Here is a 72,089-nt window from a genome sequence, read left to right as displayed (position 1 = left end):
GGAATGCAGGAATGCCTGGTGAGATGAATATGGCTCCTAGCATGGCTGCCTGTTGACACACGTGAGGAGTCAGAGAATGCACACAGTCCTTGGGATTGATAACAGTGTTCATTAAAGTCAGCTGTGGCCTCTCTTTCGTCCTTGCTTCCCTGCCTACTTGTCTTAATGAAATCTAGTTTTGACCTTTACACCAGGGTGTTAAATGAAGGTAGCCAGACACGGAAATCTGTTTGTAGGCCTCCACTTATTTAAAATGTCCAGGCTAAGCTAGTGTATCGAGAAGGAAAACAGACAGTAATTGCCAAGGATTGGAAAGGGAAGGGCAGAAGGTGACTTTTAACAGGAAAAGGGGATATTTTTGAAGTGATAAAAGGTTCTGAATTCATGCACAGATGATCACAGCGCTGACTGTTTCCATGACTCTGTGTGTGCACCAAGAAAACTGAACTGAACTTCAGACTTAAAAATAAGTTTTTAGGCAGTTTATATTATGCTTGCTTTTTTTGCTATCAAATGAGGAACACAATTTTAATTTTACATTAGACATGATTAGTACCATAGTATTTTAAATGTGAGTGATTATGTTGTGTAAAAGAGAACAATTATATTGCAGGAATAAATTAACGGAGAACAGAGCAGCATAGAAACCTGTGATATTCTTGCTATAGCATGGTTTCAGGTAAGATTTATCCTTTCAAATCGAGCTTTTAGAAATTTTAGGAGGCTTTTGTTTTAAAAAACCTGAACATCTTTATTTACATTTCTAAGTGAAAAGGCACTCTCACTTGATTATTCTCTGTGTTAAGGGTGTACCTCATGTGAATTTTAAACTAAGTTTTCTGTTGTTCTGGAGACCAGTGGGAGCTGCACTTTGTGATGTTCAAAGAGAGTTAGTTAATTTTTATTTTACATGTACAGATCAAAATTACTCAAAAGATCGCTCAGGTAATATACATTTCACAAATATGCAGGTCAGTTTTTATTTTTCCTGTGAAGGCATGTACTCAAGTCTTGTGAAGCAGTATCTTCCGTAATAGCAACATCGTTTTAGCTACTTCCTCCATTTAAACAAAAATACAGACAAAGGTTTGATATAAACAAATAGACATGATTGTCAGTAGTACGTGTTTGCAGATTAGGCTGGAGTTTAATGTTATGGTTTCCTAGACTAGATCAGGTAATGAGCGGCCTGAAAGATTGCACAGTGAACCCTGGTGAGGTCACGATGCTGGAGGAACAGAGTACAACGTCTATGTGAGCTGTGAGCGTGTGAATCGAGTCCCATGGCTGCATGCACCCAGCCAGCTACGCATGTGGCCCAAACTTGAGTCACCGCGGCGGGGGTTTGAATGAGAAATGACCCACCTACGCTCAGCTAGGTGAACATTTCTTCTTGGTATCCTTGTCAGAAGTCACTCGGTCTTGGGTTTGCCTGAGTGAAGAGACAGTATGATGAGCAATCTCCCCATTGATGTCACTTGCAGATCCTCTTGCACTGCTACCCAGAAAAAAAATATAACCTTCACGGCTTAAACAATCATCTGGTCACACATGCAAGAACTGATCTCCTGTCTCCACCTTGTTCCACTTATCTATCTATTTCTGTACTGAACACTGGTACTGATTCTTGATTACCATAGCTTTGGGGGATAATGAAATGAGTATGTCCTCCATGTTCATTTTTCCAGTATTGCTGTGTGTATGATATATTACCCTTGATATATGGTTTTCGGATGGACTTTTCAAAAATAACCCATTGCTATTTGGAGAGGGGTCATATTCAATTTCTAAAAAGTATTGGGTAGGATTGGAATTTGAACAATATTAAATATAGTAAACTATGATTATGATATGTTTCTATTTATATATAAATTCTTTCAACAGTATTTTACAGGTTATTGAAATTCTTGGTTAGTTCTTAAGCTGTTTATTTATTTATTTATTTATTGATGGATTGATTGACTTGTGTTCATGTATATACCTGCATATATGCGCCATTGTGTGTATGAGCAGTTAGAGGACGGCTAGCAGGAGATGGCTCTCTCCTTTTACACCATTGGTTCTAGGGATTGAACTTCAATCCTCAGGTGTATGAACAAGTGCCTTATCGGCTCAGCTATCTCACTGGCTAAATCCAAAGTATTTTATTATTGTCAGGGCTATTATCAATGGCATTGTTTTTATTCTCTTTACCTATCATGCATTGCTTGTGTGTAGAAATGCATCTGATTATAGTATATTGACTTAGTATCTTAGACTTTATTAAACTTCCTTTTTCTTGGTTATGTAACTATTATTTACGTGTATGTGTTCATACTAATATACTACATATACTTATGTATATCATATATATATATATATATATATATATATATATATAGTCATGAAGACTGGATGGGAATGTCAGATTCCTGGAACTGGAGTAATAGGCAGTTTTGAGCTTTCATGTAGGTGTTGAAAACTGAAACCAGGTCCTCTGAAGAAGCAGTCAGTGATCTTAACTCTTGAGCTATCTCTCTGGCCCATGGCTCTGGTAGTTTATACTGGATATTAAGGATTTTCTACTTCTAAGATTAGATTATATGTAGGCACAATTTTACTTTTTATTTCCAGTCTGCATATATGTTATTTATTTTTCTTGCCTCATTGGTTTGGCTGAATTCAAGCTCTGAGATGAATGGAAATGATAAAAATGTCATCTTTATCTTGTTTCTGATTTTAGTGAAAATACTCTCAATTTTTCAGCTTTGGATATGGTATTAACTGAAGATATTTCATGGATGAATTGTATTGTTTTAGGGGTAAATTGGCCTTGTCTCAGCAAACAGTCTTTTTGTTACACTGATGAATGGGCTTGGCCCCGTTCTGTTGAAGATTTTTGCATCAGTATTTCTTCATAATGGCTAACATTGTTTTTTAGTCTTCTTGTGGCAATGTTGGACACATATACCAAATGGGATAACAGGATTGATGTTAACTCTTTACACATTTGGCAGAATTCATTGGGCCTTGTAATTTTTTTAAATGTTGCCTTTCTGATTCAATATCTCATAAATTTCAGGCCTATTTAAATTTTCTAATTGTTTTTTTTACAGCTTATTTGTTCTTTGTGTGTTTTAGTTCCTAAATCTATTATATCTGTGCCACTCAAATTCTCACTGTAGAGCTGTTCACAGTATTTTCTCACAATCCTAATTACTTTAGAATCAGTATTGATGGTTTAATTTTTATTTCCAGTTTTATTAACTTGAATTGGCTCTCCTTTTCCCAGTCTGTCTAACCACAGACTCTTTTCTCCCCATTTGGGAGCTGGATATCCAGTGATAATTAATTTCGTCTGAGCGCCCTCTTTCTCTAGCTTGAACTAGTTCATATTTTGGCCATACCTTTGTATCCTTGTCATTTTCATGTGTTTCTTGGATGTTGGTGTGTTCTGATTTTATTATCAAGAGACCAATCCAAATAGACCAGAACCTTAGTAATCCTATTTTATCTAAGCCACTTCTTTAAAGGCCCTTCCGTCAACTCAGTCATATTCTGGAGTCCTAGAGCCTAAGGCTTCAACATGGATTTTGAACATGTACCTGTATCCCATCACACATCTGCATGTAGACTGATTTCATATTACTATTCTACAATAACTGTGGTAGGAACTTAGAACACAAAGCTCAATTTTACTGCTTCTCACTGTATTAAATTATTTTAGATGCTTTAGGATCCTGTGTAGACTCTGTATGAAGTGTCATCCTTGTTCTTTACACCTAGAGATTAATTCTTACAGGCTACTTTCCTCCAATATCAATGACGATCTGGGAATTCAGGTATGCATACTGTTTAACAATTACTTGTAAGTTGAATGTTCACGAGAATCCTTCTAGTTGGCCTCTGAAATTTCTCTGTAAACAATTCTCTTTATATTTGTGTTTTTAGACCTGTATAGGATAGACAAAAGTCATCTCTTTTGTAATGATTGCCCCAATCTTGCATTCTCTCAACTGTGTTTGATTTTGGTTATGAGAACTAGCAGAACTCAGCAACTTCAACTGGAATTTTTTTTTTTTTAAATGGAGGTTTGTTAGTGACCGACAATTTTTTCAACAGTAAATGCTTGGGTTTTAATTCCTTGATATATGAAGATCTCTACCTTTAGCTTTTAGCAAATTTGAAAATAACCAGTGAACTCTTTCAACCTAGTTATATATGTAAATATCAGAACTAAAACAGTGAAAAGCATTCTATTCATTAGTTATCAGCTTAATAAATACTTTTGAACAACAATGGAGACAGGTAGTTCTTACAACATAAAAATATTATCATTCTATACTCACTCTGTATCCACATTAAATATGAGCAAAGAAGTTTTGTATGACATATTTTAATCCTATATTAATAAAAGCTAAAAAGCTCCATGCAGAATATTCATTCCATGAACTTAAATACAAATTAGTGTGCATGACACACAACTAATTTGCATATTACAAAGTCCCCTCATTCACACTTTTTCATTTATTTACAAGTCAGAGAATACTGACTACAAATCAAGTGGATTCATTCCAATGTGACCCTTCTGTATGCCCATATGCCAACCTGCGCACAGTTTATAAAGACAGTAAATGCAGGTTGCAATCCATATCAGAGCTAAGAAGCAGCAATGCCACGTGTCCTCTTCAGGGGCCAGCCGGAAGGCCGGTGGTATGATGCCTGGATTTGGAATGCCCTGGTGTCATGTAATGGGTCATGGAAGAAGAGTAAACATGCATGCAACTGTGATGAGTATGGTATAAAACTTACTTCAAAGTAATCCCACTATGCTATTTTAAAAATAACTTTGCTTTTAAAAAATTATGACTGCTTGAGTGTGTGTGTGTGAGCTTATGTATGGTGCATACCCGATCTATTTGGTAATGTAATCAACATTCTAAAAATAGACAAGATGCTTAAAAGTAAAGGTTATTATAAGGTTTGAGTGTGGAAGTTAAATAGCACGAAATGTCAATTGGATTTTGAGATTTGTCTGAAAAGTCATCAAGCAATGGGAGTCCTGCCTGCTCTGCCATTTGTGCTTATATTGATTAACTGAAAGATTAATAAATTGTAAGCTTTTACAATCCTGAAAGGAAAACACTGTTAACCTCACACAGGCTGAATTTTATAAAGTTGTTTCTAAGTATGTAATCTTGATGAAATTAAAAGGAGGCAATCACCGTCTGGCCTGCATCTTCTACAGCGTGACCAGTGGTGTGCAGGTGAGTCTGATGGAGAGCAGAGAGGAGCTGTGCAGTACCTTTCCCAAGTGATGGAATAATAACACATAAAAGAATGATTCCACAAAACCATGTGAAAGAACAAAGGCATTGTTTTCTAGGGGGTTCACGCAGAGCCGTGCCCTGTGAATAATGATAAATGTCCATGAAATCTTGTTTGTAATGAAGCAATATTCTCCCTCCTCCTCACTGTGGGCACTGGGCATACCTCTGGTTTCCTGTCTTTGTGAAGACTGTATCTGTCATTGTGGCTAAGGGCAAAGAAAATGAGTATGTTTAGGGTAAAAGGCACAAACAGAGAGTCAAACAGAGCCCTAAGGATGTTGGGAGTGTTGTAAGAATAGAAACTTTGTTACAACACCTTCTAAGACAAAACTACATAGGTGGGATTGCTAGAAACATTTGGGCTCATAGTGTTGGAGGCTGGGATGTTGAGGATGAGGGAGCTTACTGCATCAGCTAACCTGTGACAGAGATAGCGTGGAGAAAGGAAGAGAGCATACATTAGAGGGAGCAAATAGAGCCAAACTCACTTTCATAGCAAACCTACTCTTCACACTTTATCTGCCTGAGGTAAGTCAATCATGACGTTAGAACCCTTCTGATACCATCTCATCTTATAGGTCAAGTTAACATCAATTCACTAGGCTCTCACTTCCAACAATGAACTCTGGGAAACACGCAGTGGAGGAAGCAGCTGAAAGATGTTGAAGGAAAGGATACTTACTGTTTTACTTTCTTATTTATATTTTGGGTCATTGGATAAAGAAAACCTTCTTATAACACTATCATGGGTCCCGAGAGATGGGCATGTCTTTGATGACAAGCTGGTGTTCAAAGGACATATGAAATAAAAGAAAAGATATATATTTCCTCTAACTAGTTTATGACTAAAGAAGAAAGAATTTGACAGGGTCTCCACAAGGAGAGCAACAGAACAAGAAAATTTGAACATAGGGAACTTCCCAGAGACTCATACTCCAACCAAGGACTATTCATGGAGATAACCTAGAACCCCTGTAGATGTAGCCCAGGGCAGTTCAGAGTCCAATTGGGTTACATAGTAATGTGAAGAGGGACTGCCTCTGACATAATCTGATTGGCCTGCTCTTTGATCACCTCCCTCTGGGGGGGAGCAGCCTTACCAGGCCATAGTAGAGGACAATGCAGCCACTTTTGATGTGAACTGACAGACTAAGATCAGAAAGGAGAGGAGAACCTCCCCTATTAGTGGACTTGGGGAGTGGCATGCAAGCAGAGGGAGGAGGGAGGGTGGGATTGGGATGGGAGGAGGGAGGGGCTTATGGGGGGATTTCCCTGTAATTTAAGAAAAAAGGGAAAAAAGTAATTTAAGAACCTTAAATTACTTTCAAAATTGGAGGAAAACATGGAGTTAGTCAATTGGCATGGAGCACATCTCGCCCCTGGGGGCAATGGTCTCCTGAACCTACTCAGACCTCGGACACCACCACTGCTAGTTCTAGAACTGACGCAGGATGTTCCAACGAGGGGTTAAGGCTTCTCATAATATTTCCTATAAGCCCACACCTGTTTGTCTATATCCCCCATTTTTATTCATTATTAGCCAGATAGAGCCAAGTAATTGTGGTAATGATACTTGCTTTTTTGCCCAATGCTGGAATGCTAGTAAAGTTAGGTATGCCCTGGTTACTCGCATGCCTCACTGGGTGCCTATGCCCATTGATGCCCCTCACGCTATGACTCTCTTCAGACAGAAAAGGGATCTTGGAACTACAGCCACCATTGTTACTACCATCTCATTGACGGCTGTTGGAGCTTCCACCAGGGCATTAGCCATGAGTCATACTGGGCAGACTGCTCAAACCCTGAATAATCATTTAGCCAATGTAGCTCATGCCTTAGTTGTACATAAAGGAATTAATGCTCAACTAAAAGGAAGCTTGATGGTGTTCAATCAGAGGATTGACCTCTTGCAGGAGCAAATTGATACCCTATGGCAAATCGCTCAACTTGGCTGTCAATGAAAGTATGCTGGACTTTGTGTCACTAGCATACAACATGAGAATTTTTCCTGCGCTGCAAATCTGTCTAAACAATTGTCGAGCTATATTTTAGGTAATTGGACTGGAGAATTCGATACTACGATGGAGCAGCTGAGAGTGGCCATTGTCACAGTAAATTCTACCGGAGTGGACGCAGGACTAGCCAGAGGATTATCAACATGGATTGCTGCAGCCATGAATCATCTGAAGGAATGGGCGGGCATGGGAGAGTTAGCAGGCCTTCTGGTGTTGGTCTCCTTGGTTTGCCTGTGGTATATATGCAAGATTAGAGTCTCACAACAGTGTGATGCAGCCATGATCATTCAGGCCTTTACAGCCATTGAAGCAGGACAGTCTCCCCAAGCATGGTTGGATACCATAAAAAGCTAAAATGATACGCTCAGGATGCGAGGCTAAGCACTGCACTCAGGGTCAGCCGCTTTGGACCCAGAGAAGAGCATGTCTGATTGCATGCGGGTTGATGCCCCAGGTCCCGCCTCTGAGAAAAAGGTATCGGACGGATCTGATGCTCTTTGGGTGGATGACACCTAAATGAACATCTGTACAAAGTCCCAATTTATTTCTAATATCAGAGATCAGACCTCTACTCTTGCCTGATGCGTCTAAAACAAAAAGGGGGAACTGTAGAGAGCTGCGGAATGCTATGCCTTAAAGATGGAGCTAGTTTCCGCCTTCCACCTTCCCGATGGTGAGTGCTCTCTGTCACGAACAACTCCACATTTGGCTAAGGCTGAGGATCTAGCTTGCTTCCATGTATGTGGACCTATCTGCATTGCCCCCGTGGCACGCCTGGGTTGGCTACCCAGAGGCTATTTAAGCTGTGGGCTGGCTTTCCCCGGGGTCCGAGGATTGTTCAATGTTCCTGAATAAACTGCATTGAAAAAAAAAAAAAAAAAAAAAAAAAAAAAAAGAATGTTTGAGCAGCAAAAAAAAAAAAAAAAAAAAAGTATGTTAATTATGTTAATTCATATGTCAAATTAAGCAACCATTTATTTCATGCTGAACTATTTCACAAATTCCATGTATCCTTATATCTTTTTCTTCTTTTAGAATAAGCATATGATTACAATGGAAAATTCCACCTTTGCTTGGGCAATTTGTTCCCATTCTACTCTGTATAAGATCTTTCCAAATAGCATTGTACAGCATATTGATCTTCTGGGTTTCTACATGGCCATGATCTTATTTCCAGTTACATGGTGTGTATGTATATATGTGTGTGTGTGTGTGTGTGTATGTCTGTGCATATATGTATGTCTATGTGTTTCTGTGTTTGTGTGTGTCTGTATATTTCTGTGCAACTGTGTGTATCTCTGTGTGTATATGTGTGTGGGTGTCTCTCTATGTGTCTCTCTGTGTATATATGTGTGTGTGTGTTTCTGTGTCTCAGTGTTTCTGTGTGTGTATATGTTTGTAGGTGTGTTGTGTCTATGTATTTCTGTGTATCTGTGTATGTCTCTGTTTGTATATGTCTCTCTCTGTGTGCATATGTCTCTGTGTGTTTGTGTGTGTGTATGGGGGAGAGACTTATGCTATCCAGAAAGAAAGAGATTTTTATCCATTTTCATTCTCACTTATTTTTCCTAAAATAACAATGACTTCTCAAAGAAAACAAACCCAGCAAAACTTATGACTGTCGCTGGCTGTAGCCTCCACCCAGCCAGGCAATGTTGCATGAAACCTAGGTCACTTCTCACTTACTCCATCAGTTCAGCTCATAATAGTGTGATTCCTTGATGAACACTGACTACAGTGCCTGTCAGGGTCAGCACTTACTAATATCAAAACTATGTGCCTGAACTCCTGCTTTAGCTGAAGGCAGTTCTACATTCCACTCCTACAAACGTGCTGTCTCTCTATGGTGCCACCACCCAAGGCTTTCTTGCACAGGTGGCACTCTGACCTAAAGCACAGATAGGTGACATTAAGGTGCAAGTAAGACCAGGACCTCGGGAAGGTTCAGAGTCAGTGAACTGCCAGTTGTAACACTTTGTGAGCTTTCTTTAATGTATTTGTCTGTATGGCCGTGCTCACTTCATCACTAGTCACGATTTCTAAGGTATGGGCCTTCGAGATGTCCACCAGTCTGTCAACGGATGGCTATAAAGAAAACGTGGAACCTGTGTGGACATGAGTCCATGTAGGCAGAAATAATGAAATTTGGTCACTTGTCTGAAAATAAATCCACCTCTATCATTGTATTTAATCGAATAAGCCTGATATAGAAAGAAAACCATTGTATTTTCTCTTATTTGTGGTTCACAGAATTCCATATGCTGTGAAGCCCAACGGTGTGATATGCACTGAGTGACACCACAGGACTTGCACAGCCGTAGACAACAGTCATTCTCCGTGTGAAAGTGACATCACATTACCCAGTCTACCGCCGTATACCACACTGTCCGGCTTCATAGACTGACGACTTTTTCATATGTACACATTCAGCTGGATACCTTACTTAATAAGATATTTTCAACACATTTCCTATTTTTTAAGATTTATTATTTTTAGTTATGTGTACGTGTGTACCCATGTTGATATGCGTGCATGTGTGTGGCGACCAGAAGCAGTTAGAAGCTTTGGATACTCTGGCTTGGAATCACAGACAGTTCTGTGGAATTGCTCTAACAAAGTGGAGGCTCAGGAGGCTCAGTGAAGCCTCATACGCAGAGTCCAAGACTTCTCGCTCTTTCATCTCCACACTCCACATTTAAAGGCAGATGACGCGGTCTGAAAAAAAAATCCTAAAATCATCTGATGCTTCAGTTTGAACACTATTTAAAGAACGGCACTGAAGGCAGAGAACTCTCCAGGCCTTTCCTTCTTTCTGCTGTGATCTCTGCTATGCTCTGAGTCTTTTAATAGTAAGAAAAGACAGTAACTTCCCACTGTGTAAAACCCAGACTTCTTTGTGATTATAAATGTCTTCACACTCTTAAGAAAGCAAAGGGCCAGCACACAATACGAAATGAATTAGTACAGTGTAGAGAAAAGCCATAACTCAAAGTCCCTTGTTGAGAGGTAGAATAATCTACCAGCCCTGAGTAGCTGCTTTCTCTCTACACTGTGGCCTGAGCATTGCTATTGATTTTCTAAAGCGAGTTCTAGAAGCCATGATTACCTACAGCGTAGCTTTCCAGTTTCCTTAAATTTATACTAAATTTTCTTTTCTTCCCCTTTCTACATAATTCTACTTCACTGACTTCCCATTTCACATCAGTTTCTTTTTCTTACAACAAGGCCTGACCTGCTCTGGTAAAATGCATGAAGTAACTAGTGTCTCATCTGGGATCAAGCTGAGCTGGGACCTCTTGTCTCCTTGATGTTGTCCCCTCATGCTCCTTCCTTCACATCACGCCACAGAGTGTCCTCACCTTACCACTGCCCCACTCCATCCTTGCTCATCTTCCACATAGACAGTCACCACATAGTCCCTGTATGGCATTCCTTAACACAGGGCTCACACTTCTGTCTCAACATTGTCTGCCTTGTTCTCTATCCCCTTCTACAACCCGCCTAGAGGCAGCTGTATTTTCCCCTATTAGGTTTGTTTTCTTGTTTGCTTTGGAATAGGTGTGCAATGTGGGTGCTTTGTATATATAAAACATCTTGATAATTAAGAATCAACAGGTCTGTTTGGTACTGAAGAAAAAAAAATCAGCACTCTTCTACTTTGAATGAAATCCTGGGTCTGTCCCTTCTGAATTCTTCCTTGGCCCACCCCAGATTTCTACTTCAAATTGTTAGAGGCTCTATCTCCTGTAAATATCTTACTAGGAGCTGATACTTTAATATTAGAAGTTACAGTTATGGTCCTTCACACACATGGTTCCTTGAAATGATGGCCAAGATGATATCCATTCTCATATCAAAACAGAAAATGAAATTTAACAAATTTAGCTTATTATAAATGACATCTTATTTATTAGGCTTGTGTATATAGGCCTGCCTGCAGGTAGGTTTGCACACATGTGCATACATACTTAATTCTGAGGTCGTAGAGGCTCTGAGAGTTGTCATATCCCATGGAAAGCTAGAACTCTGCCAGAGAGAGAAGGCAAAACCTGTGGCCTTCCTCACATGGTGATAACTATCATACTGACAGGGATAACAGTAGTCAGATGGAGGTTTCCAACGGCGGCAGGACCTCACAGTAGAAGTGATGGCAGATTAGCCGTTTAATGTTGTACCTATTCAGTCAGAATCAAAGAGTAGTGCGGATCAGGTTCCGTAAGATCTGAGAATGTTACAGGCATCGTTGAACTGGGAAAGATCAAGATCCAACTGACACTATGCAAGAGGGTTTTTTTTTTGGAGTGTTATCCTTAGGAGCTAGGAAGATGGTGACTTGGAAGGATGTGTCAGTGAACTTATTGAAAAAATATTATTTCCTCAGTGGTAATGTCAGATTTTATTACTTCATCATATTTCTAAACTATAAGCATTATATGTGCTATCTCTGCAAGAGAAGCTAAACCACATCTGGTTTATTTTACTCATGAAACTCGTGTTCAAGTCTTTTTAAACATTTACTTTATTAGTTATTTCAAGCTTTGTACAGTGTGTTTTGTTCATATTCACCTGCTTCCAAGTCTTTTCAGATTCGCTTCCCCTTCCCTACCCACTCAACATTGTATCTTTTGAAAGAAAAACTTCAAGACTGATTTGTGCTGCTAAAATATCCCATTTGAACATATTAGATTTATCAGAGACTGTACTCTTAGAGGAAACTTACTCTTCCTATGTAACAGCTAACAATTGCCAATAGCCTCCCGGGTATGGGTGGAATTGTGTACCCAATTGTCCTCTCCATGCTGGGAATTGGTGTGGTTTAGGCTTGCACAACTCTAAAGAGTCTGTGGAGCATGAGTGCAATGACATATCTTTTGGACACAGGAAGACAGCTGCATATATGAATTCACGTATGTGAATATGTATGACAGCATGTGTAAAATCTATTATGTTTTTTTTTAATTTTTTTCTCATATTACATCCTGACTGAAGTTTCCTCTACCTCTTCTCTTTCCAGTCCTACCTACATATCTGCATCCCCAAGATCCACTCCTTCTCTCTTCCCTTTGGAAAAGAGCCAGCCTCTTAGGGACCTCAACCAAACATGGCATATCAAACTGCAACAAGACTAAGCTGGAAGAGGCAACCAGGTATGAGGAAAAGGTTTCCTAAAGCAGGCAAAAGTGTCAGAGAGGCAGAGACAGCACACACTCTAATTGTAGTAGTGCCTTTACTTCACATCTATTATCTACTTCTAAGTGATTCCATACCAAGTTTGTCTTTCTGGGTCTGGATTACCTCATTCAGAATGATCTCTTTTTCTCTAGTTCCACCCACTTGCCTGCACATTTCAGGATCTTATTTTTTAACAGCTCAGTAATACTTCATAGCAGCTTCATTAGTCAGAAAACTGGAAACAATGTACATGTTACTCAACCTAAGAATGGATAAAGAAAATGTGACACATTTATGCAACTATTATTTATATATACTATTATTATACACATTTATACACCTATTATTTAAGTCTTTAAGAAGAAATCAAATATAGCCATGTTAAAGTACATGTTCCCTAGAGAATAATACTTTTTCCTTTACAAAGAGCCATGCGATAAAAGCTTTGTTCACTGAGGGGGGGAAAGCTGGCCCTTTTTCCAACTCTCTTGTGTAGGAAATTCTTTAGTTGTTGATAAATTTGTGAAATGGAAAAAATCATCTTTGCAATGAACACTGAAATACGATATATGTCTGAAATAAGGTCCAGTTGAATATGTGCCTAATATATTCTAAAATGCAAGCAAGCCATAGAGGAGGACAATGCAGCCAGTCCCAATTAGACCTGATAAGCTAGGGTCAGAATAAACTGTAATTAATATAAAAAATAAAAATATAATTTAAAAACTTAAACTTTTACAGAGAAAATAAAAAACATGTTAGGAGAATGTAGAAAATCTCATACCTTAGGAGTAGGAAATGTTTCTCTGACATCTAATTAAGAAGACATTATTTAGTACAAAAATAGGCAAACCACAGATTGAAAGAGTTTCAGAAAAATTGGTTGGATTCAAGATATAATTCTGATATTTTAATGATATAATAATAAAATAACATAATTTTAAAAGGTAGTAAAATTATAAGGATACAGAATACATAAATGGCTAGTGTACATGTAGAACAATGAATTATTACTAGTGAGGCCAAAACCATTCAATGGAAAAAAGACAACATCTTCAACAAATGGTGCTGGTCCAACTGGATGTCTATATGCAGAAGAATGAAAAATAGATCCATCCTTATCACCCTGCACAAAACTAAAGTCCAAGTGGATCAAAGACCTCAACATAAAACCAGATACAATAAATCAGTTAGAAGAAAAAGTGGGGAAGAGCCTAGAACTCATTGGCACAGGAGACAACTTCCTGTTGGTGTTCTCACCAACAGCACAAGCTCTAAGAGCAACAATCAATAAATGGGACCTCATGAAACTGGAAAGCCTCTCTAAAGCAAAAGACATTGTTGTCATAACAAAACGACAGCCTACAGAGTGGGAAAGGATCTTCACCAACCCTATAGCTGACAGAGGCCTGATATCCAGAATATATATAGAACTAAAGAATTTAAAAAGCAATAAATCAAGCAATCCAATTAAAAAATGGGTTAAGGAGGTAAATAGAGAATTCTTTGTAGAGGAATAAAGAATGGCAGAGAAACACTTAAAGAGATGCTCAATGTCCTTAGCCATCAGAAAAATGCAAATCAAAACAAACCCTGAGATTTCACCTTATGGCTAAGATGAATAACTCAAGTGACAACACATGCTGGAGAGGTTGTGAAGAAAGGGGAACCCTCCTCCATTGCTGGTGGGAATGTAAACTTGTATAACCACTTTGGAAATCAATCTGGCACTTTCTCAGACAATTAGGTATGGCTCTTCCTCAAGATTCAACAATACCACTCCTAGACATATATCCAAAAGATGCTCAAGTACACAACAAGGACATTTGCTCAACCATGTTTGTAGCAGCTTTATTCATATTCATAATAGCCAGAACCTGGAAACAACCCAGATGTCCATCAGCGGAGAAATGGATACAGAAATCTTGATACTTTTACATAAAGGAATACTACTCAGCAATTAGAACAAGGAAATCATGAAATTTGTAGGCAAATGGTGGGATCTAGAAAAGATCATCCTGACTGATGTATCGCGGGAGCAGAAAGACACACACACAGTATATACTCACTTATAAGTGAATACTAGACCAATAAGATAGGATAAACATACTGAAATCTGTACACCTAAAGAAGATAAACAGGGAAGAAGACCAGGGGTAAGCTGATCAGTCCTCACTTAGAAAGACAAATGGGATGGACATTGAATGTGGGAGAAAACAAGTAACAGGACAGGAGCCTACCACAGAGGGCCTCTGAAAGACTCTACCTAGCAGTGTATCAAAGCAGATACTGAGACTCATAACTAAACCTTCAGCAGAGTGCACGGAATCATATGAAAGAAGGGGGAGTTTGTATGATGTGGAAAGGATAGGAGCTCCACAAGGACCAAATATATCAGGGCACGGAGGCCCTCTATGAGACTGTTTCTCCAACCAAGGACGATGTATGGATATAATCTAGAACCCCTGCTCAGATGTATCCCATGGTAGCTCAGTATCCAAGTGGAAACCCCAGTAAGGGAAACAGGGACTATTTCTGACATGAACACCACGGCTGGCCCTTTGACACTCTTCCCACCCCCCTCAGGGAGGAGCAGCCCTGCTAGGCCACATAGGAGGACTTTGCAGCCAGGCTTGAATATACCTGATAAGCTAGGGTCAGTTGAAAGGGAAGGAGGTCCTCCCCTATCAGTGGACTTGGAAAGGGGCAGGAAGAAGATGAGGGAAGAAGGGTGTGATTGGGAGGGAATGAGGGAGCAGGATACAGCTGGGATACAAAGCTAATAAACTGTAACTAATATTAAATAAATAAATACATAAATAAATAAGATTTAAATGGAAAATAATGAAAAAAAGAAAAAAAAATGAAAATTAAACACAAAATGAGAAACCCATGCAAAAGTATAGCTATGTTGAAAAAAAGAATTTGATGACATCAAGTGTTAACAAGGATATGAACAGATAATGGATTTGATGTACACAGGATTACATCTCTGCCAAAAAGTATTGTGAGCTTTCAGATAACTAAAATTCCTAAATGAGAATTTTAAAGAAGTAATCATACAACTTTCTCATGATAACCCCAGACACTAAATACTCAGGTATGCATCAAAACAATAAACTGTGATGTAATTACACTATGAGAAAATATTTTACCATTTAAGTGATCAAGTTTACGATATTCAGGGTAATATAAAGGAACTTAACCTAATGGCACAAATCTGACTATAATGAACACAAGCTCTATAGGTGTGTTTCAGCATTTCACATTTAAAGCTGTATAAAATAACACTTGTTTGTTGGTGGGTAGAAGGAAGGGTGCAGAGAGGGTTCCTGTCTTGACAAACATGATTCCATTCGTGATCTGGATCTCAGTTATGGGAGTCTGTTTATTTGTCAGCAGTTATTATTCTGTGATTAGAATTCAAGGGAAATAAATCATCCAATGATGTTCATTCAACTCATGCTTATGATTTTTATGATAAACTTCTAATGGAGGTAACTTACAGGTATTTTAGTTTTCATAAAATGTATTCAAATGGGCTGATGATTTCCCAATGAGGTGTCACGTATCAGCACCCATTAAAGCATTGCCTTTAGAGTCTGGGTGATGACATTATGTGCCTGCTATAAACATCCTTTTATGTCCTTATGCTCTCCTGCCATTGATAATTACAATCATTAATATTTACGTGGAGCCTGTTATAGGCTGTGAAATCGCTACCTTGAATCTATAATATTACAGTGAAGCAAGATAACAACTTTATATAGCTTTGCATATTTATAATAGACAACTAAATTGTGTATATTTAAGTTGTATAATGTGATATTTTGACATAGGTATACTACTGTGGCATTATTAGTATAATAGAGCAAACTTAATATACTTATCATCTCCCAGGGCAAGCTTTATTATTTTTCCTTTTTGTGTGTACAGTCTTCAAGAAATCCCTTTCATGTTTTCTGTTAATGAAGAAGAGACCAGAAACTCTGTCTGGGGACATGATGTGGCTCAACTTAATTTCTAAGTATGGTGTCCTAATTTGACTTCCATCTTAGCTTTTTATTGCTCTGATGATAAACCACCGTGACCAATGCAACTTACAGAGGAAAGCGTTTAGTTTGGGGTTAATAATTGCAGAAGGTTAGAGTCCATGACCACCATGGCCAGGAGAATGGCTGCAGGAAGGCTGGCCTGGCATTGGAGCAGTAGCCAAGAGCTCACATCTTTATTCACAAGCACAAGGCAGAGAGAACTAAGAGTAATAGTGCAGACTTTTGAAATCTCAGCCCGTAAGTTGTATACCCCTCCTGCAACAAGGCCACACCTTCTAATCCTTTCAAGATAATTCCATCAACTGGAGACCAAGTATTCAAACACATGTGCTGAGGGGGCATTCTCAAATTACCACACAGCCTTTGTCCTCCAGCTTTATTTATTTTTCTTCACCTGCCTTAAATCATATAAACATCATAATACCCTAAATAAGTTCTCATTGTCATCTACTAAAAAACATCATCTTTACAAGGAAAAAAATTCCATTTATATAAAAAATGACTGTAATTAGATCATTTAAATGCAGCATAGCAGTGTTTCCAGACCAACTGCTCCTCAGATCCACTCTGCTTCTTACTAAGAGACTAATTCCATGGCTCTCTCATAAACAATCCCATAGGGCATTTTTTTTTTTTTTTAGACAAACCCTTCTTGTTTCTTGACAAAATCCAAATCTACTTATAACCTAGTTAGTTAACAGATTCTCTAAGTCTCCATGATAAGAAACAATAAGAGATGATGAAATTCAGTAGTGACACTCACTTTGCTGTAGTGTGGGTAGATACAAAAATCATAGAATACTGGGGAGGCCTGCAGACATCCTATTCTCCCTCTCTTGAAGCCCTGCCTAAAGATACCCGTGAAAGAGGACATAGCTGATGGCATATGGTTGTGATTAATCGTAATTGTACTATTGAACAGGAGTATCTCATCTGCTAGCCAAACATGCACTGGTAATGAAGTTACTAAGGATAAGTCAATTATTTCCAATTATTTAGAATTTGTTGATTTTGAAACAAGGTCTTGCTATACAGCCCAAGATGACCTGGAAATCTTTATGTAATTACAAATCCCCTGACCAGCCCTACAAAGTACTGGGATTACAGGAGTAGAACACCACACCAGACAATTAATTATGTTTCATTACATTTGTTCTTCACGAATGTTGTGACTATTAGTCTTAGAGAGACTAAGACTTTGAGTTACTTTAGGAATAAATTGCTTATAAACAGACCAGAGTTTGAATGTACATGTGTGTAAATATATATGTATATATGTTTACTTCATTTATAAAAACAAACTTTTCTATTTAAATTTCAGTAATTTGTTGTTCTTTTGTACAGAGTTAAGCAGACATGCACTATGACACCTCACTGTCCTTTTCTCTTGTCTTCCTCTTTATTTTCACTCTCTTTTCAGGTATAAATTTTCATTTTATTTTATTTTTATTTAATCACTTTACAGACTTATGCCAGCCCCTCCCCTGCCAGTCCTGCCCTCACACCTCCTCCTCCTTTCTTTTCTTCTCCTTCTCAGAGATGGGGACCAAGGAGTGCCAACCCACCCTGGCACCTCAGCTCAGAGCAGGAGTAAGCACATCCTCTCTCACTGAGGCCAGACAGGGCATCCCAGCTATGAGAAAAGGATCCAAAGGCAAACATCAGTCACAGACAGCCCCTACTCCCATTATTGGAGGACCCACATGATGACTCTGCTGCACATCTGCTACCTATGTGCAGGGGGTCTAGGTCCGGCCCATGTAAGCTCTTTGGTTGGTGGTTCAATCTCTGTGAGCCCCCGTAGGCCCAGGTTAGTTTTCTCTGTAGGGCTTCTTGTGGTGTCCCTCAATCCTTCCTCCCACTTTTCAACAAATCTTCCTGAGATTGGCCTGTTATTTGGCTGTGGGTCTCTGCATCTGTTTCCATCAGCTGCTGGATGAAGCCTCTCAGAAGACAGTGATGCTAGGCACCTGTCTGTGAACACAGCAGAGTGTTATTAATAGTGTCAGAGGTTAAATGGGTCTCAAGTTGGACCAGTCATTGATTAGCCATTTCCTTGATCTCTGCTCCATCTTTATCCCTGTCTTTGTATGCAGGACAAATTTTGGGTACAAGATTTTATGGGTGAATTGGGGTCCCATTCCCTTCACTGGAAGTCCAGCGTGGCTATAAGAGGTGGCTGCTTCTTCCATGTCCCTCCCTTTTAGGAATCTCAGCTAGGGTCACCCCACAGACTCCCGGGGTTCAAGCTGTACTACAGAACAATAGTAATAAAAACAACATGATACTGGTATTAAAAACAGACAGGATGATCAACGGAGTCAAATCAAAGAACCAGAAATAAATCTACACCCACAGACACCTAAATCTTTAATTAAATAATCAATCAATCAATTAATTAATATTTTAAGGTATTTTTATATTGTATTTTGTTTTTTACATTTTATTCATTATATATCCTGATTGAAGCCCTTCCCTCAACTCCTCCCAATCTCACCCTCCCTCCCTTTTTCCTCCATCCCCTTCCCCTAGTCCATTGAAAGGGGGAGTTCTCCTCCTCTGCCATCTGCCCATAGCTTATCAAGTTTCATCAGGACTGCCTGGATCCTCTTCCTCTGTGGCTTGGCAAGTCCACATCCCCAGGGTCAAGTGATCAAAGAGCAGGCAACAGGACATCTGATTTTTGACAAAGAAGCCAAACCACACAATGGAACAAAGAAAACATCTTCAACAAATGGTATTGGTCTAATTTGTTGTCTGCATGTAGAAGGATGCAAGTAGATCCATATTTTTCACTCTGCACAAAACTCAAGTCCAATTGGATCAAAGACCTCAACATAAAACTGGATGCACTAAATTTGTTAGAAGAGAAAGTGGGGAAAATCTTGAGCTCATTGGAACAGGAGACAACTTTCTGAACAGAACACCAATAGCTCAGGCACAAAATTCATTCTCTTGTCTATTATTCATCTTTGAGATTTCCCACAAAGAAAAATCACATCATTTTATTCCTTTTTATCAATGTCTTTTGTTTTCTTGTCTCACTAGCTAGGCCCTCAAGATGACATTGAATAGGAAATATAAAAGAATGAATCATTGTATTGTTAATGATTAAGTGTGATGTTAGATGATTTGTACATGTCCTTCATAAGTTGAAAACGTTGTAGTCTTATTTTGATTTCGTATGGACTTTTATAAAAAAATGTTGGATTTTATAATTATATTATCAGGTGGTCTGGGACTTTATGGACCTTTAAATTGGAGAGGACAGTGACCTCAGTACACGGGATAAATTCATTTGGGAGGGGCACATACTATTTTTATATATTAGATTTTATTTGCTAATTCTGTCTTGAAGTGTTCACGCACTTACGTTAAAGCAAGACAACACTGTCACTTTTGCATTCTTATAATCTCTTTGTAGATTTTGATATTTGCTGTGATTTGGGCCCATGTGAAAATCAAAGCCATTCCCTTTACTTCTTTTTTGTTCATCAGATTGTGAATTGCTACCATTTCCTGATATTTAATACAATCCATCAATAACTTAACTGCACCCCTAGTGCCTTTCCTGATCCTCTTCCTCTTCCTCCTGCATCTCCCCCTTTCCCTCTCCCTCCTCTTCCTCCTGATCCAGTTCCTTCTTTTCTTCGAGTTAGGATTACTCATTTAAAGTATTTTTATTCTCTAGTATATAGGTTTATTGCTACACATTTTCTTTTCAGCATGTAGTATTCTATACATTTTTTGGTAAATTGCATTTTACTGTTTTAATTTAGTGGGAACATCTTTAAGAATTATGTGTTCACACAGTCAGATCATCAATTTGACTGGTGGTGATGTTTTTCTCAACAATTTTATTGCAGCTGCAAGGGCGAATGGCTTAAAATTCTTCTAATATCCTCTTTCTGGTTCCCTCTGTTGGCTGTGGACAGCTTCATTCCTTGTCAGAAAAACAAACAAATAAAACAAAACAACAACAACAACAAAAAAACAAACACCTGTCCGTAGGTATTTAGGTTGTCCTCCACTGTTTGTGTAGTAGTAAGATTGGTGTTAGGAATTACTGTGTAGTCCTGCAGTGGCAAATCAGTCTTTAGGCTGGTCTTTACCCCAGGGCTGTGACATTTGCAAGTTTCTCTGGTGCTTTTACTCCATTTCTCTCCTCTGAACTGATAGGCTAAGGACAGACATTAGGGAAGGAGAACTTCCCTCTCAATAGACTAGGGGAGGAAGGAGCATAGGAGGGGAAAAGGGAGGGAGGGTGGGACCAGGAGAAGATGAGGGAGGGGGCTATAACAGTGATACAAAGTTAATAAATTGTAGTAAATGATAATAATAATTTTTTAAAAGTTAACAGAAGCACTTCACACACTCATGAAAATGGTGTGACATTTCAACAACACATATAATGATCAGATCACAATGATAGACATATCTATCACTTTTAGAAATTTTTCTTTTTAATTCTTAAAGAATATTCAAAATGGTCTCTGTTAGCAATTCAAATTATGCAGCTGATACAAGTCAACCTTAGTCACTATACTGTGTCCCAAATTCTATGATTTTGTTCAGCCATACCTCTGTGGCCATTCAATAGTCTCTCTCTAGTTCCTCTTCTCCCCATCTTTGAGTGACACTGGTTTATTGTCAGTTCTTGGCACACTGAATCTGGATGTCATAGGGGTTAACAATCTCTAGCAGGTCCACAAAGGTGAGACATAGCAGATACTAAGTGAACATGCTATTTCCAAAGTCAGGTGTGAGCCAGGCGGATAGAAAACAGCACTGAGTGCAGTATTCAGAGCGTTAACTGTTAGTTCCCGAGATCCACACGGAAGCCATACTTGGTGGTTCGGGTGAGGGTGCCTTTTAGTGTCACCGGGCTGCCTAAAAGATGTATGTGTCACAGGAGAATCGCTGACTCCCTTTATGATGCTTTTGCCTTATCCACTGTTGATGGTGAGTGGACAGGCCTGACTCCTGTTTCTCAAGACTCCCAGAGACACAGGGAAACCTGTCTGAAAGATTCCTGGAGTTTTGATAGATGATGAGATGGTGTGTCGGCTTCAGGTATGTTCATTGTATGGACCTTCTCTACGCCAGTGGTGGTTCTCTCAATATTGGCTGTTGAGGATATGTAAATGACAATACTCTGTATTCTTCTGGGAATGCAAGGCCATATGCTCACTGATAGTGGCCTAAAGTTCGGTGGACAGTGCTGTGTATATGATTCCTGGAGCAGAATATGAGAACAATGAAAAAGAAAAAAGAAAAAAAAAAAAAAAGGAAAACCAGAACTATGTCATTGGAGTATTTAGATCAGAGCAGAATGCATGATGGATGTGGCAGAGATGTCCAGGAACATGTATAGGAATGAAGACACAATAGGTGTTCCACTGTACCCGGGAGAGGGAGGGTGTACTCCACTTGCCTGAAGTACAGGCAGACAGAACCTCAAGAGAGTTCAGAGCACCGAGAGCCTGGGTCTCAGAGGACAATAGGGAGCTGGACTCTTACCCTAGACAAAGCACAGTCATCTAGCAGCATAAAGCACTTTCTATTCTATTATGTTTGTTGTGTGAGCTTGTCAGGTCTGGCAGCAAGTATCTTCACCAAGCAGCCATCTCACAGATCCTTTCCTGTAATTTTTTTCTTTAAATGAGTATTACAGGTATTTTCTTCTGGTGTATAAAGTTAAATGGAAATACGAATAAAACATCCCTCAGAATGAAGAACAATGCTCTCAGAACATGTATTCCCTTCATGTTTGTGTTCTATTCTTTCATACATAAACATAAACATGTACTTCATATATGACAATATTTTGCATAATTGACTTTGTAAGCTCTTTCTCTCTCCTCTAAAAAGTTGGAGGCCATCATTTTCTATATCGTTAGATGTTTTTGGCTCCACATATATGAGTGAGAAGGAGGCAGAGGGAGAATCTAAAGCATTTTCTTATGGCAGGATGTGGAGTATCGCCTCTCTTGGTGGGTAATTTTGTCTCTCGTGATGCACTGGACAATGGTTAGAGCAAAAGATGAAAATAGCAGGTGGGGATATGTTACAAAAATTGAGCTGTGCAAAGGACAACATTCTACTGCAAAGGAATAAGGACTCCTGGTGGGAAATGCTTTCAGAGTACTGACAAGAAAATCAAATTCATCCCCTTACCAATCTTATCTAATATTGGCAAAGACAGGCAATGAATTACAAATAATAATAAAAAAAAAACTCAGAAGTTGATAAGTACTACTGAGAAGAAAAAGAAGAATGAGAAACTTTAGAGCAGGACGGTTTGCTGGAGGAGGAAGATACAGAGGAGGTTCCTTTAGGAAAAGAGATGCCTCAAGATAGGGAGGTACTTCAAGAATTCGCCTCCTTGGGGTGTGCTCAGCAAGTAGCACCATTTGCCTAGGGCCAAATTAAACAAAAAAAAAAAATCAAGGATAGGAAGCTTAGAGTCAAGCTAGGACCAGAATGTGTTGTGGGTTACAGACCTGGGGAAAACTGGGTTGTGTGATGGAAACCTGTTGTAGAATTTTTAAGAAGCACAATGGCATGACCTTTTAATTTGAAACAAAACAAAAATGATTTTGCTTTAAAAGTATAGAATGTTCCCCAGAGGAGCAAAAGGGAAAGCTGTGATAGTCCTCTAAAAGCTGCTGCATCTCTCCAGGCTCAGGGGGACCAGACATCTGTCCCTGGCAAAGGAAGAGTGTTAAAATAATCAAATTTGAAATTGATTTTGAAGATGAAGCCAAAGCCAAAATGACTTGACGATTAACATGTGAGATGAAAGACAGAAGCACAGGGAATCTCTAGGTTTGCCAGCTGGATGGAGCTTTTGTCCTAGACTGAGGACCATTGGATTAGCAGAGAGAAAGGAAAGTCTTAGAAGGGATGCTGAGTATCTCTTCATTTGAGATGCCTACTGGACACTGATAAAAATGCATGAAGCTCTTGAGTATATAAAATTAACATAAGAAGAAAGGAGATAGATATTAATTGCAAATCCATTGGGTGGTCACAGTTTTCTGAAGAATGAGAGGAGAAAAATGTGCCAGGAATATAGAAAAATGTAAAAATAAGTTGAACCACCTCTTTAAAATAATAATAATAATCGTTATTAAACTATAATAATATAAATTATGTCATTGAGATGGACATATCTAGTGTATGTGAGCTCTTACAAATGAGCAAATGTGGAGTTGCAAAGTACAGTATAACTTCATCCTGGGTGAAAGATTTTAGGAAGAACTTGGCTGCCTGTGGTGAGTATGTGCTATCTATCTTCTGTGAAGAACACATTTCAGAGAAAGCTATTTCCACTCAATTGTATCAAAATAGGAGAAAAGAAAAAGGGGCTGACTCAAAAGGCTCTTTAGGAAAGGCATATAAAGTGGAGAAACTTTTAATATTAAAGAAACAATTTGCTTCTGCGGAATAATGTTTATTCAATAATTTCCATTTTTTTTTACCACCTGTAATGCAGAGGTGACCTACTCTAAATGCCTTAAGAGGGCAAGTTTAGCTATTGAAACCAGGAGAGGAAACACCAGGATATATAAAAGGGGGGAACTTTGTATTCCTTTTTCCTATGCTGTTCTTTTGCTATGTATTGACAGGATTCGTCTTTCTCAAGGGTACTTTAGCTAAGCGTATGTCCTGGAATGGTATGTAAAGTTATGCTAAATTCTGGGAAGTTCCATTTGCTATGATTTCTGACATAGTTCCTTGATGTTTTTGCCATGTATAGAGTATACAAGATGCCCAGAAAAGCCTTGCAATTTAATTGCAACCCATGTCAACTCTGGGCCTACTTGAACTAGTTTTAGAAGAGAAAGATTCTTCTCTATGACATGTGGAAGTCATGGACAATGGTGTGCCTTGGGATTCTGCTTTCCCATCTGTGTATATGGGGAGAAAAGTGGTGGTGTTGTTTCCATTTATTCTAATCATTCATTTATATTCTCTTTGGTCAACACATTCACCATGGCCAGATCTGGAGCCCCAACTCACACAACGTGAATCTAACAATCTAGGAGGAGAAATGGAGGCAGAATCTTTGGAGTGAGCACCAAGGAGGCAGCTCTTTTGTCAGCTACCAATGTCCACTACCTTATAGGATCCTGACAAAAATCACTTGGCAAACACATACATGCAGTTACTTAGTCCAGTTATGTCAGCCAAGTTGTCTTGATGGCTCCTTGAGAAAAAATAAAGTTGAAGGCATTGTGCCAGGCTGGACTACTTATTTCTCAGCGATTGTAGCAGGATGGGCTTCCCCATTACAACCTACCTAAGTCTTTTGCATGAGCAACTGCTCAGGCTGAGTCTCTTACTGGGTCCTGTGATTTAAAGGAGTTAATAAGCCATATGCTGAGAACAGGGTTACCTCAGACTCTTTTCAGTGTGACAGAAAATGACATTCATACTTGAGAATTCCTTAGTCTTGGTATTTCTGTGTAAACTTATTTTTTTTCCCACTGCTGACAATGTAAGCAGCTTAAGACCAAGAAACATCAGTCTGGGATACATACTTAAATTCTTCTTGAATAAGATGATACATAAAATATAAAATTTCCCACACCTTCTGCTTTGGCACATACAGAAGAAAGCAAGCCTTTCTTGCATAAAATAAAGCTGCAATTGCCATGCAAGATGGACTATTTTTGCCTAGTCTTTTGCCATATTCCTTGGAAGTCAATAGATGGGTTCAAGTAGAAGGACACACTTCTCCCAATCACAGACTTTTTCCTTAGTGGTACTTCATGTCCAATTATACATTCTTAATGCCTTTATTTCACTTGAAAAGCAATGTATAGATACTGTATCTCTTTTTTTTTTTATTTTTTTTTATTTTTATTTTTTATTTTTTTTTTTTTCAATGCAGTTTATTCAGGAACATTGAACAATCCTCGGACCCCGGGGAAAGCCAGCCCACAGCTTAAATAGCCTCTGGGTAGCCAACCCAGGCGTGCCACGGGGGCAATGCAGATAGGTCCACATACATGGAAGCAAGCCAGATCCTCGGCCTTAGCCAAATGTGGAGTTGTTCCTGACAGAGAGCACTCACCATCGGGAAGGTGGAGGGCGGAAACCAGCTCCATCTTTAAGGCATAGTATTCTGCAGCTCTCTACAGTTCCCCCTTTTTGTTTTAGACGCATCAGGCAAGAGTAGAGGTCTGATCTCTGATATTAGAAATAAATTGGGACTTTGTACAGATGTTCATTTAGGTGTCATCCACCCAAAGAGCATCGGACCCGTCCAATACCTTTTTCTCAGAGGCGGGACCTGGGGCATCAACCCGCATGCTATATTTTAGGTAATTGGACTGGAGAATTCGATACTACGATGGAGCAGCTGAGAGTGGCCATTGTCACAGTAAATTCTACCGGAGTGGACGCAGGACTAGCCACAGGATTATCAACATGGATTGCTGCAGCCATGAATCATCTGAAGGAATGGGCGGGCATGGGAGTGTTAGCAGGCCTTCTGGTGTTGGTCTCCTTGGTTTGCCTGTGGTATATATGCAAGATTAGAGTCTCACAACAGTGTGATGCAGCCATGATCATTCAGGCCTTTACAGCCATTGAAGCAAGGCATTCTCCCCAAGCATGGTTGGATACTGTATCTCTTAATCAAATTAAAAGTAATTACAATGTAATTAAACCAATTTGAAAATGATTCCCTGTAAAGGGAATCTTTGTGTAATGGAAACAGTAATAAATGGCCCTATTCTCCGAATGTGAACACTCCAAAGAATTGAATTTGTCCTGTTGTGAAAAAGCATTTATTTATAGGGGCCTCATTAATCACCTGGAGAACAATGCCCTGGCATTTTAATAAAAATGCTTAACGGATATTTAGATAGACATTATTAAATCACTTACATGCTTCCCTTTGTATGTTTTTGTTCTAATTTGCTTGGCAGCTGAAGGCCTGTTAAAAGGATGTCTTTATAATTTCCAGTTGTGTCAGCCACATTCATCACGCACTTTGAGCAGTGACCCACTTACGGTATGAACGGATGGAGCCTGTGGACTGATGCCTTTAACTCACCCCAGGAAAAGAGAATACTCAGGAGGCCCATGTGGCCAAATCTTCAGCTGAGAAGCACATGGGAATTTTGATTTAGCTCCCAAAGGCCTCTCAACATACACTGTTTGGAGGTAAAATGACCATACGGTGGCAACTTATCTTTCTACTTTACTTTCATATTTAATTTTCTACCTTGAAATTATGCTTTTCTGTCCTCTGAACAACTGGTGTTACTCTATTGATTGATTTACCCCAGATTGTATATTCATAATCCTGTAGCATGATGTGCCAAATACCTAATTTATGTCAAATAAAGTGTCTAGAGAACTGTGAAGGAACTGATAATTTTTTTTTATCAGTTTTAAACTTTGCAGAAAATAATTTAAGAATTTCGTAGCTGTTCAGCTGCACCTCTTCCCTGACTAAACAAACGCAATATCCAAAAAGGAGCAAAAGGAACAGGGACAGAAATTTACCAGTTCTATATTCAAACATTGCATTTCATTATTTGATATGGGAGCACCAGCCCAAATAGCACTTGGTGAAGCCTTTTACCTACCATTTTGTTACATGTGGTTAATTCTATGTTTTCATATGGATTGACTGATGCAGTCTGAAGAGATACATGCACATGGCACTGCATGTTCTATGAGCATCCCAGCCTTACTCATTGCTACCACTTCCAAGTTCTTCTCTCTAGTTCCAACCACCAAACTCTATAGGCAATGGCTCTTTTATTCTTGAGTGGCCATGTGTGTGTATTTCTTTCTTAGTCACATGAAAGAGCATGGCATAAACATTCACATTCCATTGAACATTGTTTACTTCACATAATTTGACAGTCCAGAGACCGCTTGTCTGCCCTGACTATCTTGCTCCTTGTTGTCAGCTCCTTAGTGTTTCCTGGCATGTGTTCACTAGCAGTTTCCAGCACCTTTTCTGTAGCTGTACACTGCTTGCATCACATTGGGATTATAAACTATGAGTGACTTTGGGTAGTTCTGTTTTTATATTATTGAGGTGAATCTTTTTGAAGAACTCCTAGACATGCACCAGAAACTAAGCCTGCCTTCACAATTATTACATTTTACAATTTGTGCTTTCATAAAGCTTTTCTACTTTTTACTACCATATGCTATGTGTAAACAGCATTCCTTTCCTGTTCTCACCAATTGTAATAATTGTTATTTAGCAAACTGCAGAGATGAGAAAAATATTCATGTAATTGAAATTTAGATTTTGTCTATGATTGAATAGTTTCAGTGTTTATTTGTATTGGTTTATTTTGTTATTGTTATATTCTTGTATGTGTGTGTGCATGGATTTATGTGAACCATTTACATGCAGCAGTTCAAAGAGGTCATAGGAGGGCATCAAATCCCTCAGAACTGGAATTAATGGCAATCATGAGGTACCATGTAGGTTCTGAAAACTGAACCTGAGTCCTTTGCAGGAGGAATGAACACTCTTAACAACCAAGGCATCCTCTAGCACCTATGGTTGGATATTTCAAAGTATTTAACAGTCACTTGTAAATACATATGATAAATTGGCTGTTAACCTTTAACATGTTAAATTATAAAATATTTAATTTTACAAATGACTCTTGTGAATACTTCTGTTATATACTCATTGTTATGCTGTTAATTTTCAAGGGAACCTGATCTAGTAAACCAAAGGAGAGAGTGTAGCTTCTGCTAAGCCTCTTGGATCACTCTGTGTTCTCTGTATTGCTGAATGAGCCATCATGAGCCCATATATATTCAAATCTGGAGAACTCCCAAATATTAAATGCCTTGAGAATAACTGATGCTTGGTGATACTAAGTCACTAATACATTATAGCAATTGGTTGAGAAATATAACATCCAGGAACTGCATATAAATTAATAGATAGAAGTATATCAGCATGGAATTTGAGTAATGTGTGCATGTAAGAACTCTGGCTGCAAAGCATAAATGAAATTCATCATGGGGCTTGAAGTCTAGGTAATATTTTGAGTTATATTGCTTATGCTACAGTTCAGAGACTGCTTAGCATTGGTGACATCCCATACACACAACTTAACAGATCACCTAAGATTCCTTGAAAATAAAAGAAGCAGACACACCCAAGAGGAGTAAATGGCTGAAAATAATCAAACCCAGGGCTGAAATCAATAACTAGTAACAAAGAGAACAAAGAACCAACAAAACCAAGAGCTGTTTCTTTGAGAAAATCAACAAGATAGACAGACCCTTAGCCAAACTAACAAAATGGCAGAGAAACACAATCCAAATAAACAAAATCAGAAATGAAAAGGGAGACATAACAACAGACACTGAGAAAATCCAAAAAATAATTAGGTCCTACTAAAAAGCCTATATATCACAAAATTTAAAAATCTAAGTGAAATGGACAATTTTCTTGATAGATTCCACTTACCAAATTTGAATCAAGATCAGGCAAATAAATTAAATTGTCTCATAGTCCCCCCAAAAGAAGCAGTCATCAAAAGTCTCCCAACAACCTCAACAACAGCAGCACACACACACACACACACACACACACACACACACCCAAAAAAAAGCAGGGCAAGATTGTTTCAGTGCAGAATTCTACCAGATCTTCAAAGAAGAACTAATACCAATACTCTTTAAACTATTCCACAAAATAGACACAGAAGGCATATTATAAATCACATTCTATGAGGACACAGTCACCTTGATACCTAAACCAAACAAAAAACCATCAAAGAAAGAGAATTTCAGACCAATCTTTCTTATAAGCATTGATGCAAAAATACTCAATAAAATACTTACAAACTGAATTCAAGAACAAACACATCAAAGATATTATCTACCATGACCAAGTAGGCTTAATCCCAGGCATGCAGTGGTGGTTCAGTATACAAAAAACCATCAATGTAATCCACCATATAAACAAACTGCAGGAGAAAACCCACATGATCACCTCCTTAGATGCTGAAAAAGCATTTGACAAAATCCAACATCCATTTATGTTTAAAGACTTGGAGAGATTAGGGATACAAAACACATACCTAAACATAATAAAGACAATATACAGCAAACCTGTAGCCAACATCGAACTAAATGAAGAGGAACTTAAATCAATTCCATTGAAATTGGGACAAGACAAGGCTGCCACTATCTCCATATCTTTTCAATATATTACTTGAAGTCCTAGTCAGAGCAACAAGACAACTAAAGGTGATCAAGAAGATACAAATAGGAAAGGAAGAAGTCCAAGTATCACTATTTGCAGATGATATGATAGTATACATAAGTGACCCCCAAAATTCTACCAGGAAACTCCCACTCTTGGTAAACACCTTCAGCAAAGTGGCTTGCTACAAAATTAACTTAAAAACAAAAAACAAACAAACAAAAAAACTAGTAGCCCTCTTGTACACAAAGACAAATGGGCTGAGAAAGAAATTAGGGAAACAACATCCTTCACAATAGCTACAAAAAACTATACAATATCTTGGTGTAATTCTAATCAAGCAAGTGAAAGACTTGTATAAAAAATTCAAGTCTCTGAAAGAAATAAGAAAGAAGAAAGAAATAAGAAGATATTAGAAGATGGAACAATCTCCCATGCTCATGGATTAGTAGGATTAACATAGTGAAAATGGCCATCTTACCAAAAGCAATCTACAGGTCAATGCAATTCCCATCAAAATACCAAACCAATTCTTTACAGACCTTGAAAGAATAATTTTCAACTTTATATGGAAAAGCAAAATTCCCATAATATCTAAAACAATCATGTACGATAAAAGATCTTCAGGAAGTATCTCCATCCCTGGTCTCAAGTTTTATTATAGAGCAACAACAACAACAACAACAAAACCAACCACCACCACCACCAAAAACTGCATGGTACTGACATACAAACAGAATGGTGGATCAATGGAATCAAATAGAAGACCCAGGGGAAGAAACACACACACACACACACCTACGGATACTTGATTTTTTTTTCTAATAACTTTTCTTTTAATAAGGTAGAAAGACATTGACTTGGAGGCTTGGGGGCCTGTGGTAGAGCCACCCAAATCCACATAAAATGAACTTTTGAATACCCCTGATATTTCAAAATATATCCCTGCCCTTCTCGTAGTTATTAACAAAATAATGACGGCCCCTTCTCTATGCCATCCAGTTACTCAGGCATTGTTCCCCTTCTTTTTTTAACTTTTATTAATTACACTTTATTCACTTTGTTTCCCCCCATAAACCCCTCCCTCCTCCCCTCCCAATCCCACCTCTCCCCCCTTCTCCACGCATGCCCCTTCCCAAGTCCACTGATAGGGGAGGTCTTGATTTTTGATAAAGAAGCCAAAAACCATACAATGGAAAAAAAGATAGCATCTTCAACAAATGTTGCTGGTCTAATTGGATGTCTACATGTAGAAAAATGAAAATAGATCCATATTTATTACCCTGCAGTAAATGAAAGTACAAGTGGATCAAAGACCTCAACATAAAACCAGATAAATATATCTGTTAGAAGAAAAAACAGGGAAAGGCCTTGACCTCATTGGGGCAAGAGACAACTTCCTGAACAGAACACCAACAGCACAGGTTCCAAGATCAACAATCAATAAACGGAACCTCATGAAACTGAATAGCTTCTGTAAAGCAAAGGACACTGTCAACAGAACAAAACGACAGCCTACAGATTGGGAAAAGATCTTTACCAACCTTCCCGTCCCCTCCCCTCCCCTCCCCTCCCCTCCCCTCCCCTCCCCTCCCCTCCCCTCCCCTCCCCTCCCCTCCCCTCCCCTCCCCTCCCCCCCTCTGGAATATATAAAGAACTCAGAAGTTAAACACCAACAAACCAAGTAATCCAATTAAAAAATATGGTATGGCCCTAAATAGAGAATTCTCAACAGAGGAATATCAAATAGTGGAGAAATAGTAAAGAAATGCTCAACATCCTTAGTCACCAGGGAAATGCAAATTAAAACAACTCTGAGATTCCATCTTATACCCTTCAGAATGGCTAAGATAAAAACTCAAGTGACAATATATGCTGGGGAGGCTGTGGAGAAAGGGGAACCCTCCTCCATTGCTGGTGGGAGTGCATACTTGTACAACCACTTTGGAAATCAATCTGGCACTTTCTCAGACAATTGGGAATAATGCCACCTCAAGACCCAGCTATACCACTCTTGGGCATATAGCCTAAAGATGCTCCACCATACCACAAGGACATTTGTTCAACTGTGTTCATAGCAGCTTTATTTGTAATAGCCAGAATCTGGAAACAACCTAAATATCCCTCAACCAAAGAGTGGCCACAGAAATTGTGGTATATTTACACAATGCAATACTGCTCCAGTATAAAAACAAGGAAATCATGAAATTTGCAGGCAAATGGATGGAACTAGAAAAGATCATCTTGAATGAGGTAACTCAGAACCAGAGAGACACTCATGGACTATACTTACTTAAAAGGGATATTAGCCATGTACTACAGGATAACAATACTACAATCCATAGACCTAAAGAAGCTTAGCAACAAAGAGGACACTAGGTAGGATGCTCAGTTCTCATTCAGAAGGGCAAATAGAATAGACACTGAAAGCATTTGAATAGAGAGAACAGGTTGGGAGCCTACCATAAATGTCCTCTGAAAGACTCCACCCAGCAGGGGATTGAAGCAGATTCTAACACTCACAGCCAAACTCTGGGCAGAGTGCAGGGAGTCTTATGAAGAGTGGGGAAATAGAAGGACCCAGTGTTAACAGGAGCTGCAAAAAGTCTGGGATTATGGGGGTATGCAGAGACTGATGCACCAACCCTGTACCATGCATGAAGAGGTACTAGAACCCCCGTTTTGATGTAGCTGATAGGTAGCTCAGTCTTCATGTGTGTACTCTAGCAAGGGGAGCAGGGGCTGTCTCTGACATGGACTGTATTGCCTGTTCTTTGATCACTTTCCACTGGTGTGTGTGTGTGTGGGGGGGGAGTCATTAACAGACCACAGAGGACATCCTTTTGGTGGAATGGAGGCACAGGTCTTACTAGTAACTGTTTGGCTTTTATTTACAGCTCATATGGAGCTTTGGAGCTTCTCTTCCAAAAGCTCTCACCTGCACTTTCCAAATTTTGATGATCATGTTATCCTCATCTGGAGGGTGGAAGCGAGAGAGCAGAGTTCTCTTCAGTGTACTTCCTTCTGTGCTCAGGGCAGAGAAGTGAAGGTAAACCCTTCTTATATCACGAGTGTAACCCGAAAGTCTTCTGCTTCTGGGATTCAGTGTTAGACAGTTATTCTCACTAAGTGACCTATGAGACAGGTGTCTGAAGAGTCTACTCTGCCGTGTCTATTCTCAGTGTCACCGTGTTTCTGCTCTGTTCAACCCTTCGCATGCTTCTGTCTGAGCTAAGCGGCAAAGAACATATTGGGGGTGAGAGAGGGGATAGAGTGCTGATGGTGCCTCTAAAAAAATTCTTCCTCATTTTTACATCTCAAGTTCTCATAACAGTTCTCTTTCCTATTTTATTTTTGTCTATAGTGTCATTCTCTAGTCATGCTTCATGTGTGTTTGTTTGAATAAAGTCGGCAATATTTCTTAGTCGGGTAATGCCTTGGTATGGCAGTACATGTGTATGAGTCAGCCATGCATGAGTGACACCTTTATTGATCAGTGTCCAGGGATGCAACAGGAACAGGTCCAAGAAATGACAGACAAGTGAGTATGCTTGGCTCTGGACACAGCAAAAATGTGGAGCAGATGAGTTTCCTGTCATATTGTTAAACAAGCTCTCCACTCAGTCACCCCTTCTATTCTTTCTCATGACATGAAATGTAGGGGAGTTTTTGAAGACTTCATAGTTAGGAATCAAAGACCAGAATGTTTCTTGGGAAAGAAGACTTATTGATGTCAACATGGAGTACTAGGTTTTAGAAATCCAGATGTGTGAATTTTTGATTCTACTAAGCCTGCTGTTTTAATCACACCTATTATGCTGTCACCAAGCTACTGCATCTGATCTCTCTGACCACATCATCACTAAATGGCACGTAAGCACATCCAACTGCCATGCTGCCTTTGAGCATAATCACTTTTTTTGGAATAAGGTATCACTATATGTTCAGATACTTTTGCCCTGATTTTATCTTTGGACTATGTTAACTGACAGTTTAACCCAAATGTCACAAAAGTCAATGGGTTATCAAAATAAAAAATCTAGTGTAAATATTCTTTATACATAACATCAACATATAATGATTTTTTAGTAATGAGTGAGCTTTACTAGGTTACTTAGAGGTTTTATATATAAACATTTTTAAATCATTTGAGAAGTTTCTGGTGTCCATTGCTAGTATTGTGACATAGTATTTTTTTAAGCCAATGATTATACCAAAATTATATTTAAGAAGAGAAAAATTGTGATATTAGGATAGCTTTTAAGTCAACATTTCAAAATAGGATGACATGGATGATATCTATATCAGCCAGATTTTTTTTTTTCAGAAGAAGAAACTAAAGAGTTTGTAGTTAGCTCCAAACATGGCACTTGCTGGATTGTCTCACATGATCAGAGGTTGAGAAGTGTCAGTCTGCAGGCTGGAGAGACAGACCACTCACTAGCTTCTCAGCCTATGAGCTTCACAGCTCAGCACAAGCAGATCCAATAGTTCAGCCCCTGTCTGTGGACGAAAGCTTGGAAGACCCAGGGGACCAACTGGTATGAGTCTGTGTTCAAAGGCTGGCATCCACAGGTCAGGGGAGTAGCAAAGCCACACCTACCAGACCTCAATCTAGCTTGCAGCTTGCCCTCTTTCCATTTTTTTTTTGTTCTATCCATTGTTATCTATACTCAAGGCATCACTTCCTCATTCACATCCCTCCTTTACATCTTAGTCCTTTGTTGAAATACTCTCACAGAAACAGTGAAAGCATGCTTTAGCAATTTTCCTAGAAATCTATTTAGTCCAGGTAATTACTGAGAGAAACTTTCGTGTCCACCTCAGCTAAGGCTCACGTGCCAGAGAGATGGAAGTGTTCAGCTACTGAAAGTTCTTGTTTTGTTAAAAAGTAACCCAGGCTTTTCGGCCTTTAAAAGAGAAGGTAATGTTCATATGGGTAGCCAGTAACCATTTTTATTCTTAAGAGCCAGATAGCAAACACTTTAGCCTGTAACATTCTTCAAGTTGACTGTTTACATAACATTTTAAATCATATGGCAGAACAGATTTGTCTAGCCTGGACTTACACATTTGTATATTTGCAGAAAACAGCAGTAAGCAAAGTCAAAACTGGTATGATATCCCAAACATATGAAAATTTAGAAGTCTTTTAACAACAACAACAAAAAATCTATTCATGTGCAAATATTTTCATTTGTCATAAATTTACAAAAATCATGTAAATTCATTGAAATTTAGCCATAGAAATAAAATTAATGCTCTCAGGATTTGTTTTCACACATTGTACTGAGAAGGAGAATATATGATATTGCCTAACCCTCCCCCATGCAAAGGATAGAATCAAATCCATGTTGCAAGATGATTTAGGGGGAAAGAAGGTCTGAGAATCATGCTGAAATAACTTGGTTTTCAGTTCCATCCTGTCCTCCCCACCTTTTTTTTTGTCTCATGTGCTTTCCCTGACAAGTCCATTTTCTCATTTGACAATGTCCAAGTCACACTGAGGAATTCTGTTGTCTTTTGCTTCTGACAGCTGGGAACATTCCTTTTTGTATTCCGTTGTGTGTGTGTGTGTGTGTGTGTTTGCACTTTAATTAGCAACGCTTTGTTGAAATGATATTTTAAGAGATCAGTTAGTTGTGTCATAATCCCAATATATTTTCATTTTAATAAGATTGTATGAATTAAGATAATGCACGAATGCCTCTGTTTAGCAGCTTTTATAGAACCAAGAGGTGAAAGATCTATGAGTAATTCCCCACAATACATATGCCTTTGAAAATACTCATTTATATTTACGTTTTATGATCTTGATATTATTGTAGTTGATTGAGATCAAACAAATTTCCTAGATTTTAAACCCCCTTTTAATAGCTATAAATTTATTTATTCATTACATATTTTACTTAATGAGTGTTTTACAAAGGTACACATTTGTGGTGTTTAATATGATTCTGGCCTGTTATATTGATTGATCCCAAGAAGACTTTACCAGTCGTGGTGATTGTAGTAGTTGGTATTTTAATGCTGTGAAGAGACCCCATGGACACAGCAACTCCTATAAAGGAGAGGATTTAATTTGAATTGCTTACAGTTTCAGAGGCTTGGTCCATTATCCTCATGGTACCATGTATACCAACATGGTACTGGAAAAGAAACTTGAGAGTTCTACACCCGGATCTGCAGGCCCCAGGAAGAGAGAGCCACTAGGCTTGGCATGGGCTTTTGAAAACCAATGCTCCTCTCCCCAGTGACACACTTCCACCAACAAGGCCACATCTCATTATCCCTATCAAGTAGTGCCATTCCCTAATGACCAAGTAGTCAAATATATGAGCCTATGGGGCCCACTTCTATAATGACCTTGCTACAAGAACAGTAGAATTACTTCCATAAGACAAGACCATGGGAGGGGAGTCCATCTCAAATTCTAGAAATCATGGAAGAGACAATTAGGTGAGGTAGAGGATGGTATAACCAGACAGAATGAGATCTGCACAAAGAGCAAACCCATATCTACAACAGAAAGAGGACCCCTGTGAGACAGGTATGTCATGATGCTAAGTGATCAACACTGGCCCCCAGCATGGTCTCCACTCTGCTAGTGTTAATGAGGGGGCTGGGCAGCAGCTAAGATAAGGGCTTCTGCAGGTCTTATCTCTATATCACTGAAGTTCATGCTTTTTTAATTTCTGGCACTGTTTAGACCCATAACTTAGATCTGCTATGATTTCAAACATATATTGATGATTTTTAATTACTCACCCAACATTTACGGGCAGCATCACAGTTCTGGTTTTTTAAGTATATCATTGTATACTATCATTGGCTTCTGAATTATGACTGGGACGCTGTTACCCACCATCTGTTCTAACCTACCTGCCAGAAAATTCTTATGCAACTAAAGTTGCCAAACACTTGCAGTTCGGCTATATGCTGGAAATAATGGTATCAATGAATTATTATACCCGTTTTGTAGGGGGGTATTGATGTTAAGAAGGATAATTAGTACCCACTCTCTACTGATGGTCTGTACCATGCATCTTTTTACTGCTCTTCGACCTGTCCTCTCTCTGCTGATGGTATTGGAAGAATGAAAAATGGAGCTCCTCATTCCCATTCCCACTGGCTCCTGAATGGGCAAAGCTGGATATGCTGGTGATGATGCCCTTAGGGCCATATTCCCTTCCATCCTGGCGGTATGTCTAACATCAAGGCATCAAAGCAGGCAGGGGCCAGAAGGACTCCTACATAGCCAAAGAGGCCTCATCAAGAGGGATATCCTGACCGTGAAGTACCTACTGAGCACTGTGTTGTCAAAAACTTGGATGAAATGGAGAAGACATGGTACCACAACTTCTATGAACTACTCCTGTACCCTAGGGAACACCCACTGCTTCTGAAGCAAGGCTAACAGAGAAAAGATGCTGTAGACAATATTTGAAACCTTCAACATCCAAGTCCTATACATGGCCGTTTAGGTGTCTCTGAGTGCCCCTGGGTGCTCCACGGGTCTTGCTGTGGGTTCTACTATCACAGTTCACACATACAGTGTCCTTCCACACACTACTTTGTTTCTGGACCTGGTTGGCAGGTACCTGACAGTCGACTGCATCAAGATCCTGACTGAGAGGAGCTATGCCTCACACCACAGCTCAACCAGATATTGGTGGCAGAAGCTAAAGAGAAGCTGTATATTGCCCTGGACTTTCAGCAGGAAATGGCCACTGCTATATCCTCCTCCTTGGAGAAGAGCTATAAGCTGTCTTATGGGCAGGTGATCACCATTGTTAATGAGCAACTCCAGTGCCCGGTTTTCTGGACAGGGAGCCCAGGGTATCCATCAGACCACCTTCAACTCCATCATGAAGATCAAGATCCTTGTTTCCCTTGAACACAAGTACTCAGTCTGAATTGGTAGCTCCATCCTGCATTCACTGTTCATCTTTCAGCAAATGTGAATCAGTAAGCAAGAATATGTGGAATCAGGCCTCTCCTTCATCCACCACAAATGCTTCTAGATGAACCCAGCAGATGTCAGGCACCTGCTCACCAACTGGTTCTGAAGTACCAATGTTGCCTGGCATATGGACACACCTCATGCTAGCCTCATGAAACTGGAATAAGCCTGTGAAAAGCAATTTGTCCTTGAATGTTGTATCTCATATCAGCACTAGATTGTAGAAGTTGGGGCTGACTTTTGACCTTGTATGCAAGTTCATTTGTTCCCTGGACTATGTTTCATACCCTATGCATATCTTGATTTAATCCTTAATCATGCAGCTTGAGGCTGAGGAAGTTTACTATGGAAGAGAAAACCCAAGCCTGGTAAAAGTGTGGTAGCATTGAACAGTGATCTGTTCAGGGCATCAATGAAGAGCTGAGTGTGAAAAGGATTTCTCAAGCTGGCAAGGGTTCCTGATCCAGTTAGCACTTCTGTCTTGCTTTTCTAAGAGGATGGGAAAGTCCTAGCCTTCTGACCCAATTTCTATTATAGTGATTTCCTCCTGATCATCTTCTGTTATTACATGCCTTGAGTTGGGAAAGTTTGAATTTGCAGCTGCAGCTATGAATTTATTCATCCTCTTAATAAATGCAAGGGATTTTTTTTTTTTTACTTAATTCTTTAATAGATGACAATTTTTGGTTTTCTACTATTCAGTGAGAACATTGGGCCCTGGAAACCCATCACTGTGTATAGAAAAAGAGACATGCTATGGCACAAAAAAAATATAAAGGATAATTATATTAGTATTAGTATTACTATATAGATGAGAAGCAAAAGAAATCTCACTTCCTTTTCTGTTTTAAGACTTGTTGTTTGTGGTCACTTAATTTGGCCCAGAACTTACTGTGTTTTTCAGGCTACCTTTAAACTGAACTCTTACCTTCCTGTCTCTGCCTTTTGAGTGTTAGGGTCACAGGTATCTAAGTTGACTGGCAAGAACTGTTTTCCACAATTGATAAAAATTAAAGAAAAATCTGTCAGACTTACATTATGGACTCTGCTTTCTATGGGAGACACGTGGATTAGATTGCTGATCTGTACTTATTATAGCACAAATGCAAGGACCATGATATTCAAAACTGAAATTTAATCATTTCAGGGAATGTGGCTATGTCTCTATCAGTTAGAACTAATATTTTGAGGCCGTTGAGATGGCTCAGACTTCAAGCATGACAACCTGAGTGTGATCTCAGGGTCCCACATTGTGGGGAGAGAAAGTTGTCCTCATCCTCTCTGTGTGTATATGTCACACACAGAGAAATAAAGTGTAACTATTACTTATGTTGACCCCAGTAGGTTTCAAGTTATGTGTTTCTAATTTATTATTAAATAGATATTCTTAAAGAATTCCAGCTGGCCGGGTATTCTGGACCCTATAAAAAAGGCACGTATTTACCATAGTTATCCACACAGGTCATAGGCATATAAATCAACAGAATGTAAAGTTGTGCATTCTTTGATTCAATTTGCTTTAAAAATGGTCAGGAAAGGAGAAAAACATGACAGTGCTTCGTGTCAGCATGGAGTCAGCTTCGGAGCCAGCTGCGTAATGCCAAGCCAGAACCCATTCACTGAGAAAGCAGTATTGGATATTTCTTTGTTTGGAGTGGATAGAGCACTAAGTGGCAATTGTACTTTTGTTGTAGAAAGTGAAAGGCTCTCCTACTATAATCTGTCCACCTTCATACTAAGCACATGGACTCGGACAAGGGATGGCACGCTAGAAGGACAAATGTCAGAACTCAAGCGCCACCTGTGAACATGTTTGGGCTGCAAGCATAGAAGCTTAAAGGACTTAATATCTGTTTCTTGGGAGCAAAGGAAGAGAGATTGGTTGGCTTCCATCCATCAGATCTCCACCTGAAAAATGATGGAAGACAGAAGAGTGATTTATTTTGGTCATGCCAGTGGGACTGGTTCAAGATAAATTAAATATGCAAAATACCAGTTTTCAAAATATATTTATTCTTTAAAAATTATTTTTTGTGTACTTGAGAATCTTTTGGATATATGCCTAGAAGTGATATAGCTGGATCTTCAGGAAGCGCTATTCCTAGTTGTCTGAGAAAGTGCCAGATTGCTTTCCAGAGTGGTTGTACAAGTTTACATTCCCACTAGCAGTGGAGGAGGGTTCCCCTTTCTCCACAACCTCTCCAGCATGTGTTGTCTCTTGAGTTTTTGATCTTAGCCATTCTGATGGGTGAAAGGTGAAATCTTAGGGTTGTTTTGATTTGCATTTCCCTGATGGCTAATGAGGTTGAGCATTTCTTTAAGTGTTTCTCTGCCATTCGATATTCCTCTGCAGAGAATTCTCTGTTTATCTCTGTACCCCATTTTTAAATTGGATTACTTGATTTTTTGTTGTTTAACTTCTTTAGTTCTTGATATATACTGGATATTAGCCCTCTGTCAGATATAGGGTTGGTGAAGACCTTTTCCCAATCTGTAGGCAGTCGTTTTGTTCTGAGGACAGTATCCTTTGCTTTACAGAAGCTTTCAGTTTCATGAGGTCCCATTTATTAATCATTGCTCTTAGAGCCTGTAAGGACATTTGCTCAACCATGTTTGTAGCAGCCTTATTTGGAATAGCCAGAAGCTGGAAACAGCCCAGATTCCCCTCAGTGGAGGAATGGATGCACAAATAGTGGTATATCTACACAATGGAATATTACTCAGCAATAAAAAAACAAGGAAATCATGAAATTTGCAGGTAAATGGTGGGATCTGGAAAATATCATCCTGAATGAGCTATTCCAGCAGCAGAAAGATGCACACGGCATATACTCACTCATATAGACATATAATATAGGATAAACCTACTAAAATCTGTACACCTAGAGAAACTAATCAAGAGGGAGGACTCTTGCCAAAATGCTCAATTCCTACCCAGAAAGGCAAAGAGGCTGGACATCAGAAGAAGGAGAAAAGAGGGAACAAGTCAGGAGCCTGACACAGAGGACCTCTGAAAAGCTCTGCCCTGCAGACTATCAATGTAGATACTGAGACTTATGGGCAACCTTTGGGCAGAGTGCAGGGAATCTTAGGAAATAAGTGGGAAACAGTAAGATCTGGAGAGGACAGGAACTCCACAAGGAGAGCAACAGAACCAAAAAATCTGAGCACAGGGGTTTTTCCTTAGACTGTTATTCCAACCAAGGACTATGCATGAAGATAACCTAAGACCCCTGCACAGATGTAGACCATGGCAGTTCAGTATCCAAGTGGGTTCCATTCTGATAGGAACAGGGACTGTCTCTGACATGATCTGATTGGCCTGCTCTTTAATTACCTCCCCCTGAGGGGGAAGCAGCATTACCAGGCCACCGAAGAGGACAAGGCAGCCACTCCTGATGAGACCTAATTGACTAGGATCAGAAGGAAGGAAAAGAAGTTCTCCTCTATCAGTGGACTTGGGGAGGGGCATACATGCAGGGGGTGGAGGAAGGGAGGGATTGGGACAGGAGGAGGGAGGGAACCACGGGGGGGGGGGATACCATGTGAGTAAAATGTAATTAATAAAGAAAAATAAAAATTAAAAATTAAAAAAACATTTTTTGTATGTGTGTGTGTGTGTGTGTGTGTGTGTGTGTGTGTGTGCATTTGTGTGAGTAAATGCTATACGTGTATGAGTGGCCACAGAAGCCAGGGGAGAAGATAAGATATCCTCATCCTGGGCTTATAGGTATTTGTGAGCTAACTGGTGTGAGCATTAGAAACTGAATTCAGGTCCTCTGGAAGAGCAACAAGTAATCTTAACTGCTGAGCTATCCGTCCAGCCCTAGAATATTATATCTTTTTTCTTCCGTAGCTGAAATTAAATAGTAACAATGCTTTTCTTAGAGATAGGTAGGATAATCTTTGGTAAAATATTCTACCTGTATGACACGTATTCATTTGGTTTGCTTTGTTTTCAGTTTTCAGTGCCATGGAGGTGTCACCTTGTGTATTTGTGGCCTCATTTTGAGCCGACAAGATATAAATAGAGGGAAAGGAGTCCTTTGTCTCTGTCATAACCATTGACTAAGGTGTAAATTCAAATTAAAAAGACCCGACAAAGGAGGAAACTCTTCTTCCATGTGACGATCAGCCGTGTGGGTTGTGTCCGTGCGGAGTGCTGATAGGCTGCTGGCAACAGCAAAGTGAATGTGGATGGGGCAGTGGAGCCAGCAAATGTGGGCCAATCTATCGTGATAGGTATTCCTGAAAACAAGCAATCCCCTTCTCAATAACTGCATATCAGTTTACACATGCTTTACATGTGACATACAGTGGTTAGTCCAGTGTTAAATCTGTTCATCTAAAAGTGCTCTCTTGTTTTTCTTTTTTTTAAATTTTTTATTAATTACACTTTATTCATTCTGCATCCCCCCATAAGCCCCTCCCTCCTCCCCTCCCGATCCCACCCTCCTTCCCCTTTCTGCATGCATGCCACTACCCAAGTCCACTGATAGGGGAGGTTCTCCTCTCCTTTCTGATCTTAGTCTATCAGTTCTCATCAAAAGTGGCTGCATTGTCCTCTACTGTAGCCTGGTAAGGCTGCTCCCCCCTCAGGGGGAGGTGACCAAAGAGCAGGCCAATCATATTATGTCAGAGGCAGTCCCTCTTCACATTACTATGTAACCCACTTGGACACTGAACTGCCATGGGCTACATCTGTGCAGGGGTTCTAGGTTTTCTTAATGAGGATTCTTGTGGAGACATCTTTACAGTAGTGAGTCCAAACATAAGTGATTGAAAAGTTGTGAAACAACCAAAAAACCCTTTTTTAAATTTATTTTTTTATAATGTAGTCACTTTACAACCTGATTGCAGCTCCCTCCCTCATCTCCCCCTGGTCTCACCCTACGTCCCTCTTCACGAAAATATCTTAATCCCAGGAACTTGGAAGATGTTTAAATGCTAAAGACACAGTCTCTCTCTCTCTCTCTCTCTCTCTCTCTCTCTCTCTCTCTCTCTCTCTCTCTCTGTGTGTGTGTGTGTGAACATAGCTATGCCATGGCCCACGTGTGTGGGTTGATGATGGCTTTAATGAGTCAGTTCTCTTCTACAAACTCAGGTCTTAAGTCTCAGTGGCCAATGTTTCCATCACCCAAGCCATCTTGCTGGTCCATATTATCATTGTTATTATTATTTTTTCAGTCTATGGTCCGACACTGTTTTCTCAAGTATATAATGTTATATAAACATGTAATCACTTTGATTATTTCTTTGATTATTTTTCATATGTCCATTTAGACAGTAGAGAATCCCACAGAAATCTACAGTTTAAAAGCACCCGCTGTACAGGGAAGAATTCAAGGCTCACTACTTAGACTATGAGCTTGAGTTAAAGTGCTATTGGCTCATTTCCTAACATTCCTTTCAGGGCAGGCTCATAGGTTTTCAGGGCTTAATACACAATGAAAGTTTATTATTACTTAGCAGTAGCCCTAATTCAAACCCAAGAAAATGGATGAAGAAACAGAAAGAAAGTAAGAGCTGGAGGACTGGCTGAGTTCCTGTTAAATGTTGTCTGTAGGACCTGCCGTAGTTATTGTAATCAAGAGCTCACAGCAACTGTGGTAACCAGAAGAAAATCTGTGCAGGACTAAGCCAGCCAAAAGCCCAGCTAAGATGGACTCAAACACTTACTGAGAAACTATTGGCAATGGAGAGTTACTGGAGGAAGGAGAATCGTTCCTTTTTTTAGGATGTTCCAGTGGATGGCCTCACACCCAGGCACACGTGGACAAAACTAACTGGACTTAATAAGTCACCAAAATAAAGAAAACAGATGTTGGTAGCATGACACTCTGTAGGGATAATGAGGAACAGGCTCATATTTTGTTATGATATATGTTTCATGTATATGTTTATTTATATGAAATGCTTGCAAATAAAGAAAATATTAATTATTAATATTAATTAATATTTGTAAAACAGTCTGTCATCTCTTTGAGGCTTTGAACCATGGTTTAGATAGAATGGATTATATGTCCTGCCAGTGGCTCTATTCACACATTTCCATGTTAATCTGTGTCCACAGGTTATTTGAGACTGTTTTGGGGACAATTTCTCAATGATGCTCTGTGTCCACAGGCATCAGGAAAGCTTCATATGTGCTGGATGTCGTTGAAGAAGATGGTCTGGTCACACACAGTCCCCTTGCTCAGGTAAACATCCCATGTTCCACTGTCCCTCAACACTGGGCTGACTGAATGTAAGTTCAAAGATTAAGTTCATAGGGGCTACACCAGTGCAATAGCATAGAATTAAGCCAAGGAAAAAGCTCTTATCAGATTGCATTAGGATGGGCTTTGGAGTAGTTGGGATGAGACCTTTTTTTTTTTTTTTTTTTCATCAGCTTTTGGAGTCAGTGTAACAGAAAGGAAAGGCTTATCATCAAGATCCCTATAGAGGTCAGGAACACAAATGACAAATTTGTGAAAACTAAGAGTAATTAATGTGTACAAAAGGATCCTAATATGAACTCCATGTAGAGTCAAAAACAAAGAAGAAATTTTAAAATAACTTAGAATAATTGTCATTGAACCTTATAAATAAGAGAAAAGGTTAGACACATTGAGACACAATATTAAAAAAAGCAATGGACAGGAACTCTACAAGGAAAGCAACAGAACCAAAAAATCTGAACACAGGGGACTTTCCTGAGACTGATACTCTAACCAAGGACCATGCATGGAGATAACCTAAGACCCCTGCACAGATGTAGCTCATGGCAGTTCAGTATACAAGTGGGTTCTATAGTAATATGAACAGGGACTATTTCTGACAAGAACTGATTGGTCTGCTCTTTAATCACCTCTCTCTGAGGGGGGTGCAGCCTTACCAGGTCACAGAAGAAGACAATGCAGTCACTCCTGATGAGACCTAATTGACTAGGATCAGAAGGAAGGAAAAGAAGACTTCCCCTATCAGTGGACTTGGGGAGGGGCAGAGGGTGGAGGAAGGGAGGGATTGGGATGTGAGGAGGGAGGGAACCACAGGGTGGATGCAAAGTGAATAAAGTATAATTAATAAAGAATGAAAAAAAAAGAAATGGAAGTATAGATGTATTTCAAAAAAAAACAATCAAATAACTAAACAAACTATAAAATATGATTATTTTGAAGAACTTAACTAGGATACCAAAAGCCATAGATAGGAGTGATCCAAACACAAATTAGTGTATTGGATTATGGTATTGAGAAACAATGCTGGAGAAATGGCTTGCTGGTTACGTCAATGTATTGTTCTTAAGGAGAGCCTGAGTTTGGTTCCCAGCTAACAACTATCTTTAACCATGGTTGAAGGGGACCCTGACGCCCACTCTTGACCTTTACTGACACTTGACTCACGTGCACAGATCCACACATAGATAAACACACATAATTTAGTTTAGAAAGAAATAAAATATCTGTATTTTACATTTATGAACAAATTTATACACTCATATCTGAAGATGGATCAAAGTATCATATCTGTGTAGAGAGTTTTAGCTCATGAGCGAGTATGGACACATGGAATTTCTATTAATAGCTAAATTTATAATGAGTTTATTTGAGGATACCTAGTTCAAGATGCTAGACAGAGAAAGAGGCCAATGATTAAGTTATAAGATAAGATCATTTTGGAAAACACAGAATGTGTCCTCTAAAGCGTAGCTGAGAGTAAATAAAGGAGCAGGTACTTGAAAAGTTTGACAGCTGTTCAGTTCATACTTGCCACTAGGCACAGATTTACTTAATGACAACCATTCATATTTGCTTGCTCATGTAGTTCTCAAGGGAAGATCCCATTGCTGTGTATACAGCCACATGTCTGAGCCTCAGTATGCAAATGACACTTTGCACAAACTGCTTTTACTAGAAAAAATAATTCCTGAGCTGATCCACAATTAGCTAACTAGCAAATGCTTTCATTGTAGTCACTGTTACTCTTGTACGAGTGAAACAAGCCCTGGAATAATAGTTCTGCGTAGTAGCCTGTGAGTTCGTAGAGCTCTCCTTTCTTCTCCACTTCCATGCCATCGGTAGGTGATGTTATGTGGCCTACATTGCTGTCCCACTCTTACAAAAATGTCCACAATTTCAGAAAGCAACTATCAGGAGACTCGAAGTATCTCATGCTCTCCGTGAGGCTTTCCGAAAATGGATCAACTTAGCCTACGAGACTCCAGGCAAAATGTCACTACCGCGGCTCCTTTTATCTTTTCAAGGTGTGATGTGCTCTCAGGAGGGCAGCTGTGTCCAAAGATGGGATGTTACTCTGTGAAGGAAGATGGGATGTCACTGTCAGTCTGGTGTTGGTACACGTGTTTGATACTGCGTTTCTGAAGATCACCAGACCACATTCTGATGTCCACCCCTAGAGAAATTTTGCTCTAAGTCCTCAGTGTGTGATGTAGGAATTGGATTGGGTTTACATTTCATTTCAGCCTAGCCTCCTTCTTAAACATCTATGCTAGGGGTTTTAAACCAGACACATTGGGCTTAATGTGACATTTAATTACCAGCTTAACAGTTGAACCTGTAAACTATAATTATCGTTGATACCTATTTTGCTGCAAAGAATCAAACTAAGATTTTGTTAGTGATATTTTAAAGAATCTTTTTTTTTCAGATTTCTCATGATAATTTTGGGCTAATAATAAGTAACACATTTATTCTCAATGTGTCCTGGGTTAAACAAATAAGCTCCCACCTCTAATAAGGCTTCTTTGGAATACTTAAGGAGCTGAGAGCTTTACTACGGAGTGCAGACTGAGCCGGAACGTCAGTGCATGTATAGTTTAACCATCCTAAGTAATCTGAGATAATTATCCATCTCTAATAGATAATCTATCCAACACAAATGACTAACACTTGTGTTAAATGTTTTCTAAATGTATCTAGGGGAAGGGCCTAACTTTGGTTTGTGTGTGTGTGTGTGTGTGTGTGTGTGTGTGTGTTCATGTGTACATACATGCCAGTGTGCAAACACATGTGCATGGAGGCCACAGGCCAACCTGAAGGGTTATTCTTTGGGTACTGCATATGCCTGGATACTGCATATACATGTTTGTGGGGTTTTTTTTTTTTTTTTTGAGACCCATTCTCTCTCTCTCTGGCCTGAAATCTGTTTGCTCTGCTTCCCTGGTGCTGAAATTTCAAGCATTTGCCATGCCTAGCATCTTTCAGATGGGCTCTAGGTATTCAATACAGATCTTTGCGTCCGCCAGGCCAGCATTTAACTGACTGAGCCATCCCTGGAACACTAAGTCACTGGCTCAGTTTGCATTAGAGAAGTCCCAAGTCACTTGATCAGGCAGTGCTGGACAGCTGCACTGATGGCCTTCCCAAGAGCACAGATATCACAGATGTCTCAGGCTGTGTCATTCTTAAATCATCTTAGAACCTTGCTCTATGTGTAATTATTTTCTAGATTTCCACAGGACTGTGCCTAGCATTCCAATTTTAAGCTTCATTTATTTCTCTTCTATTGCTTTCCTCGTTGCTAACAACAAGGAACCTTTGATTTACCACTGCCTCGTGCATGTGAGAATATTATGAAGCATAGGTCATATTCTGAGTGTTACTTAAAATGTTCTCTTGTGCATGGATGAACAGGCATTAGAATGAGTGAGCAGCAGAGAAACTACTTGGGGAAGAGGAATAACTTTTACATGAATAAAATCAATGAATTCTTAACAGCTGTGCCGCTGAGTGATCGGATGCAATGGGATTGCTAAACGTTAAATAAAACATCTGCACTCAGATCATTGCATCAAAGACCAAATAAAATATTACCATGGAAATCTAAAGTTGTAAAATAGGTACAATTTCTCCAACTGGATTGATTTTTTTTTAAAAAAAATCCTCATTATTATTGTTTTCTTTTAAAGTTATTTCCATGCTTGACATTGAAGTCATCTTAATAAACAGGTGTTTGATGGGGTATACAATGTTTATAAGAGTGTTTAGTTTTGCATTCTCTTTAATATTAACGTGCATCATGTTTATCCTCCCTCTGCACGTGGATATGTATCTGATATTTTGTAGACCGAGGCATCTAGCAGGCATCCTTGATACTTCTTTTTTCCCTACGGCCCTGGCATGTAATCAATCACTCAAGCTGCCATGGATCCTCATAAATATTCCTCAGGTTCTGCCGTTTATTTCCATTTCCACTTACAATATCTTTCTACAAGCCACAATTATTTCTCTCCAGAACCACTGGAAGTCTCTAGACTAATTGCTGATGCTGTGAAAAATGACCTTCCTGGCAAATGGGCTGTGATGGGGGAGCTTAGAACTGAATATAAATCCAGCTTGTAAAACATCATTGTGAGCCACAAAATAGATAAATTTGACCAAATCAGGACGAGGGAGAGATACTCAGCACAAGATTTCAAAAAAAAAAAAATTCTCCAAATAATAATAAGTCAGCCTGGAAGAAAATGCAGCATTTGGTTGGAGGTTCTAAAGTGAAGATCATGGACTATTGGGAAAACATCACTGAGCTTTTAAATGATGGTCAGAGCCCACCAAGATGTGTGAGTGAATGCACCCCAAAACTTGTAAGATTACTTCCTCCACACTCTACTGCAGCAGACTCTTGATTCTTCTCACTATTTTCAGTCCTGTGGCAAAACAAATATAACTGTGTCACCCCGGCAGTCATTGGAAAGTTTCTCTATCTGAGTTTAACATACATGGCTTGTTAGGAATCTCAGTGCTGTACTTCACAGCCCTTGCCTTAGTGGTAGAGATGGCTGAGTTTATATGAATTGACTAGGTTCAGATAGTTGCTTAAAACACTGAATATGTCTACGAGAGTGTTCACAGATTTGAGTTAACTGATACTGTAATGAAGACTCACCCTAAGCACTGTGGGGTTTTGTCTTCCAATCTACTGGAGGTGTCAGCAGAAGAGAAAGGGATAGAGAGGTTGGCTTTCCCTCTCACTATTCTTGAGTTGAGGCATCCATATTGTCATGAACTTCGACATCAGAACTGAAGGTGTTCAGGCCTTGGCAGCTTGGAACTTAAATCAATATTCGTGTCTCTACCCAACTCCTGAGCCCTTCAGCCTGGGACTGAGTTATATCGCCGTCATGCTGGTTCTCCAGCACAGAGAGGGCACTGTCCTGGACTTTTGTGTCTACAGAATTGCATCAGTTAAATTTTCACATTCTCACTCTCCTCAATCTCTTCCATTTATCTTCTTTCCCCCATAAATGTATATGCCTTCTCTTTCTTTCTTCTCTCACATACCACTGATTCTATTTCTCTGAAGAACCTTAATATAATAATAATTTGCATATCTTAGAATATGCCCATTTTCATTTTGGAGAGAGAGGCCGATGATTGTGACTGAGTTAACTATGATATGATAACATTAGAGAACTAACAGTTAACAATCACTGAGCAGAATCTAATGGAGAACAAACTCATTTAATTTCTCAATGAAATGGTTGAGTGAGAGGAAACTAAAATAGAAAATAGGAATTCGCCATGTTCTTTTGTTTTCCAGTAAGGGAGGAAGATGACTTGTTGCTTCCCATAAATTTGGAGAAGGGGCTCATGGGCCAAGGATTGTGGTGCCTTTTAGTTGGTCAGTACAATAATCGAATGAAGCAGAGAGCTTAATATAACAGCCACATACAGAAACAAGTATTACATATACATACACATATCCATATGTATAAGCAGACAAACTTACAAAACCTACTTGAGCCACAGAGAAATTCACATTCTGAATATTAAAAAGCAATTTATCTTTGTCCTCAGCAAAGATAATTGTACATAACATCACTAAGAAAACAGAGTGCCTTAAAGGCCTAGATTTGTGCTACCCAAGTCAGGTTTTGTTTTATTTTGAGACAAGGTTTCATGTAGCCCCAGGTGGCGTCAGACTTGGAATGTACTAGATTTAGTTAGGGTTTCTATTGCTGTGATTAAAATACCAAAACCAAAAGCATCCTGGGGAGAAAAGGGTTTATTTCATCTTACAGTTTTTAGTCTATCATCAGGAGAGAATCAGGACAGGAACACAAGGCAGGGAAAGAGAGAGGCAGGAACTGATGTGTGGAGGAAGGCTGATCATTGGGTTGTTCCTCATAGATTACTCAGCCTTCTGGCTTGCTTTTCCTTTTTGTTTTTCTTTTTTGAGACAGGCTTTCTCTGTGTAGCCTTGGCTGTTCCAGACTTGCTTTATAGACCAGGCTGGCCTCCAACTCACAGCAATCTGCCTGGCTCTGCCTCTCTGAGTGCTGGGATTATTAAAGCCATGCACCGTCACTCTCAGCTGGCTGAAAGAATCCCTTCTTAAACAACAACAATAATGATTTCTTATTACCTTCAAAGGCAAGAACCCAAGTGAGCTGAGCCTGCCCACATCAATCATTAATCGAGAAAATGACCCTTAGGCAAGCCTAAGGGCCAACCTAGTTAAGACATTTTCTCAATTAAGCTTCCCTCTACTCAAGAGACCATAACTTGTGTCAAGTTGCCAACAAGATAATCAGGACAGTAGCCAAAGATGACCTCAAACTTCTGTTCCCCTTGTCTCCAACTCTGAGTACTGAGATTACAGGTGTGAGTCACCACTCACTATTGTTTTGGGTGCTGCTGGAAATCAACCCCCCCATTTTTTTCATACTAGGCAAGTATTCCTCCAACTGAGCTAAATCTTTGGCCCCAGTAAGTTATTTATCCAAGTGTTGCACACTCGGTGGATAGAAAGATAAAAAAACAAAAAACAAAAAACAAACAAAACCCAAAAACCTATCTACATAGAAACATGGTAGTTATTTATTTACCCTCTGAAAACATTTTGATTTATTGGGAGTCTGTAGAACCACAGGGGTGAGTCACCATTTGGGGAGGCAATGAGTTGGAAGGCATTGTGTGCATACTTTTCTCTCTGCAGGACTTGCTGGTGCCATATTGTATCAGCAATCTAGATATTGTACATTTTTATGTATTTCAGTCCTGAATAAAAACCCTCACTAGATGAATGAAGGTGGTTAACAAAACATATAAGCTTCCCTGCACTGGTAAAATATATGATGAGACTAGGACCTTGTCCTTTGGTTTATAGATGCCCTTACCCCAACCATGCGGTCCTTCATAGATGCCAGGCTATTGCTTGGGGACTAGGCCTTCCCACTGCAGCGAGCTAATTTATTTCCCCCTGTCCAGATGGAGTCATTTTCGTTTGTACATCATCAGCACATTCTTTAAAGTTCTGATGGTCAATTTTATAGAGGCAAAGCAGAATTTAATTTAATTCTGAGTTCCCAGGTAGCCTAGCGATACTCACAAGAGTTTTACTATTATTATTTTCCAAAAAATGCATTGCTATTTCAAAATAGGAATTACACACATGCAAAAAAACTTTCCCAATGAAATGGGTGAGAGAAAAATGAAATAGAAAATGGCAATTCATCATGTTCTTCTTTTTCTTTTTCATTTTTTTTTCCAGTAGGAGAGGAACATGACTTGTTGCTTTCTTTAAGTGTGGAGGAGGGAGCCATGTGCCAAGGCCTGTGGTGGCCTTTAGAAACAGAAAATTGAGCTCAGTTGAAAGCCAGGATGAAAACAGAGACCAATATGTAACTGAACTCTGCAAAGAGCTGGGTTGAGCAGAAAGCATTGCAGGGGCTCTCAAAAGGAATGTAGGCTTTTTGGAACCTTGGTTCATGCATTTCTGACCTACAGAGTTAGGAAATGTAAGTCTGTCCTTGTCTGTTCCTCTGTTTGTTTGTTTTTAATGCCAAATTCACGAGTTTTATTTTCATCCATCACTTGAGTTTTAGAAAAAAATCCTACATAGGGTGGTAGGTATCTTGTATTGAGGAGAAAAGATGAGGTAGAATAGTGCATCTGAGGTCACTTTGCACCTGGCACAGCTGAATTCTACCTATTGCAGAATCTATCATTATGAAGATGGATAGGTCATTTGGATGCAGACTGGTCCTATGACAACACTGATCTCCACCTATTAATTCTTTAGCTTCCTCTCATGAAGGGTCAGACCATTCACATCACATGGGAAAATTCTCATTTGAACACGTTTAGCAAAAATAAAATAGTAACTTTAAAAAATTATAATGATGGTGTGTGTATGTGTGTGTGCCTTGTGTGTGTGTGCGTGCCTGTGTGTGTGTGTGTGCCTGTGTGTGTGTGTGTGTGTGTGTGTGTATGTGGTGTCTGCATGTGGGTGCTTGTAAGGTCAGAGTTGAGTATTAGTATCTTTTTTTTATTGTTTTCTACTTTGCCTTTTGAGACAGGCTCTTTCACTCAACTTTGAGCTCAGAGATTGGCTAGTCTGGGTGCCAGCAAGCTCTGTAGATCCTCCTGTCTTGGTTTTCCTAGCCCTGTGGTTACAGAATCATATGGCCATGTCTGAATTTTATGTGGATATTGGCATCCAGAGTGAGGTTGCAAGGCTTGTATAGCAGACACATTAGCCAGTGAGCCATATGCCTGATGTTTTTTTTTTTAATATAGCATGAATTATATCGGTTCTTCATTTTATTTTATTTTTTAGCAAGAATTGGGACAAGAAAACATATTATGCTGAAGGTAAGAGGGAGAATGCTTACACAATAAAGTCTAAAATGTTTCACTGGCCTTGTGCAATCTTCATTTCATGAGAGTCAAGCGATCTCTGCACCAAGGGCAATTTATCAAAGAGTTTTACAAGTATTACAATTACAGTGCCCTCAACTACCAGTTATATCCAGTGCTTCCAGCAATAATACACTCTCCGTGGACAGGAAGCAGTGTCTGTGGGGAGTACCTCTAACAAGAAAACAGGGCTGCCTTCTAATCCCAGCTGTTGTTTGAAGAGGTCCTTAGGCTCTTCTTGCTCACTGCCAAGACTCCCATGAATGAAAATAAACCAGGCTCTGCTGAAAACTCAGCTGTCCAGTACAGATTTCACAATGACAATGCAGGGCTGGTAAGATGGCTCTGCCATTAACAACCTCTGCTTATCTTGTTGAGTTCAGTACCCAGTACCCACATGGTGGCTCACCAAACCTGTAACTCCAGCTCCACGGCATCCAATGTCCTCTTTTGCCTGTCATGAGCCTCCACAAGCACATGGTCCCAGCTAGCATGTACCCACACATAAAAGGTTAAAAGATCTTTTAAAATTGTACTGTCTGTATTCTGTAACATCTTATGACCTTAGCCTTCTTCAAAGAGGCCAATTTTCTGAAGGGTGTCAGGAAGGTGATTTATCTACTGCCAGCTGATACACAAAAAAAGTCTGGTTACACAAAAAGAAGACTCATGGGAATACAAGGTGACACTAAGATTTGGAAGACTCAGCAGTCTAATGGATTAATGCGTTGTAATTCATAAGAGCTGCTTACCAGAAGGTTTAAGGTAATCTTTATTTTTTTTTTTCTGCTGTTGATGTTTGCTCATTTGGTGCAGGGAAAAAAAGCTATTATTTGGCTATAGAACTTTAAAAAAAAATCAAAACAACATTCTACTCTATGACCTTTTATGATGATTTGATTTCAGTGAACCTACCTAGATATTGTTTTGAAGTAATGTTTTTAGGCAGTCTTTGTAAGCAAGGTATTATAAATCAGGGAAGTGAAGACAACCTAAGGCAGTATTCTTCCACACACAGTTATTATTGGAGTCATGATACTAATTGTTTGAGCCCAGTCATCCACATGCTAGAGGCTTGGTCTCCTGTTGTACTACTGAAAGACAGAGGAGCCTTTAGGAGTTAGGGCCTGCATGCCACTGGGGTAATCCCTGAGAGTGCCCATTTCACCCTGACCACTTCTTCTTCTCTTCTTAGCCCTTTGGCTATGTGATGGACACTTTTTTCCCCCACCAAGCTCTCAAACCGTGATGCCTCATTATAGAAGAAATGGAAACAGCCCACTGAACATGGACTAACACCTGCCAAGCTATGAGCCCACGCAAGTTTTTCCTTATGTTGATCAGGATGGGGGCCACTCTGAACCCTCCTGACAGGCCTTACTGAGGAGTCATTAAAGTGGTGTGGAAAGCAAAGGTCCAAATAACAGGAGTATCAGATGCAAAGGACAGTGGCTCTTAACTACATCTACAATCCAAGCTCAGTGTGGTGGGCGATGAGGTCCTGAATGTAAGGCTATGGCCGGGTACACAGTGAGTATCTGTCTCAAGAAAAAAAAAATGCTTGGACTGGTATGTTCGCTCAGTCAGTAAAGCGTTTGCCTAGCTGTGCTCAAGCCCTGGAATTCTCGTGGAAAAGCCAAGTATGGGCAGTCTCAGCACTGGCAAGCAGAAGCAGAGCAAGTCCTACACTCAGTGGCCAGTAAGCCTGGCTTACATAGTGAGTTCCAGGCCACTGAGGGACCCTGTCTCTAAAAGCAGCGAACAAATACACCTGCATAAATATTTATTAATATATATACTTATTAATATGTATAAAGACATGCATGTGTGCCCCAGTATCATTTTCATTATTTAGCTATTTAGCGAGGATATCTAAACTTGGAGATAATCATAAGGAACAACCCTAATATTGCGATTGTATGAAAAAGCACCTTTTATATTGTATTAGGAAGAGAAAAATGAGAGCATGAGAGAAAAATGAAAGTGAGAGAGACTTGGGGGATTATTCAGCTCAGGGGCCCCAGCATCAGAAACTTGGGGTATCTGAGAGTTTATCAAATATTTCATGGGGATGGGTGCATGCCCTGTATTCCACCAAATGCTTTCAAAGACCTACAGTGCCAGAAGGATCGGGCTGCTCATATCTTCACTACACAGATAAAACAGGAATGATTTGCTCCAGGACACTGAACCATCTCAGGCGCACAGAGGGTACTTGCAATGGCTGAGCGGTCTCCTTCCTTCTTCTGAAGTATAAGGCCATGCTATTCCAGTTTTCCCTCCCAGCCAGGACACCCAGTTTGCATCACCAGGTAACTAGTTGGGACCCGTTGTTATCACTGGGTGACGGCTGAGCATTGCAGGCTTAGCCACTCTGACAACATTTTACAACCCCAGTTCCTTCAGAGCTTCACCTCCCAGGTAATCTCCTGAGCTGAAAAATACAGCTTTTGAGTTGTCTAACAGTAGACAGTTTTTATGAATCATTATATTTAGCTGTTTTCTTGTACTGTGGCTTTAAGCACAACACTTTTATGAGCATGTCAGCATCATCTCTGGCCTAATAAATGCTTTTACTAAGCTAAGTACAAGGTGAAATTTTATCTTCATAATCCTATTCACAAAACAGCACTTCCAAAATTAACTGTTCAAGGAGACTTTTTTTTTAATTGTAAGGTTTCTACTCCCCCCATTTTATAGTGTTAAATTTTGATGCAAATTGTTTTTTTCTGTATTTAGTTCAATTACAAAGAAGATATATGTGTGCAAACATATTTATTTCTAAATCCTGTATACGTGTGTGTGTGTGTGTGTGTGTGTATATACTCATTTTTTCTATTCAATATATAAATAAGAGAAAGAGACGATTTGAGATAGACACACATAGGGAGGCAAAGAGAGACAGACCAACAGAGAGAGAGAGACATACAGAGAGTGACAGGCAGAGAGAGACAGAAAGAAGAAAGACAGAGAGAAAGAGAGAAAGACAGGTATTGTCCACAAATACCATCTTGAAATTGATAGTCATGATCACAGTTCCCAATAGCAAAACATTTCTCACTTAAATTCAAAATGCTAGCATTTTGATTGATGGAAAGTAAAATATTGCTTTTAAAGGCAATTTGAATTGTGGCCTTGGTGCCTAGATCATTTCAAGTAATTGACATAACTTCTATTTTCAGCCTCTCCATATGTAAAGTACAGTTTGGGGCTACATCACAACAAGACAGGCTTGGAAGATCACATATCACAGTACCTGAAGCAAGAAATACTCTGGCCAAATTAGGTTTTATTATTAATCAGCATTGCTATTACTAATCAGTACTGTATTAATTGCTTTCTTCTTTTTGTGAGAAGGCAACCTGAGGAAGGAAGGATTTATTTTGTCTCAGGGCTTGAGGCTAGAGTCCCTCACCCCAAGGAAAGTATGGCTGCCAGGGAGGCTCTCTCTCAGTGATGGCAGCAGAAGAGTGAGGCCTCTTATTCACATCTGGGTGGATCTGAAAGGAAGGACGAAAATGCTAGTATTTAGTGTACATTCCCACTTTATTCAGTCCAGGATGCCAGTCCACAGAATGGTGACACTCACATTCAGGATTGGTGGTCATCCTCTGTCAACACTCACTAGAAATGCCTTTACACAGAAACAATGTAACTCAGCCATACTCTAAGAGTCTTATATAACCTGTCAAGGTGATAATTTAAAAAAATCACTGTAATAATTTTTCTAGGGAACACGTTGGTTCTTCTAACTCCATAAGTCTGGATTTCCCAAACAAAACAAGACAGAACAAAACAAAACCCCCAAAACTTAAAAATGGGGCCGTGGCAGTACATGCCTTTAATCCCTGCATTCAGGACGCAGAGGTAGGCAAATCTGAGTTTGAGCACAGCCTGGTACAGAGTGAGTTTCAAGACAGCCAAGGTGACATGTAGAGACCCTGTCTGGAACCCTATCCCCAACCCCCTTTAAAAAAAAAAAAGAGTATAGACTTTCTTTCTCCTTAGGTTGATTTTGGAATAAGCTCTTTTCTTTAATTCTCAAAATCTCCCTGATGCTTTAAGCACTTACAGTGTCTAAAGACAAATTCCTCTAATTGAGGAGGGAGGATTGTAGCTCTAGACTGTGCTGCCTGTGAATCTGTCTGTGCCTTGTGAGAGAAAGAACTCTGTGGCAGCATTTTCTCCTTTCTTCTTGCTGTCCTTTGTTCCTTCTAGGACCCTGTGTCTAAAGAACCGCGTCTAGCTTTTAAATAGTCGCCACTGTTTATCGGGACTCAGATTTCCCATATTTGCTCTTTCAGTTCTGAATCGCCAGCTTTGCTCCTTCCAAAATTTCTTAGAGCCGAATGAATTCCTCTAACTATCAGAAGTTCTGAACAACTTTATTTCCTCTGAAAATATTTTGAACTTCCTCGATTTCACCTTGGCCAGGATTCCAGAGACTCTGGCAGTCCCTGGGAAAAAAGTAACTTCTGTTCTCTGTAAGCCACATGGGAAGGATGTATGAAGTAGGTAGAATGTGACCTCAAATTATTTTCAAGGTTTGCTCTTGTTATTATTCCTGTCTGCTGATGCTGATGTCTTAAGTTCCTGGCTGACTCAGTCATCAGATAAACATCTAACTGATAGTACCCTTCTGTCATATTTTTATCTTCATGTTAATAAATTCTCAGATTCTGAAGCAGAAAAGTAGGAGACAGTGTTAATGGGAGCAGCTGCTAATACACTTCAAATTATGTGCTGTGTGCAATTGTCTTTTTAATCATCTGTCAGCCTTTCCATGCTTAAGAAGGTATTGGCTGTTTAAATACAGCTGCTGAGTGCCCAAATTCAGAACTGCACAATAGGAAGCTCACGGAAGGAGAGCCCCGACTTGCTCCTGTGCCTGCGTGAGCCTATTTAACACTGCCTGGCTTCACTTTCTCATCAGGAATAAAAATTCACCTAGTTAACATTGCAACTGTCAGTTTAAGCATGATTTCAACTCAATATTTTAAAATCCCACTTCCAGGTAAGAATGTTTCTTACGGTAACTTCATGTCTTTATATTCAGACATCTAGTTTGTCTCCTTCAGTGTGTGTGTGTATGTGTGTGTGCGTGTGTGTGTGTGTTTGTCTGCACACATGTGAGCATTTAGAATTTGTTTTAGACAAAGCATGTACAACCATAGAATATCAGGTATATTTCATGAAGATCTTGTAAGCAAGATTACAGTAGGAAGAGTAAGAAAGACAAGATCATAGCTTATTTGGCAGACTGGCAACTCTATCTGAATTAAACATTTGTTTTTGAGAACATCAGTCATGGTCATTGGGTTTACATGACTCCTGCTTCTCATTTCCCTCAGCTTCTTCTGTGCTCACTACATGATCCTTAATTATTAATGTTACATATTATCTATCGATGTATCTATGTAGCTTTCTATATATCTATGTATCTATGAATCTATCATTTATCATCCATCCAACCATCGACCTACCATCTATCTATCTATGTATCTATCTATCTGTCATTTCTGATAATTACCTATTGGTATAAATATTTATGCATACTAATGAATCACTTTGTTTTTGGTTTCACTTATTTTCTTACTTAAACCATTTTGGTAAATTGTGCAGGACTTGCAATGCCATATTCTGGAAACAAAGTTGTAGACAAATCATACCTCATTTTGCTTTTGATTTTCCATAATAAATGCCAGGGTTTCTTACGTCTACAGTGCAGCATTGACACAGCTGCAATCGATAGGACAGACTGGAAATTCTTCTGTGTATTTCACTTCATAAAATGAAAATGGGAAGGCTAACACAACTCATTGCATTTTCTCTACTCCAACTTTTATACCCAAGAATATAAATACCCTGTGATTGACTAGATTTCTGCATTGAAGATCCAGACCTGAAGGGAGAGCTTTGGTGTTACTGGTTATATGAGTTAAGGTCAGAGTCACATGTGATCAGCCTTGTATGTGAAGTTTAACCCACACAAGTAAATGCACATGGTATGACATACTTGGCAGCCTCATCAAGCTTTGCACAGATCTTTATATAAATTTGTGAAATTTTCTGAAATATGAGATGGACCTTTCCCAAAGAGTCACTGAGTTGTGTGCCATGTATTTCTGCATGCCAAGCATATGGGAGTCTCAGACTGGAGGACTGTCAGCTTGGGGAAATACCTGTCAAAAAAAAAAAAAAAGGCAAACCAAGGAGACCAACACCAGAAGGCCTGCTAACGCTCCCATGCCCGCCCATTCCTTCAGATGATTCATGGCTGGGGCAATCCATGATGATAATCCTGTGGCTAGTCCTGCGTCCACTCTGGTAGAATTTGCCATAACAATGGCCACTCTCAGCTGCTCCATCGTAGTATCGAATTCTCCAGTCCAATTACCTAAAATATAGCTAGACAATTGTTTAGACAGATTTGCAGCACAGGAAAAAAGTCTCATATTGTATGCTAGTGACACAATGTCCAGCATACTTCCATTGACAGCCAAGTTGAGCGATTTGCCATAGGGTATCAATTTGCTACTGCACGAGGTCAATCCTCTGATTGAACACCATCAAGTCTCCTTTTAGTTGAGCATCAATTCCTTTTTGTACATCTAAAGCATGAGCTACATTGGCTAAAAGATTATTTAGGGTCTGAGCAGTCTGCATAGTATGACTCATGGCTAATGCCGCAGTGGTAGCTCCAACAGCTGCCAATGAGATGGCAATAACAATGGCGGCTGTAATTCCAAGATCCCTTTTCTGTCTGAAGAGAGTCATGGCGTGAGGGGCATCAACGGGCACAGGCACCCAGCAAGGCATGTGAGTAACCAGGGCATATCTAAATTCACTAGCATTCCGGCATTGGGCAAAAAAGCAAGTATCATTACCACAATTACTTGGCTCTATCTGGCTAACAATGAATAAAAATGGGGGTTATAAACTAACAGGTGTGGACTTATAGGAAATATTATGAGAAGCCTTAACCCCTTCATTGGAACATCGTGCATCAGTTCTAGAACTAGCAGTGGTGGTGTCTGAGGTCTGAGTAGGTTCAGGAGACCATTGCCCCCAGGGGTGAGACGTGCTTCATGTAAATTGACTAACTCCATGTTTCCTCCACTTTTGAAAGTCATTTAAGGTACTTAAATTATCTTTTCTTTTTTTTCTTTTTCTTTTTAATTTTTCATCAATTACACTTTATTCATTCTGCATCACCCCATAAGCCCCTCCTTCCTCCCTTCCCAGTCCCACCTTCCCTCTCCTTTCTGCATGCATGCCACTCCCCAAGTCCACTGATAGGGGAGGTTCTCCTCTCCTTTCTGATCTTAGTCCATCAGTTCACATCAAAAGTGGCTGCATTGTCCTCTACTATGGCCTGGTAAGGCTGCTCCCCTCCAGGGGGAGGTGATCAAAGAGCAGGCCAGTCAGATTATGTCAGAGGCAGTCCCTCTTCACATTACTATGTAACCCACTTGGAGACTGAGCTGCCATGGGCTACATCTGTGCAGGGGTTCTAGGTTATCTCCATGAATAGTCCTTGGTTGGAGTATGAGTCTCTGGGAAGTTCCCTGTCTTCAAATTTTCTTGTTTGTGTCACTAGCATACAATATGAGAATTTTTCCGGTGCTGCAAATCTGTCTAAACAATTGTCTAGCTATATTTTAGGTAATTGGACTGAAGAATTCGATACTACGATGGAGCAGCTGAGAGTGGCCATTGTTACGGCAAATTCTACCAGAGTGGACGCAGGACTAGCCACAGGATTATCATCATGGATTGCTGCAGCCATGAATCATCTGAAGGAATGGGCGGGCATGGGAGCGTTAGCAGGCCTTCTGGTGTTGGTCTCCTTGGTTTGCCTGTGGTGTATATGCAAGATTAGAGTCTCACAACAGCATAATGCAGCCATGATCATTCAGGCCTTTACAGCCATTGAAGCAAGACAGTCTCCCCAAGCATGGTTGGCTACCATAAAAAGCTAAAATATTATGCTCAGGATGCGAGGCTAAGCACTGCACTCAGGGTCAGCCGCTTTAGACCCAGAGAAGAGCATGTCTGATTGCATGCAGGTTGATGCCCCAGGTCCCGCCTCTGAGAAAAAGGTATCAGACGGGTCTGATGCTCTTTGGGTGGATGACACCTAAATGAACATTGGTACAAAGTCCCAATTTATTTCTAATATCAGAGATCAGACCTCTACTCTTGCCTGATGCGTCTAAAACAAAAAAAGGGGGAACTGTAGAGAGCTGTGTAATGCCGTGCCTTAAAGATGGAACTGGTTTCCGCCTTCCACCTTCCTGATGGTGAGTGCTCTCTGTCACAAACAACTCCATATTTGGCTAAGGCTGAGGATTTGGCTTGCTTCCGTGTATGTGGACCTATCTGCATTGCCCATGAGGCACGCTGGGGTTGACTACCCAGAGGCTATTTTAAGCTGTGGGCTGGCTTTCCCCAGGGTCAGAAGATTGTTCAAGGTTCCTGAATAAACTGCATTGAGAAAAACAAAACAAAACAAAACAAAACAAAACAAAAGATCAGAAAGAAGGAGAGGAGGACCTCCCCTATCAGTGGACTTGGGGAGAGGCATGCATGCAGAAAGAGGGGGAGGGTGGGACTGGGAGGGGAGGAGGGAGGGGCTTATGGGGGGATACAAAATGAATAAAGTGTAATTAATAAAAGTTAAATAAAAAATTAAAAAAAAAAGAAAAAGAGGAAAATTTACATGAAAAGAGCCAAAGAACAAGCTTATTTTTCAGGAACACCATTCGTCCTAGTGTTTTATATCTTAGGGTTTTATATCTTATATCTTATATCTTAGAGTGGATTCAGGCTCTGCTGCTCAGGGGCTTACAAGCTCCTCTCTGCAGGTACACTATAGATGTTGGAGTCAGGTTTCCCCAACATGATACTCACTGCTCCATCACCAAAGAAACTGGGCCTCCTAAATAGGCCCGCAATAAGTCACATAACACTACATTTCTTTGATATAGAAACATTCGTATTTGTGAACCACTGTTACGAAGATGATTAAGTCATCTCGAAGTAGTTTCTGAGAGGGAGTCATAAAATGTCTTGCCATGGTGGATAGACTTGCTAAAGTTGCTGATGACGGATGGTATTGTCACTCTTTTTTTTTTTCTAGTTTCCAGAACATTCCATTTAACCTCTACTTTTTTTTTTTTTTACAAACAATAGTATTTTTTTTTGCAGTTTCAGAAATTTTTTTTTAATTTTTCATCAATTACACTTTATTAATTCTGCATCCCCCCATAAGCCCCTCCCTCCTTCCCTCCCAGTCCCACCCTCCCTCCTCCCTCTGCTTGCATGCCACTCCCCAAGTCCACTAATAGGGGAGGTTCTCCTCTCCTTTCTGATCTTAGTCTGTCAGTTCACATCAAAAGTGGCTGCATTGTCCTCTACTATGGCCTGGTAAGGCTGCTCCCCCCCAGAGGGAGGTGATCAAAGAGCAGGCCAATCAGATTATGCTGTGAATGTCAGAATTCCGAAGCCTTGTGAGAACAGTGTTTGTGGCGTGTGGGGGTACTAAAATTAACATAACTTATATGAGATGCGATTGCACCCCTTTGGTGACAATTTCCTGCATGTTCTTTCTAGAATTTTATATGTGACTCGTGTGTGTGTGTGTGTGTGAGTGTGTGTGCGTGAGAGTGTGTTTGTGTAGGTGTGTGCAGAGGTAGGCCACATTCATTCAGCCTGTCTTCACATTAACCACAAATATTACAGTTACTCCTGGTATAGCCAGTCTTAGGTCGGTACTGGGGTACTTTAGCAACACACACCTGACTAACTGAGCCATTTCTCTCAGTCCCTTGAATTTTTTTATAACGAAATTGCTTCCTTTATAGCAAAACTATCAGCCAATGAAAGTGGCTGTAGTCTTTATTTCTAATGGAAATAGCCCATTTTATTTTTATAGATTTAAACATATATGTTCTAACTAAGAGAAGATGAATATTTTTTTCCTTTTGTATTGTTTCAGGCATAAGTGAGGACTCATTATTCCAGGACTGTGAGCAAATTAGCTCCTCAAACAAGGGAACTCAAGTATGAGTAATTGAAAATGGGCTCAGAAAAGAGCAAGTGTAGCTGTGCTTACATTTCACTACATTTCAGCGGGGTATCTTTCAAGTTATGTATTGTCTTGATGTCCATGTGCACATAAAGCATCAAGCAGTTTTATCAGGTTTGCCACCGAAACAGCAATTTCCTGTATTCCTTCTGCAGTCCCTTTCCTGTTGTGCAGATGTGACCACTTGCAACTCCATCAGCTGGTTCTTGTAATATCTCTCCGCATCTCTAAATAGCAAGCCTACATTGCTGTTTCTGAGCATTTTATTAATAGGCTTTATCTCTTGGTCCTTCTCTGTGGAATATGGTAATTCAGCTTTCTCTCACTTTCCGGCCCCTATCACACACGTGCGTACTTCTGAGCTCTCATCTTATTTAGATAGTAAATCGTAATTTCAATCAAATGAATATTCATGTTAATCTATTGGGAATAAATGAAAGGGTGCTGAGCTGGGCCAGGCACCAGTCACGTTTTGTCTTTATCTTTCCTTTTAGCATTTTGTTTTCCCTGACATTGAGGGTATGCCATTTTCATTTGCTTAGGTGTCTTTTTTTTTTTTTTTTCATTTTATTGCTGATTTGTTTTGGTTGTGTTTTGAATCTAACAGTAGCTCAGTATTTTTTTCCTTTGTAAAATATGCCATTTAATATTTATGAGGATTTTATATAACTTACCAATATTTTTTTTTATTTGCTAAGTATTTTGCAGTGCCCGCTGAGGAATCACCCTCAAAGTGAGGGACCTTGTGAGTGGCATTTCAAGTTTGAAATGGCAAAACAAGCCTGTACAAGCAAATAAATGGCTGGGGTGTTGTCAGCCCACTAACAATGGCAGAGTGAGGGACAATCAACTTGTTGACCGAACCTGTGAAGAGAAAGAACAACGCATTGCTCACTGCTACTCTCCAAGAGAATTTTCAAGACACCTCATGAAATTCCTTAGTATGTATTTAACACACGAAACAAAAATAACAGTCTGAGACACAATCCATCTCTCCTTATCTCCTTCTAGCTCTCTGTGATGAGCACCTGCTCTGATCTCACAACATCTGGTGCCTCAGGAGAGTTTGGTCCTTTGGCAACAGAAAGACGGACTCAACCATCTGGCCTCACCTACTTCCTCAGGGTGAGAGAGATTCCAGACATTTTGCTGATATGGGAGTGTGCTGTGCATTGCATACACAATCCAGTAACACCTGATTTCCAGGGCTTATTCTAAAGTACACTTCCTCCAACTAATTCTTAGGCTGGACAGAATGCTGACCCTCAAACTCTCACTGGAAGAAATCCACTGTTCCCGTGGGGTCTTCTTCACTAGGAATCTTTCAGTATGGCTTTACTCAAGCTGATTCTCAGATTCTTAAAAATTATTTTTGTGTACATTAACATAACTGTTGGGTTCTGTATTTTGAATAGTCTATTAATGTATACTATCTATTTATTTATTTATTTTTTGCTGTACTGAGCTCAGAATCAAGATCTTGCACATTCTCGTTGTTTTGGTTGGTACAGTTTGAGATGTTTTGCCTCACACTATCCCTTAATTGTTCAATTTTTGCTGTGTTTCAACTGTATTATTAAATTTCAAACTGTTTATGCTGTAAATAAATTGATCTCATTAGATGATGATAGTGATAATGACGATGTGTGTGTATATATCAGTTTCCTCTCAGATTGAAACATTTCATCCTGTAGGAAGTTCCTTAAGCAGGAAGACAAACAACTCAGAAGAGATTCAGGAAGTCCCTGAAACTGACCAGATTCACTAGTCCTCTTCCTGTCAAAATCACTAAAAAAAGTTAAAAGTTCCTTTCAGACTCAACAGAGCCAAGCTACAAAGAATCTCAGAACAGAGTCATTACAAGACAGCTGTCTGAAAGAAACAGAAACCAGCCAAGCTGCCTGTAAGAGGTTTAGACCAACCCAGGCACCAGAAAAGGAAACTTTCCAATCTGTTGAGAGGCCTACAGGCTGTTCAGTGTGCTACAGGTTCCCAGCTCAGTGAGCCATCACGCATGCTGAGGTGATCTTTGGTAATACAGCTCTCTTTGAGTAATTTCTGCTTCTGTAATGAACTCCCAACTTCTATTCCAGTAAGTAACCCCAAAAAACTCATTGGTTCTCCAAGTTGGAGTTTGGTAGGGTTTGTACTTTGATTTGTTGTGGGAACCTTTCTAGGGTAAGTAGACACGTGTGTATCTCCCCAGGGGAAAAAATGTTGTGTCACAAAACAGTGGTCTTGTGTGTGTATGTGTGTGTGTGTGTGTGTGTGTGTGTGTGAGAGAGAGAGAGAGAGAGAGAGTATACCTGGCAAGTTGTGTGACATTCGCATATGTGTGTACATGTGCATGTGCCTCTATGTATGTTCAGAGGTTATAGGATGGCAATGGATGCCCTACAGTGCCACTTTCTGCCCTATTCCTTCGAGACAGAACATGGACAACCAGGATCTGGAGCTGGGCAACCAACAAGCCCAAGGGATTCTCCTGTCTCTTTCCCCACAGTGTCAGATGCACAGACATATATGATTGTTTAAAAGGTGATTCCTGGAGATTCTGCAGAAGAATTTTAATCCAGGAACATGGCTCCTCTGGCATAGGGATCACATCCAAAGGCCTAAGTCTGTGTGATCTGGCTAGAATGCCAACAAGCCACATACTTAGACACACCCTTTCTACATATCTTTGATCCCAAACAATTAAGTCTAACTGATGGACAAATAAAGTGACAAGTATGGGAAAGAGACAGAGAAAGAGAGAGACAAAAAGAAAGACGAGAAAGAGAAGGAAAGAATAAGAGCCACTCAACTCTCATAAAGAACAGCGCTGGAAGGAGAGGCTGTTTATGAGAGTACAGGGAGAGGCAGTTGGGTTTGGAGAGTTGAGTCCTGTTCAATCAGTTAATTTTAGTCAGTTCCAGCCTTTCCTGGCAGTGCAGATTGGTTCAGTTAGGTAACCGGGAGTCAGTGCAGTGAGTGCAGTGTGGTAGGGTTGACCTTTGTTCGTGAGTATGTGTAGTTCAGCGCAGGTCAGCAGAACCAGTTGAAGCCGGAGAATAAGAAAGAGCCTGAAGATTAGATCAGATTGCCAGAGCTAGTTTGACACCAAGCGTAGCAATTCAGTGACAAGCCAAGAAAAGCCAGATTGAATCAGTTTGGAGAGGAGTTTGAGCCAGAACAGCTGAATTGAACCAGTAGGCAAAGTTCAGAAAGAGGTAGAGAAGATGAGATTATTCAGCAGTGAGTCTCAAAGGCTGAAATATATCAGACCTAGCCCTAGGAATAATTAGATAGAAATGCTTTTTTGGTTTCAATGTCTACCGCATTTGCCCTTCTTAAATAGGATTGAGCATCTTCCCTAGGGTCTTCCTTGTTGTTTAGCTTCTTTAGGACTATAGCTTCTAGCATGTTTATCCAATATTAAATGTCTAATAACCACTTACGAGGGAGTATATACCATATGTGTCTTTCTGCTTCTCAGTTACCTTACTCAAGATGATCTTTTCTAGTTCCTACCATTTGTCTGCAAATTTCATAATTTCCTTGTTTTTAATAGCTGAGCAGTATTCCATTGTGTAAATGTACCACACCTTCTGTATATATTCCTCTGCTGAGGGACATCTAGGTTATTTCTAGATTCTGGCTATTATGAATAGAGCTGATTTGAACATGGTTGACAGGGTACAGGACAGGAGCCAACCACAGAGGGACTCTGAAAGACTTGAAGCAGAGGCTGAAACTTAGAGCCAAACTTTGGGCAGAATGCATGGACTTTTATGAAAGAAAGGGGAGATAGAGAGACATGGAGGAGAAAGGAGCTCCAAAAGGAGACCAACAGAGACATTAAAACTGAGCCCTGGGCTCCCTGAAGAGAAAGATACCCCAACCAAGGATAATGCATGGAGAGGACTTAAAACTAACCTTGCTCAGATGTAGTCCATAGAGTCGGTCTCCAAGTGGTTTCCCCACTAAGAGGAGCAGGGGCTCTTTCTGGCATGAGCTCAGTGGCTAGCTCTTTGAACACCTCCCCATGAGGAGGAGGAAGACAATGCAACCAGTCCTGATGAGACCTGATAGGCTAGGGTCAAATGGAAGGGGAGAAACACCTCTCCTATCAGAGGACTAGGGGAGGGGCATAAGGGGAGAAGAAGGAGGGAGGGTGGGAGTGGGAGGAGACAAAGGAGGGGGCCACAGTCAGGATACAGATTGAATGAATTTTAATAATGGCAATAATAAATTAAAAAAAAAGAGAGAGAGAGATGTTCTGGGCCTAGCCCAGTATTACTAAAGCTTGGGTACAGGTCTCACCTCATCTGCTCACCTGAGGAAGTAAAAGTTACATTTACAGGATTCAAATTAGGGTTTTATGCTTGTTCTACAAGGGCTCTTCCTCACTGAGTTGTCCCTCCAGCTTCCCTCCCCTCTCCCTTCCCACCACCCAAATGGTTAAATACCACAAAAAAGAAAAAAAAAAGTTAGAATTTCCTTCTTGGAGACGTTTAAAAAAAAAAGACGATTGTAACAAAGAATTTAATCTCATCCCTATGCTGATATTAAGCTTATAAAGGCTAATTTTTGTGTCATAGTGAAAATAAATTGAGTTTTTGGGACTGACGTGTCAAAAGACTGAAATATATTAAATTCTTAAATACAGAGAAATGATTTTTTTTGTTTTTATGTTTTCAGAAACTATGAAAATATGTTAAAGAACAAGAAAACAACAGAAATATATATATGTGATTTTCAGCCAAAATCAGTCAAGAGGAATCCGGATGCAACATAAAAAAAAAATCTGAGTTTTAGCTAATAGATTAGTTAATAGATTCTTGTAGACAAGAAGAAAGGACCCTTACTGAAAGCTTCCTGGAATCTTGGCCTTATAGCATACTAAATGATGTTAGATGCATTCCCTTTATGGTATTTTGTTAAGCAAAAATATGAAAATGCCCATGTTATAAGCAAAAATGCTCCATGATGGGTGATAAAACTTGATTTAGGATGTGAATATGTCTGAAGTCTGATTGTTTCAGTTAATTAATTATCTTCAAAACAAAGTAGGGTAGAGATGAGCCAGCTTTACTCACGTTTGAATTTGTTTATTTATTTAAAAAATATTAATCAGAGAACCTCAGATTGTGTCCAGAACTGGTTTTAGTATGCCAGGACTGAAGAAAGACATAGAGTGTCTTCTTTATGTGTGTATATGATGTGTGTACATTTGCATGCATGTTTGTGTGCACATGTAATAATGTGTAATGTGTATGCAGATGTATATACATATATATATGCACGTATGTGTGTAAATGTAGACATGCATAAACATGCTATTCTTACTGACCAAGAGTAAGACAATGATGGAGGAAGTTGAGCAGAAGTGTTTTAAGCACTCATAATGGTCTTACTTGGACAGGGAAAAATTACTACCGCATCAAAATTCTTTGTGTTAATACTGACCAAAGCGGGATGGGCTTATTTCTCTAAAATTTGCATGTTCTGCCAGTGAAGGCACAGATGACAGACAGGAGGTTTGGGTCTTCTGGAAATGGCCACACACCATTTGCTTCTTTTCTGACTTTGAGTGTTTCCTCTGGAGATTATTGACACACAAGCTGTTAGATCTCAGAGCACTGCCGACCGACAGTTGGCTGCTGGCATTTCATAGGCTGGTTGTCAGAAGCCCAAGCTCTCTGCCCTCAGCGTAAGCACCCTGGGGAGGCTGCTTTCATGTAACCCAGAGTCCTGTTTGTACACAAGCTGAGCTGAACACTGGACACAAGGGTAGTTCTGAAATAAGCCCATGGAGTAATATATTTTTTAACCATTATTTTATTTTTAAATTTTAGTTTTACGTATTTACTTCTTTTCCTCTCTGAAATATCTCAAGAGTTAGAGAGACCACGAAGCAATGAATTAAGTAGATGGTCATTGTATATTCTGCCATTTTATCTTAATTGAATTAGCTATAATATTCTGCTAAATGTTTCACACTAACACTGGAATTCAATTTAGGTAGATTGTATAAAGGTTTGTTGTTGCTTTGTTTTCTTTCATCCTTTTTTTAGGGACCCAGCTGTGGCTGCTATTCAAATACCTAAGCCAGGGTGATCTGGCTGGCTGGCCTAGAATTGGGGGTTTGAGGAACATCCACTTATAAGATGTCCTAAATCTGTCCTGTAAAACTCTCAGCTAAAGGGGTTTTCATTTTATTTCAAACATTCATGAGATGAAATCATGTCTTGCTGTCAGTGTCCGAGTTACACATGTGAAAGCTTGCCAGACTTATGCTTTTTTTCTCTATATTTGCATATTGATTTTCTATCATTGTTAAATGATGTAGACTGGCAAGCAATAAGTAATATGAACTCCTATCTTAGTGTGATAAGCAGAACACATATTGAGAAGTATTTCCAGACTACTTATTGCCATATGTATCCATTTGGCTGTTTAACAAGAGAAAGAGAGAGAGAGAGAGAGAGAGGGAGAGAGAGAGAGAAAGAGAAAGAGAGAGAGGTTTCTCTCAATATTTATTAATAACTTAAGTTTTCTTTCTAAATTTCTTCTGAAAACTATCAAGCTAAATTTTTCAAATAACATAGTATAGATTTTTTTCTCTTTCTCCCCCTCTCTCCCTCTCTCTCCTGTAACCACAGAAAATGCAGAACGTGTTCAAGTATGCAGTAAGATGAGTGAGACAAAGGTTAACCATTGAGGGCTAGAATGGAGAGTTTAAGCCACAGGTGCAAAAATACAGACGGTATGGCTATTTTAGTCTCTTAAATGCATTCACCAGAAAAGTAACATGTTGGTATGCAGTGTATATTCAGTGGAGATTAAAATCAAAACATAATTTCTGAAAACCATTTTCTCTCCTTTTTTACATTTTAATTTTCAAAGATAAGTATTGTAAGAAATGCAGATATGATGATACCCATATTGGAGGCCACAGGCATCATAAACAATCAAAGAGAGATACTGAAAAACCGACTTATATGTTTAGGAATTATTTATTGAAAGAATTAATTTTCTAAACAGAACATCTGACATAAGAAATAGCTGTAATAATGATAACATTGAGAATATAAATACAATAATGCTAGTAAGGTTTTATGAAAATAGAGGTACTTGACTCAGAATCAAAATATTAAATCAAGTCTCCATTCTCATTCTTTTACCCACGATGGCAGAGAAGGCAGAGTTGTGCCAGGCACAGTGGTGCACACCTTTTTCCATGGTATTCAGGAGGTTGAAGCAGACGGATCTCTATGAATGTAAGGTCAGCTTGGTCAACATAATGAGTTCCAGGAAAGCCGGAGCTGCATAAAGAAATCATCCTTAACAAACAAACAATAACATAAAATCCAACCACAAAACCTCGACAATAAAAGGAGCAGTAGGGAGTATAGGAGAGGGAGAAAGAAAAAGAGAAGGAGAGGAAGAGAATGATGAAGAGGTGGCAGAATTGACAGGGCTCAGTGATATGACTAAACTGAAGAAATGATCCTGCTCAACCTGCCTGAGGCCAGTGGCTCTGCCATTGCAGCCTTTCATTTTTCCACTCATACCTTTCCCTGGACATACATTTTAATACTGCCTGTTGGTCAACCATGCACTGAAAAGCTGGTTCTGTGAATGCTGTGATCAGTTCCCTGAAGGAAAGATGGCATGGAATTAGAACATCATAAAAAAATAACAAATACATTTATTTCTTTCTGACACAAAAGTAATTAAATTCGCCATGGTTCTATGAGCTAAACACAAAAACAGAAATCACAAACAAAATGATATGGATATTTCCAATGGGTAATTCATTTTCCTTCTTTACAGATCTGGACACAATGATGACTACAACTTCACAATTGTGTGTCCTAGAAGCGTGTCAAGACATTGTTTACTCCCAAATACCTTAATGAAATCATTACTTACTATCTTTTACATATGAAAGTTTTCTATAATCCTTTCCTCAACCACTTCCTATCTGCAATTGATGGAACCGCATGTAGTTTCTGGTAAAATGTCCATTATGTACTGTTGATTTGCTATGAACAGAGGGAAGCATTCTATTCATCTTCTAATCACTTGGTTTGGTTGGGTTGATATCAAATGCTTGTTCACTATATTCTTTTTAAACGGAAACCATTTGCAAATTCTCCTGTTGTAGGATGCTAACTCATGATACTCTTCAACGTGAGTTGCTTGTTTCCCTCATTCCACTGTGTGGGTTCTGGGAGCCTAACACAGGTCATTAAGCTTTGTTGTATCTTTGCCCAGTGAGCCATCTTGCTGGCTTTAATATTTTAAACACCACTATTTTGATTTTTGCAATATGTTTGATATACTATGAGAAAACCCCAAAGATGGTATCTCCCTCTAGAGGGTCATTGTGGCCCCATATGTGGAGGTGCTGTGCCATGTCAAGGCTGTTTCCTTGTAGTCAGTCACCAACTCGGACTTTTACACATTTTCCTTCTCATTCTGAAATGAACCCTGAGCCATGTTATGAGTCTATTTGATACAGAGATACCATATAGAACTGAGAATTCAACAGTCTCTTATCCTCTATACCTTCATCAGTTGTGAGTCTCTGTGCTAATTACTGTCTATTGAAAGAAAAAAAAAAACTGATAAGGACCAAGAGATGCATTGATCTGTGGATATAATGTTAAGTCATTCAGAAATGGCTTAGTACTAAATTAAGAAGAGTATTAGTGTGAGATTCTCCAGTAAGGCCCATGACCTGTCTAGCAAGTGTAATGGTGCCAAGTACTGGTTTCATTTTGTGGAGCAAGTCTTAAATCCAATCAGAAAGTGGATGGTTACTTTCATGGTATTTGTGCCACTACTCTACAATCAGATATACTTTGCGAGGGCAGTCATAACTGTGTCATACAGGGTTTTGTAACACCACATAAAAAGGTGCATATCTTGACTGGGAATGATAAACTGAGCTTGGTTTGATCAGGAGAAATTTGGAGCAAGCGAATCACTATAGGTAAAAACATGTTGACAGAGCAGGGATATGGCACATAGTCTGACTCAGTATTAGGGCTCAGGGCAGAGCAGGAATAAAGGATGAGAGTATGGGGTGGGTTTGTGTTCACACTAGACCAGCTTTTTGGCCACACTAACAGTAGATGTTATTTGTAAGAAATTTTTACAGGATGTAAACAGTTTGATTAAAAATTTACATGTGCATTAGAGATTATTTTACAATAGGAGATATGAGTATATTAAAGGGAGATATTATGAAGAGCAAGCATTCACTGGGTATGAGACAGCATTCTCTGTGTGATCTCGTTAATAAAGACAAGCCATAAGAAATACCATGAGGAATTTAGAAGCTGTTCAGTATAAATGTAGGGAAAGGAGAAGTCAAGTGGGATGGATGACATGATGAGATCTGTCAACCTGATAGACTCTGAGCTCACCTAGGGAACAAATCTCCAGGCGATTTGTAAGGATAACTTAGATTAGCATAGCCTCTGGGTGCACCTGTGACGGAGGATTTTGATTAGACTGTAGACTTGGGAAGATCACCCAGTCTTGGGTAACACCTTTTTCTGGGATAGAGACCAGAATGGCATAGAAAGGAGCAAGCTGCATGAGTATGAATGATTGTGAACCATTCTCTACTTC

The sequence above is a fragment of the Meriones unguiculatus genome, chromosome 16 (genome assembly GCF_030254825.1).
Source record: "Meriones unguiculatus strain TT.TT164.6M chromosome 16, Bangor_MerUng_6.1, whole genome shotgun sequence".
Taxonomy (NCBI): Eukaryota; Metazoa; Chordata; class Mammalia; order Rodentia; family Muridae; genus Meriones; species Meriones unguiculatus.
Note: the sequence above shows the minus strand (reverse complement) of the source record.